Source organism: Sardina pilchardus, chromosome 2 (genome assembly GCF_963854185.1).
Source record: "Sardina pilchardus chromosome 2, fSarPil1.1, whole genome shotgun sequence".
NCBI classification, from domain to species: domain Eukaryota; kingdom Metazoa; phylum Chordata; class Actinopteri; order Clupeiformes; family Clupeidae; genus Sardina; species Sardina pilchardus.
Genome location: NC_084995.1, coordinates 19649986 through 19710933, shown reverse-complemented (window position 1 = coordinate 19710933; position 60948 = coordinate 19649986). Strand labels below are relative to the sequence as shown.

General features: G+C 42.9%; 3 protein-coding genes across 4 annotated transcripts; 2 read left to right on the top strand and 1 right to left on the bottom strand.

The window, feature by feature from the left end:
• Positions 1–17154: 17154 nt before the first annotated feature.
• Positions 17155–20974, top strand: scpp1 (secretory calcium-binding phosphoprotein 1). Its single transcript, XM_062520780.1, has 13 exons — positions 17155–17355; positions 17508–17562; positions 17694–17741; positions 18470–18520; positions 18642–18698; positions 18870–18944; positions 19088–19144; positions 19287–19316; positions 19432–19476; positions 19579–19617; positions 19804–19836; positions 19951–20016; positions 20150–20974. The coding sequence occupies exons 2-13, from the start codon at positions 17509–17511 to the stop codon at positions 20612–20614; spliced, it is 1020 nt and encodes a 339-aa protein (XP_062376764.1). The 5' UTR covers positions 17155–17355; position 17508; the 3' UTR covers positions 20615–20974.
• A 3498-nt stretch (positions 20975–24472) lies between these two features.
• Positions 24473–28502, top strand: tnip2 (TNFAIP3 interacting protein 2). Its single transcript, XM_062520768.1, has 6 exons — positions 24473–25254; positions 25513–25803; positions 26001–26090; positions 26249–26551; positions 26872–26988; positions 27217–28502. The coding sequence occupies exons 1-6, from the start codon at positions 24931–24933 to the stop codon at positions 27481–27483; spliced, it is 1392 nt and encodes a 463-aa protein (XP_062376752.1). The 5' UTR covers positions 24473–24930; the 3' UTR covers positions 27484–28502.
• A 4735-nt stretch (positions 28503–33237) lies between these two features.
• fam193a (family with sequence similarity 193 member A) lies at positions 33238–54856 on the bottom strand. 2 transcript variants are annotated; one of them, XM_062520746.1, is made up of 23 exons: positions 54452–54856; positions 51827–51886; positions 51380–51628; positions 50572–50753; positions 50299–50466; positions 49678–49915; positions 49116–49240; positions 48697–48844; positions 48497–48571; positions 48268–48345; positions 47486–47601; positions 46990–47232; positions 46105–46258; positions 45363–45512; positions 44660–44923; positions 42939–43152; positions 41651–41932; positions 40995–41271; positions 40020–40206; positions 38436–38672; positions 36160–37204; positions 35914–35995; positions 33238–34278 (listed from the first exon to the last, which is right to left on the bottom strand). In XM_062520746.1, exons 1-23 carry the CDS (start codon positions 54683–54685, stop codon positions 34185–34187), a joined length of 4902 nt encoding a protein of 1633 aa, XP_062376730.1. In that variant the 5' UTR covers positions 54686–54856; the 3' UTR covers positions 33238–34184. The 2 variants fall into 2 exon arrangements, with proteins under 2 accessions (XP_062376730.1, XP_062376739.1); XM_062520755.1 differs by having other exon boundaries at positions 41696–41932.
• Positions 54857–60948: the final 6092 nt, after the last annotated feature.

Here is a 60948-nt window from a genome sequence, read left to right as displayed (position 1 = left end):
AGAAGGTGCCTCTCATATATAGCGTTTACGCGTCCTCTCTCGCTCCTCACTGATCTACATAAAGAATGATGGAGCGGCAACAATGGGATAGTCTAGCCCTTCTTCTATCTTTCTTTATGTAGATCATTGAGGATCGAGGAGCGAGGGAGGACATATAAACACTGCTTGAGAGGGACCCACAGTAAATACTTTAAAAGTTGTATATAGTCTAATTAATGTTGATAGACAGAATGTTTAATGGATGTTGATAGGCAGATTGTTTAATAGATATTGATTGACAGTTTAATGGGTGGATGAGTGAATGGTCTGAAGAAGATGAATGGATAGAAGGTTGGATGGAATGTGCCTTATATTCTTGTTAAGAGAGACACTGATACAGCTCTCTGAGAGTAGTTGACACAGGTGTAATCAATTTAACTGGCTAGTCTTAAGAGAGCCAGCGTGTACTCTTAAAGCCTGAGACAGTAAATAATTTAAAAGTTGAATGTAGATAGTCTAATAAATGTTGATAGACAGAGAGTTTAATGGATGTTGATAGACAGATTGTTTAATAGATGTTGATAGACAGTTTAATGGGTGGATGAGTGAATGGTCTGAAGAAGATGAATGGATAGAATGTTGGATGGAATGTGCCTTATATTCTTGTAGAATGGAGAGACACAGCTCTCTACTGAGAGTAGTGGATACAGATACAGGTGTAATCAATTTAACTGGCTAGTCTTAAGAGAGCCAGCCTGAGACAGAGTAGATTGTTTAAAAGTTCAATGTAGAGCGTCTAATTGATGTTGTTGATAGGCAGACTGTTTAGAATGGGTGGATGAGTGAATGGTTTGAAGAAGATGAATGGATATAAAGTTGGATGGAATTAGGAGGACTTATTTTGATACTGTTGTGCGCAGAGGATACAGGGGAACAGAATATGTAGTCTTCAGAGAGGAGCCTGAGAGAAACTGACAGTTGGTGCCCAGGTGGCTGACCAGCTGGGGTAACATTCTAATTGCTGCCGTGATGTCATAATGAGCAATGTTAAGTCTATGGGGGAAATGGTGATAGTTTTTAACTAATAGTTTAAAAAGTATAAAAGTTACAAAGTTGAAAAATACAAAGCACATATGGCATAAGCAAGACCTACGCAACAAAGTTTGAAAGAAGTTTCTACGTTAAACGGTTGAAGCTGAATTGCGAGCGTTAGAAGAAGAAGTTTAATAATAACTAGAAATGCAATTCCAAGGAATTACCAGTGCATGAAAATGCAAAAATTTATAGATAAATAATGTAGATATGGTTACTAAGGTGTAGCTAGGGTAAACATGGTGGTTGCATAGTTTAAATAAAGCTGATAGTGTGAAGGTAGACAGTTTAAAGCTTGTTATGGTAAAAATGTTAACAAAGCTAACTATGTTAACAATGCTAACCAGGTTGATCAGCTAACTCAACTAATGATTTCTAACAGAAATGTTAAAAATGCTAACTATGCTAATAATGTTAACTATGTTAACAATGCTAACCAGGTTGATTAGCTAACTTAGCTAATCATTTCTAACAGTTATGCTAAAAATGCTAACAATGCTAACCAGGTTGATTAGCTAACTTAACTAATCATTTCTAGCAGTTATGCTAAAAATGCTAACTATGCTAACAATGCTAACCATGCTAGCTAGCTAACTTGCTACTGAGGACTTCTATTTGGAAACATTTGTTGATAGGGTATCTATGGTGGCCACTATCAGGAATAAAGAAGTTACTGTAGTAAAATCATGTTGGTTGCTATGGAAACGGTAATAAACGCATAATTTTAATGGTTGCTGTGTTGGTTGCTAGGTACATGGAGGTTTCATGTAGTTGACTGGAAGCATAGTTGATGATAACTGACAGTTGGAATGGTTGAACAGTTAAATAGTTGAGTAGTTTCAATGGTTAAATTATTTAATAGTGTATTATTACAGTGAGGACTTTTATTTTGAAACAGTTGTGGACAGAGGAAACAGTAACAGGATATGTAGTCTTCAAAGAGATTGTATGCTTTAAAGCCTGAGAGAAACTGACAGTTGGTGCCCAGGTGGCCGGCCACCTGGCGTAAGATTCTAATTGCTGCCGTGATGTCATAATGGGTAATGTTAAGTCTATGGGAGAAATTGTAAGAGTTTTTAACTAATAGTTTAAAAAGTATAAAAGTTACAAAGTTGAAAAATACAAAGCTCACATCGCGTAAGTAAGACCTACGCGACATAGTTTGAATGGAGTTGCTACATGAAGCGGTTGAAGCTGAATTGCGTGCGTTAGAAGAAGAACTAGAAATGCAATTCCAAGGAATTACCAGTGCATGAAAATGCTAAAAAAGATAGATAATGTAGATATGGTTACTAAGGTGTAGCTAGGGTAAACATGGTGGTTGCATAGTTTACAGAGAGTTGATAGTGTGAAGGTAGACAGTTTAAAGATGAAACATTCCAGTTCTAACTTAACTAATGATTTCTATTCATGTTAAAATGTTGATTAGCTAACTTAGCTAATGATTTCTAGCAGTTAAGCTAAAAATGCTAATTATGCTAGCAATGCTAACTTTACTAACAATGCTAACCAGGTTGATTAGCTAACTTATCGATGATTTCTAGCAGTAATGTTAAAAATGCTAACTATGCTAACAATGCTAAATTTGCTGACAATGCTAACCAGGTTGATTAGCTAACTTAGTTGATGATTTTTTGCAGTTATGCTAAAAATGCTAACTATGTTAACAATGTTAACCATGCTAACTAGCTAACTTGCTAGTGAGGACTTTTATTTTGAAACATTTGTTGCTAGGGTATCCATGGTGGCCACTATCAGGAAACAAGAAGTTACTGCAGTATAATCATGTTGGTTGCTATGGAAACGGTTATAAACACTTAATTTTAATGGTTGCTATGTTGGTTGCTAGGTACATGGAGGTTTCATGTAGTTGACTGGAGGCATAGTTGATGATAACTGACAGTTGGAATGGTTGAACATTTCAATAGTTGAGTAGTTTCAATGGTTAAATGATTTAATAGTGTATAATTGCAGTGAGGACCTTTATTTTGAAACAGTTGTAGACAGAGGAAGTAGTGAAACAGGATCTGTAGTCTTAATGAGATTGTATGCTTAAAGCCTGAGACAGAAGGTGCCTCTCATAGCGTTTACGCGTCCTCTCTCGCTCCTCACTGATCTACATAAAGAATGATGGAGCGGCAACAATGGGATAGTCTAGCCCTTCTTCTATCTTTCTTTATGTAGATCATTGAGGATCGAGGAGCGAGGGAGGACATATAAACGCTGCTTGAGAGGGACCCACAGTAAATACTTTAAAAGTTGTATGTAGATAGTCTAATTAATGTTGATAGACAGAATGTTTAATGGATGTTGATAGGCAGATTGTTTAATAGATATTGATTGACAGTTTAATGGGTGGATGAGTGAATGGTCTGAAGAAGATGAGTGGATAGAAGGTTGGATGGAATGTGCCTTATATTCTTGTTAAGAGAGACACTGATACAGCTCTCTGAGAGTAGTTGACACAGGTGTAATCAATTTAACTGGCTAGTCTTAAGAGTGCCAGAGTACTCTTAAAGCCTGAGACAGAGTAAATAATTTAAAAGTTGAATGTAGATAGTCTAATTAATGTTTAATTTAAAGTTTAATGGATGTTGATAGACAGATTGTTTAATAGATGTTGATAGACAGTTTAATGGGTGGATGAGTGAATGGTCTGAAGAAGATGAATGGATAGAATGTTGGATGGAATGTGCCTTATATTCTTGTAGAATGGAGAGACACAGCTCTCTACTGAGAGTAGTGGATACAGATACAGGTGTAATCAATTTAACTGGCTAGTCTTAAGAGAGCCAGCCTGAGACAGAGTAGATTGTTTAAAAGTTCAATGTAGAGCGTCTAATTGATGTTGTTGATAGGCAGACTGTTTAGAATGGGTGGATGAGTGAATGGTTTGAAGAAGATGAATGGATATAAAGTTGGATGGAATTAGGAGGACTTATTTTGATACTGTTGTGCGCAGAGGATACAGGGGAACAGAATATGTAGTCTTCAGAGAGGAGCCTGAGAGAAACTGACAGTTGGTGCCCAGGTGGCTGACCAGCTGGGGTAACATTCTAATTGCTGCCGTGATGTCATAACTAGAAATGCAATTCCAAGGAATTACCAGTGCATGAAAATGCAAAAATAGATAGATAATGTAGATATGGTTACTAAGGTGTAGCTAGGGTAGACATGGTGGTTGCATAGTTTACAGAGAGTTGATAGTGTGAAGGTAGACAGTTTAAAGATGAAACGTTCCAGTTCTAACTTAACTAATGATTTCTATTCATGTTAAAATGTTGATTAGCTAACTTAGCTAATGATTTCTAGCAGTTACGCTAAAAATGCTTATTATGCTAGCAATGCTAACTTTACTAAAAATGCTAACCAGGTTGATTAGCTAACTTAACCGATGATTCCTAGCAGTAATGTTAAAAATGCTAACTATGCTAACAATGCTAAATTTGCTAACAATGCTAACCAGGTTGATTAGCTTACTTAGTTTATGATTTTTTGCAGTTATGCTAAAAATGCTAACAATGCTAACCATGCTAACTAGCTAACTTGCTAGTGAGGACTTTTATTTTGAAACATTTGTTGCTAGGGTATCCATGGTGGCCACTATCAGGAAACAAGAAGTTACTGCAGTATAATCATGTTGGTTGCTATGGAAACGGTCATAAACACTTAATTTTAATGGTTGCTATGTTGGTTGCTAGGTACATGGAGGTTTCATGTAGTTGACTGGAGGCATAGTGGATGATAACTGACAGTTGGAATGGTTGAACAGTTCAATAGTTGAGTAGTTTCAGTGGTTAAATGATTTAATAGTGTATTATTGCAGTGAGGACCTTTATTTTGAAACAGTTGTGGACAGAGGAAGTAGTGAAACAGGATCTGTAGTCTTAATGAGATTGTATGCTTAAAGCCTGAGACAGAAGGTGCCTCTCATATATAGCGTTTACGCGTCCTCTCTCGCTCCTCACTGATCTACATAAAGAATGATGGAGCGGCAACAATGGGATAGTCTAGCCCTTCTTCTATCTTTCTTTATGTAGATCATTGAGGATCGAGGAGCGAGGGAGGACATATAAACACTGCTTGAGAGGGACCCACAGTAAATACTTTAAAAGTTGTATATAGTCTAATTAATGTTGATAGACAGAATGTTTAATGGATGTTGATAGGCAGATTGTTTAATAGATATTGATTGACAGTTTAATGGGTGGATGAGTGAATGGTCTGAAGAAGATGAATGGATAGAAGGTTGGATGGAATGTGCCTTATATTCTTGTTAAGAGAGACACTGATACAGCTCTCTGAGAGTAGTTGACACAGGTGTAATCAATTTAACTGGCTAGTCTTAAGAGAGCCAGCGTGTACTCTTAAAGCCTGAGACAGTAAATAATTTAAAAGTTGAATGTAGATAGTCTAATTAATGTTGATAGACAGAGAGTTTAATGGATGTTGATAGACAGATTGTTTAATAGATGTTGATAGACAGTTTAATGGGTGGATGAGTGAATGGTCTGAAGAAGATGAATGGATAGAATGTTGGATGGAATGTGCCTTATATTCTTGTAGAATGGAGAGACACAGCTCTCTACTGAGAGTAGTGGATACAGATACAGGTGTAATCAATTTAACTGGCTAGTCTTAAGAGAGCCAGCCTGAGACAGAGTAGATTGTTTAAAAGTTCAATGTAGAGCGTCTAATTGATGTTGTTGATAGGCAGACTGTTTAGAATGGGTGGATGAGTGAATGGTTTGAAGAAGATGAATGGATATAAAGTTGGATGGAATTAGGAGGACTTATTTTGATACTGTTGTGCGCAGAGGATACAGGGGAACAGAATATGTAGTCTTCAGAGAGGAGCCTGAGAGAAACTGACAGTTGGTGCCCAGGTGGCTGACCAGCTGGGGTAACATTCTAATTGCTGCCGTGATGTCATAATGAGCAATGTTAAGTCTATGGGGGAAATGGTGATAGTTTTTAACTAATAGTTTAAAAAGTATAAAAGTTACAAAGTTGAAAAATACAAAGCACATATGGCATAAGCAAGACCTACGCAACAAAGTTTGAATGAAGTTTCTACGTTAAACGGTTGAAGCGGAATTGCGAGCGTTAGAAGAAGAAGTTTAATAATAACTAGAAATGCAATTCCAAGGAATTACCAGTGCATGAAAATGCAAAAATAGATAGATAATGTAGATATGGTTACTAAGGTGTAGCTAGGGTAAACATGGTGGTTGCATAGTTTACAGAGAGTTGATAGTGTGAATGTAGACAGTTTAAAGATGCAACGTTCCAGTTCTAACTTAACTAATGATTTCTATTCATGTTAAAATGTTGATTAGCTAACTTAGCTAATGATTTCTAGCAGTTACGCTAAAAATGCTTATTATGCTAGCAATGCTAACATTACTAACAATGCTAACCAGGTTGATTAGCTAACTTAACCGATGATTTCTAGCAGTAATGCTAACTATGCTAAAAATGCTAAATTTGCTAACAATGCTAACCAGGTTGATTAGCTAACTTAGTTGATGATTTTTTGCAGTTATGTTAAAAATGCTAACTATGCTAACAATGCTAACAATGCTAACTAGCTAACTTGCTAGTGAGGATTTTTATTTTGAAACATTTGTTGCTAGGGTATCCATGGTGGCCACTATCAGGAAACAAGAAGTTACTGCAGTATAATCATGTTGGTTATTATGGAAACGGTCATAAACACTTAATTTTAATAGTTGCTATGTTGGTTGCTAGGTACATGGAGGTTTCATGAAGTTGACTGGAGGCATAGTGGATGATAACTGACAGTTAGAATGGTTGAACAGTTCAATAGTTGAGTAGTTTCAGTGGTTAAATGATTTAATAGTGTATTATTGCAGTGAGGACCTTTATTTTGAAACAGTTGTGGACAGAGGAAGTAGTGAAACAGGACATATAAACTAGGGGTGTCACGATACCAAAAAATCAGTTGTCGGTGCCAATACCAGTAAAATTACACGATTCTCGATGCCAAATTCGATACTATCGTTAAAAAAAAAGGATTTTCTAAAATCCCATGTACTTAATGAATTTCTTTATTGAAATATTTGCAGAATACTGAAATATAATTTCTATAACATACAGAGCATAACAGAATACAGTATCCAATTGCGAGCAAATCACATAGGCTTACACATAATTAATTAAATCACTTTTCTAATGGATTGTATAAAAGCCAACAACTTGCATCTCCTTTTTATCACTCTGCTTTCATATAATGTGAATGATTTTTTTTTTACAAGATGTAAAGTCTTTATTTGAAACACACATACATTCTGTAACTATTAATACATTCTATATGAAATTTCTGATCTTCATTAGCAGCAAACTTTATGCAGATTATAGCCTACTATTCATATTACAACTCCACCTCTTAAATTCAGCTGTCTGGTTGAAGCCTCAACATTTTGTAAACAAAGTAGCAGGCTAAGCTTATCATACTCTGGTTGGACTGTTCAGTTTTCCCACATGTGTTTAAGTTTCAAGGTAAGCTACTTTTTCTCCTTGGGACAGAACCTTTTAAGTCTTGGAGTTGAAAAACATTGGTATTGAGATGGTCAGTCAACTTGAATACAAGAGTTTTAATGTCTGCAGCATAGACTAATGATGCTAACCGGATTTTAAACAGCAATTTAGCTAGTCGTCTTCTGTGCGTCATTCACGATTGTGAATGTTTTATTTGGATTAAATGTGCATGTCGTGGGCGGGTGTCCATTGAGCACGTACGAGAGCGGGCCAAGGAGAACAAGTTTACTTTTACTTTACTTTTACTGTTTGGTAGTTGCACGTAGGCCTATAATCTACAAAAGTTGCGGAAGACCATATGCTTCCACCCGGGCAGCGTCAGGTGCATCAGTATGACCACGCTTCCAGGAATGATCTGGTTGGTTTTCATGGAGACAGACGCTGTGTGCACGGAGGGGAGAGGCTGTGTGTGTGTGTGTGTGTGTGTGTGTGTGTGTGTGTGCATGAGAGACAGACACGTGAGTGACAGAGAGGGAGAGCAGGGAAAGGAAATTCAGCTTAACGAATGTTGCGTGTTTTTCAATACCGTTAAAAAATAGATAAGTAAATTTAAAAAAGTAACGAAACGCAATAGGCTATGTGGCGGCCGGTGCAATCTGTGGCGCATCACCAGTCTATGTGTGGGAAACACTGTATTGCCCCCATCAGTTCCGGAAGAGTCGCAGCACCGATGCTTATGCTGGCGTCGGTGCTTACGGTGCTTCAAAAAAATAGGCATCGTCGGTGTTTTTTCATTTTAGAATCGAGAGGTATCGCAAGTATCGGTTCTCGTGACATCCCTAATATAAACGCTGCTTGAGAGGGACCCACAGTAAATACTTTAAAAGTTGTATATAGTCTAATTAATGTTGATAGACAGAATGTTTAATGGATGTTGATAGGCAGATTGTTTAATAGATATTGATTGACAGTTTAATGGGTGGATGAGTGAATGGTCTGAAGAAGATGAATGGATAGAAGGTTGGATGGAATGTGCCTTATATTCTTGTTAAGAGAGACACTGATACAGCTCTCTGAGAGTAGTTGACACAGGTGTAATCAATTTAACTGGCTAGTCTTAAGAGAGCCAGTGTACTCTTAAAGCCTGAGACAGAGTAAATAATTTAAAAGTTGAATGTAGATAGTCTAATTAATGTTGATAGACAGAGAGTTTAATGGATGTTGATAGACAGATTGTTTAATGGATGTTGATAGACAGTTTAATGGGTGGATGAGTGAATGGTCTGAAGAAGATGAATGGATAGAATGTTGGATGGAATGTGCCTTATATTCTTGTAGAATGGAGAGACACAGCTCTCTACTGAGAGTAGTGGATACAGATACAGGTGTAATCAATTTAACTGGCTAGTCTTAAGAGAGCCAGCCTGAGACACAGTAGATTGTTTAAAAGTTGAATGTAGAGCGTCTAATTGATGTTGATAGGCAGTTGATAGTTGATAGTTTAGAATGGGTGGATGAGTAAATGGTTTGAAGAAGATGAATGGATAGAAAGTTGGATGGAATTAGGAAGACTTATGTTGATACAGTTGATACAGGGGAACAGAAAATGTAGTCTCAAGAGAGCCAGTGTTTGTTTAATGCCTGAGAGAGAGAGAGAGCTGCTGCACCTGGACTGGCCACCTGGCGTAACATTCTAATTGCTGCCGTGATGTCATAATGAGCAATGTTAAGTCTATGGGGACATTTTTAATAGTTTTTAATTTATAGTTTAAAAAGTATAAAAGTTACAAAGTTGAAAAATACATTGCACAGGTCTCCTTAGTAAGACCTACGTAGCAAAGTTTGAATCAAGTTTCTACGTTAAACGATTCAAGCTGAATAGCGAGCGTTAGAAGAAGTTGGAATAATAAGAAACCTAGGAAGAACAGTACAGTGCATTTTCATGCACTGTAATAATAAGAAGAATAGGAAGAACAGTACAGTGCATTTTCATGCACTGTAATGAGCAATGTTAAGTCTATGGGGGAAATGGTGATAGTTTTTAACTAATAGTTTAAAAAGTATAAAAGTTACAAAGTTGAAAAATATAAAGCACATATGGCATAAGCAAGACCTACGCAACAAAGTTTGAATGAAGTTTCTACGTTAAACGGTTGAAGCTGAATTGCGAGCGTTAGAAGAAGAAGTTTAATAATAACTAGAAATGCAATTCCAAGGAATTACCAGTGCATGAAAATGCAAAAATAGATAGATAATGTAGATATGGTTACTAAGGTGTAGCTAGGGTAGACATGGTGGTTGCATAGTTTACAGAGAGTTGATAGTGTGAAGGTAGACAGTTTAAAGATGAAACGTTCCAGTTCTAACTTAACTAATGATTTCTATTCATGTTAAAATGTTGATTAGCTAACTTAGCTAATGATTTCTAGCAGTTACGTTAAAAATGCTTATTATGCTAGCAATGCTAACTTTACTAAAAATGCTAACCAGGTTGATTAGCTAACTTAACCGATGATTCCTAGCAGTAATGCTAAAAATGCTAACTATGCTAACAATGCTAAATTTGCTAACAATGCTAACCAGGTTGATTAGCTTACTTAGTTTATGATTTTTTGCAGTTATGCTAAAAATGCTAACAATGCTAACTATGCTAACCATGCTAACTAGCTAACTTGCTAGTGAGGACTTTTATTTTGAAACATTTGTTGCTAGGGTATCCATGGTGGCCACTATCAGGAAACAAGAAGTTACTGCAGTATAATCATGTTGGTTGCTATGGAAACGGTCATAAACACTTAATTTTAATGGTTGCTATGTTGGTTGCTAGGTACATGGAGGTTTCATGTTGTTGACTGGAGGCATAGTGGATGATAACTGACAGTTGGAATGGTTGAACAGTTCAATAGTTGAGTAGTTTCAGTGGTTAAATGATTTAATAGTGTATTATTGCAGTGAGGACCTTTATTTTGAAACAGTTGTGGACAGAGGAAGTAGTGAAACAGGATCTGTAGTCTTAATGAGATTGTATGCTTAAAGCCTGAGACAGAAGGTGCCTCTCATATATAGCGTTTACGCGTCCTCTCTCGCTCCTCACTGATCTACATAAAGAATGATGGAGCGGCAACAATGGGATAGTCTAGCCCTTCTTCTATCTTTCTTTATGTAGATCATTGAGGATCGAGGAGCGAGGGAGGACATATAAACACTGCTTGAGAGGGACCCACAGTAAATACTTTAAAAGTTGTATATAGTCTAATTAATGTTGATAGACAGAATGTTTAATGGATGTTGATAGGCAGATTGTTTAATAGATATTGATTGACAGTTTAATGGGTGGATGAGTGAATGGTCTGAAGAAGATGAATGGATAGAAGGTTGGATGGAATGTGCCTTATATTCTTGTTAAGAGAGACACTGATACAGCTCTCTGAGAGTAGTTGACACAGGTGTAATCAATTTAACTGGCTAGTCTTAAGAGAGCCAGCGTGTACTCTTAAAGCCTGAGACAGTAAATAATTTAAAAGTTGAATGTAGATAGTCTAATTAATGTTGATAGACAGAGAGTTTAATGGATGTTGATAGACAGATTGTTTAATAGGTGTTGATAGACAGTTTAATGGGTGGATGAGTGAATGGTCTGAAGAAGATGAATGGATAGAATGTTGGATGGAATGTGCCTTATATTCTTGTAGAATGGAGAGACACAGCTCTCTACTGAGAGTAGTGGATACAGATACAGGTGTAATCAATTTAACTGGCTAGTCTTAAGAGAGCCAGCCTGAGACAGAGTAGATTGTTTAAAAGTTCAATGTAGAGCGTCTAATTGATGTTGTTGATAGGCAGACTGTTTAGAATGGGTGGATGAGTGAATGGTTTGAAGAAGATGAATGGATATAAAGTTGGATGGAATTAGGAGGACTTATTTTGATACTGTTGTGCGCAGAGGATACAGGGGAACAGAATATGTAGTCTTCAGAGAGGAGCCTGAGAGAAACTGACAGTTGGTGCCCAGGTGGCTGACCAGCTGGGGTAACATTCTAATTGCTGCCGTGATGTCATAATGAGCAATGTTAAGTCTATGGGGGAAATGGTGATAGTTTTTAACTAATAGTTTAAAAAGTATAAAAGTTACAAAGTTGAAAAATATAAAGCACATATGGCATAAGCAAGACCTACGCAACAAAGTTTGAATGAAGTTTCTACGTTAAACGGTTGAAGCTGAATTGCGAGCGTTAGAAGAAGAAGTTTAATAATAACTAGAAATGCAATTCCAAGGAATTACCAGTGCATGAAAATGCAAAAATAGATAGATAATGTAGATATGGTTACGAAGGTGTAGCTAGGGTAAACATGGTGGTTGCATAGTTTACAGAGAGTTGATAGTGTGAAGGTAGACAGTTTAAAGCTGAAACATTCCAGTTCTAACTTAACTAATGATTTCTATTCATGTTAAAATGTTGATTAGCTAACTTAGCTAATGATTTCTAACAGTTATGCTAAAAATGCTAACTATGCTAGCAATGCTAACTTAACTAACAATGCTAACCAGGTTGATTAGCTAACTTAATTGATGATTTTTTGCAGTTATGCTAACAATGTTAACAATGCTAACCATGCTAACTAGCTAACTTGCTAGTGAGGACTTTTATTTTGAAACATTTGTTGCTAGGGTATCCACAGTGGCCACTATCAGGAAACAAGAAGTTACTGCAGTATAATCATGTTGGTTACTATGGAAACGGTCATAAACGCTTAATTTTAATGGTTGCTATGTTGGTTGCTAGGTACATGGAGGTTTCATGAAGTTGACCGGAGGCATAGTTGATGATAACTGACAGTGGGAATGGTTAAACAGTTAAATAGTTGAGTAGTTATAATGGTTAAATGATTTTATAGTGTATTATTGCAGTGAGGACTTTTATTTTGAAACAGTGGTGGACAGAGGAAACAGTTTAACAGGATATGTGTAGTCTTCTGAGAGACTGTATGCTTAAAGCCAGAGAAACTGACAGTTGGTGCCCAGGTGGCCGGCCACCTGGCGTAAGATTCTAATTGCTGCCATGATGTCATAATGAGCAATGTTAAGTCTATGGGGGAAATTGTAATAGTTTTTAACTAATAGTTTAAAAAGTATAAAAGTTTCAAAATTGAAAAATACATCCCTCCAATGTCCTAAGCAAGATCTACGTAACACAGTTTGAATGAAGTTTCTACGTTAAACGGTTCAAGCTGAATTGCGTGCGTTAGAAGAAGAACTAGAAATGCAATTCCAAGGAATTACCAGTGCATGAAAATGCAAAAATAGATAGATAATGTAGATATGGTTACTAAGGTGTAGCTAGGGTAAACATGGTGGTTGCATAGTTTACAGAGAGTTGATAGTGTGAAGGTAGACAGTTTAAAGATGAAACATTCCAGCTCTAACTTAACTAATGATTTCTATCCATGTTAAAATGTTGATTAGCTAACTTAGGTAATGATTTCTAGCAGTTACGCTAAAAATGCTAACTATGCTAGCAATGCTAATTTTACTAACAATGCTAACCAGGTTGATTAGCTAACTTAACCGATGAATTTTAGCAGTAGTGCTAAAAATGCTAACTATGCTAACAATGCTAAATTTGCTAATAATACTAACCAGGCTGATTAGCTAACTTAGTTGATGCTTTTTTGCAGTTATGCTAAAAATGCTAACAATGCTAACTATGCTAACCATGCTAACTAGCTAACTTGCTAGTGAGGACTTTTATTTTGAAACATTTGTTGCTAGGGTATCCATGGTGGCCACTATCAATAAACAAGAAGTTACTGCAGTATAATCATGTTGGTTGCTATGGAAACGGTCATAAACACTTAATTTTAATGGTTGCTATGTTGGTTGCTAGGTACATGGAGGTTTCATGTAGTTGACTGGAGGCATAGTGGATGATAACTGACAGTTGGAATGGTTGAACAGTTAAATAGTTGAGTAGTTTCAATGGTTAAATTATTTAATAGTGTATTATTGCAGTGAGGACTTTTATTTTGAAACAGTTGTGGACAGAGGAAACAGTTTAACAGGATATGTGTAGTCTTCTGAGAGACTGTATGCTTAAAGCCAGAGAAACTGACAGTTGGTGCCCTGGTGGCCGGCCACCTGGCTTAAGATTCTAATTGCTGCCGTGATGTCATAATGAGCAATGTTAAGTCTATGGGGGAAATTGTAATAGTTTTTAACTAATAGTTTAAAAAGTATAAAAGTTACAAAGTTGAAAAATACAAAGCACACATGGCATAAGCAAGACCTACGCAACAACGTTTGAATGAAGTTTCTACGTTAAACGGTTCAAGCTGAATTGCGTGCGTTAGAAGAAGAATAATAAGAAGTTGCGGAAGAAGACTTGGAAGAACAGTATAGTGCATTTTCATGCACTATAATAATAAGAAGAATAGGAAGAACAGTACAGTGCATTTTCATGCACTGTAATAATAAGAAGAATAGGAAGAACAGTACAGTGCATTTTCATGCACTGTAATAATAAGAAGATGAAGAAGTTGAAGACTAGGAAGAACAGTACAGTGCATTTTCATGCACTGTAATAAGAAGAATAGGAAGAACAGTACAGTGCATTTTCATGCACTGTAATAATAAGAAGTTGAAGTAGAAGACTAGGAAGAACAGTACAGTGCATTTTCATGCACTGTAATAATACTGTACGTAATGATATATTACATTTCTAAATATATGTTTTATGATATGTTCACACATAATTTAGGCTAGGCCTACTTGTAGTCTGTTGTTGCTTGGAAACCAGGACCAGGAAGCTTTACCACCACCTGCTGGTACAGTGTATTTTAGAAAGTATAATATAGGGTTCTTTATAGATCAGTGGTAGGCCTACAGTATTTTTCATATACTGTATGAAGAGTTTGGTTCCAAAATGCTATCTCTATATTTACAAATATTAATAAATCATGTTATTTAGTTGTATATTTCAAGTGTCAATACAATTTCAGTAATGATTGAGTAAAGATCAATCAAATAACAATAACCCAATTACAGCTGCACTGAAATTACCTAGAAAACACAATATAAAATCATGATTTATGAAAATTCATGGAGGATATGGCGCTTTGGAAGCAAGCATATACTGTATAGGTTTTCATCTGTAAAGAGAGTATAGCCTCAACTGATTATTGTAAATAAAAGTCAGGTATTTAATTAAATTAATTTAATTAACAGGATTAATATTTGAACACAATTGCAACATGAATTGATGCTCTGTGTATGGTCTGCAGATGTTAGCCTCCTTGGTACTCAGAATATTACGCGGATTTAGTAGGCTACAACACAATACAGTATGCTGTGACCACAACAGAAAAACATGATTTCCCAAACAAAGAACCTGAGCAGCAAGAAACAACGTTAACAATAAAGCACCCCGTGTGAGACTCTGACTCTGTGTTTTTCAAGTATAGGCACCTTCCTTGGTGTGTGTTTTGAAATATTGGTCTAGGACACTGTCAGAAGGCCCAACACTGATGTCTGGCATCCTCCTTCAAGCCCCTCCAACCTCACAATAGGTTAGGACACATGTCAAGCCACCATCAAATGCACACTAATCCACCATCTGACCTCGACTATCCACAAATCTTGGTGATCAGGCTACATCACAATTCTCATGCCCCTGGCAATAAGCTTTTTTGCTTCCATTTTCAGCAGCTTCAGACTCCTTAATGCATCTGTTCATTTCCAATCCTCGTCTACCACAGAGTTGTTGTCATCTATTTAACTCCAAAGCTTCGATGCCTATCTCCACTGGTCTTGTGCACACCTGCCAGGCTCGTTCCTCTGCTGCGTTTTAGATGAACATATTTCGGTTGAGTTGCTGACCACAGGCATTACTGCGATAAAGCAATCAAAACCAGTAGGAACATGTAAACAGAAATGGAAGCTTTAATGCAAGTTCTAGGAAGACTCTGTACTTCACTCGACTTTCTTAATTATTAATCTTACGAACCTTGTGAAATTCTAAATGAAATAAAAATATTATCAAATACTCTCTGAATATTTACGGGGAAAATTACACTGAATAAAACATTCTCACTGTGAATCTCATGTCATGCCTATTAGCTAAACTAAATAATTCTGAAATGTGTGAAAACTATATGAACCATCAAATGGAGATGTTACAGTAATGGAGAAGGAACTCAAGGAATTCCTTATTCATGAGAAGAAAAAGGAATTCCCTTTGATGCCACTGCTTGTTTGTGGCATTTAATGAGATGATTTTTGACTCCCTCTGCTTGACTGTGTCTGTGACTGTTTATGTTTTTTATTCAGCCAAGGAACCCAAAATGAACTTTGAGGACCCTGTTATGGTAAAACAAAACTGTACCAGCAAAATACCACACTGTACTACATGAAAGGCTCAAAAGTGCCCTGCGTGACGCATGTCCGTGGAGTAAGATTTGAACCGTCTCCGGGAAACCAATCCTACATTCTATATTGAGAAATCCAAACAAAGCTAAATGAGAGGTTGACTGGGGTGAATGGGGTTGTGTGTGTCCAAAGCATTTGGCTTTGTATTTTTGGATATGTTCAGGAAGTCCACTTACGGTATACATAATAACTAAAACACATTTACAGCATGTTAGTCATGACCCATGACAATATTTTGATAATTACTTCACAACATTTTTTCACTATGTTACGGTAAAAACAAACAAAAAATCAGCAGAGTAAACAGCAGGCTGCCTTCACACTGTCAACACACTTGTGGTGTTCCTACACACCTAGTGAGAAAGGAAGTGTCCTATAATTGCATCACGTCCGACGGAAAGCAGCCCGATTAAGGCAGAATGCCTGTCTGACCCTTCTCCTCCCCTCCCTCCCTCTGGGAAGATGCTACAGACACTACATCACAGACCGTGGCAGTTAGCCGAGGCTTTTCTGGTAGACACAGGGTGATGCCTGCGTGGTGTAATTACTGGGCTGGTGTGCCGAGTGAAAGTCATTATGTTCATATAGGTTCAGACACATTCCAGTAGAGAAGCCAAACATGGTGTTTCAGGAAGTAATGAAGAATATGGCTGAGAATATTAATATTAATATTCATATAGTCATGGTATATCAAAATCACACGTTCATGTGTATAAATATATAATGACAGTAACAGATCTCAAGCTTCGAACTCAAACTCGATTGAACATGCTTTAAATTGTGATGGTTTCATTCAGCTATGATAATTGTTTAATACATGTTTTTTTTTTTTTTTGCTATTTCCCAGAGGAGGATGGGAAGAAGTGTAGTATAGAAAAATACAAGAAACCACAGGAAGTGGAAACTCTCTTATTATGGTCTTCCTGTTCCGGCGTGGGTGTCTTCAGTGCTTACAGTCAGTCTTTACAACCCACGCACCCTATAGTTTGGCATACTAAATTAGAGCTCCTCCTGTGTGTGTGTGTGTGTGTGTGTGTGTGTGTGTGTGTGTGTGTGTGTGTGTGTGTGTGGTGTGTGTGTGTGTGTGTGTGTGTGTGTGTGTGTATGTGTGTGTGTGCATGTCTGCCATTCAAGCCATCCTCCATGGGACAGTACAGTGAACATGCTTGGGTTGAGTTGGTGTAACAGAGGAAGTGATGCGTCCACCTTTGCGTACTTGCGTCCTGATAAATAGCCATCCTCAGTGCCACCACTGCACCACAGCTCTTAATCCAGCCTTTCACTCTCTAAGCTCTCAGGACCCCAGGACATAAGCCTCTCAACTTTCAATTGGATATTGGAACATATTTGAATACAAAAAGGTAAGTTTTCTTTTAAGCACATCCACTTTGTCTTTATTTGTTTCTTGCTTATGGGATTTGAAAGTTGAGAGTTAGTTTGAAAGTTTTAAAAACTGTTAGATAGATGATTGTTTACCCCTCACAATACCTCAATCTGCATTCTGTTCCAACAGAATGAGGGCTACCATTGTGATTCTTTGTCTTGTGGGTGCAGCCATGGCCAACCCTGTGAGTATCTGTCCATAGAAACACAAGTGCATCGGTAGTAATTAGCCTACTATTATATTATAATAAGTTGAGAAATTAAATCAGTCAAAACTGAACATAAAATTGAGTTGATTCTGTGTTCCACATGACAGATAATAGTCAACACAACTATGGACAGTGAAGTGAGCCCATTATCAGGGGTGAGTGTGCTGATCTACTACTGTGTATTAAAATATTCATTTGATCCGTATAATTAAATTACAAATAACATGCACTTTGTTGGCCCTGCTTTCTTCCAGTAGTACTGTGTTAACAAACATCGATTTGTTCAAATGTCTCTCTTTGTCATGGTGGTGCACATTTAAAGATGTTACTGTAGATATTAGGTAAAGTGGCTGTAGAGAGAAAGTAGCTTTAGAATGTGTTGTTTTGCAAAACATTAAAACATCCTCAATCTAAAATTGTTAGGGATCCTTAGATCAGATAATAATCACTATGCTTCTCTAAAATATTATTAAGCAATGACAATGTGACTTTTGTCTAGGACATGCTGTTTTAGCACTTTTCTGCATGCTTTTATAACATATTATTAAGGAATGACAATGTGACTTTAGGACATGCTGTTTTAGCACTTTTCTGCATGCTTTTGTAACATATTATTAAGGAATGACAATGACTGCTGTCTAGGGACATGCTGCTTTAGCACTTTTCTTCTTTACTTTCACTTGCACTGTTGTTGGTTATTTGGTCAGAAATGTTAGTCACATACGCTTTTAGTATGTGAAACAGAGCTATTTTAGGTGATGTCTGAGTGACAATGCCTTCACATATACAATTTACAGCTTATGCACAGCTAAAGCAAAAGCCTGCACTACCGTTGGTCGTCCAGCAGAGGGAGCTGACCTCTTCTTTAATGTTAACTTCACAGGTCTCATCCGTATTAGACTCTGTGGAGCTCACAGGCCTGCCTGAGTTGAAGGTTTGTTTAAAAGTGTGTTTCTACATCACACAGAACTTGTGACATAGTGAACAGTAGCCCTGCTGTCTTGTTCATACCATTCATGCAGTATGGCACTCACTGGTTTATCCTCACCATGCAGGCGCACAATTCGTCCGAGTCGGAGTCCTCAGAGCAGAGCAACACATCCGAGCTGAAGGTGAGAGGGACACATTCCAATTTCTGGAGTTTGTTTGATACTAGAAATAAAACAAAACAGAGATTAAAAAAGGGACACTGTGGTGTTCTTGAGACAACAACTTTCAGAACATTTGAATAGTTGTGTTTACGCACCAGAGACATGTGATGTCTTATTTAATGTCTTAAACAGAGTACCTCTGTGTCATCGTCCTCCTCTTCATCATCATCATCATCTTCAGAAGCAAGCATCTCTTCAGAGCAACTGGTCAGTGAAAGCTTACAGTAAACTCAACCTGAAACACACTGAATACCATTCTTTTAATATCACCCCCTAAAACATGACTGCCTTATCTTGTCCCCAAGTGTCATGTGTATGTGCTGATCTGTGGATGTTATGGTCTTTCACAGCCCCAGAGTACAGCTGCGTCGGATTCATCCAGTCAGAGTGACACTTCAGAGCAATCGGTAAGATGACCAACTAGGAATCAATGAGATTTAGAAATATCAACAACTGCCTGTTGCAACTATGCAACTAGCATTATTAGATGTTTACAAACAGCCATAAATGAACATTAAACCATTGTTGTTGCCTTTCTCTCGTCCCCAGAGTTCTCAAGAAAACACATCTGAGGACACAGTGAGTGATTTTCACAAGTCTAGTAGTCTATAGTCTACTTGATCAGACAAAAACAAGACCTAATGATGACTAAAACTATCTATCTTAAAACTATCTTAAAACTATCTTCCCGCAGACTTCAGAATCTTCTGAGTCAGATGAATCTAAATCCAATGATTTGGTAAGTCATATCTCTTGACAATATAACTGACTGATAATTACACACTTTTGTTTAACATTGAGGAAAGAGATCCTTCATCATTGTTTCTATCTTCCCACTCAGACCTCAGATGAGAGCCCAAGCAAATCACTGGAAGACACGGTATGATTTATTCCAATATACCGTTGATCATACAGTTAGAACAATTAGGTATTGTTGTAGTGTGACTAGATCTACCACTACCTTGGCTGCATTAGGCCATTATACCTTCTTACAATTTATCTATTTAATCACATCATTGAACCTACTGAATCATTACCTTGACATTCTTGTATTCTTTCTTTGTAGACATCAGAGGAGAGTCACTCCCTTGAAGACAAGGTAAAACATCTCAAAATAAAGATTAGATTGAGTCAACGGGGTCATTTAGGACTGTAATGAAGTATCTCAGAGATGTGGTGATTTGACAACACGTCTGTTTGGGGTTATTTGCAGTTTAATGTAGTGGAGACTGGAGTCACCAGGGACGACAGCAGAGGAAGCAAAGAGAACCTCCGGAGGGTATGTTGGAAACACATCACAATAATTATCAAATTATAATGATTATTATCATTATTATCAAATATGACATCAAAATCAGCATGTCAGGGTAGGCTACTGTACCATCTTTATGATTTATGTCGTCTTCTTCCAGTTCTTCAAGGTTTATGCTGTCAAAGCAAATAGGCCTACTGTCAGTGATTCACACCAGTCGGAGGAGAGCAACAGCATCTCCAACGAAATCCTAGAGACGACTGCAGGACCAAGCCATTCTGTCGAGAGCGTAAGCAGCGAGGATAGCAAAGCTAGCATGGGCCTCGATTTGAGAAACAGCACCGAGGACAGTGCCAGTGTAGAGAGCATGGAGAACAACAGCACAGAGAGCGTGGAGAACAACAGCGCCGAAAGCACGGAGAGCGACGAGGACAGTGAGGTTGCGGTCAGTCACGAGAGCCACGAGAGCAAATCTGCCGAGTGTCCCCCAGGAAGTGACCAAGACTGTGACAGTGACAGCGACGAGTCTAACATGAGAGACATTGGCGACGCTGGTGACCCCGAGCCCTTCGACGGCCTCTTCATGCCCTTCGACAGACCAGGGGAGTTGATGCTGCGAAGATGACACCATCTATAGCCACACACCTTGTTCTGCGTTGCACTTTTATTTAATTTAAAAACACCAATAGTCCTATATTTGTTTTCCTCGGCCTTCCATGTGTTGAATACTTTTATGTGACTGCTGATAGATCACTGAACTGTATACTGTAACTTATCATTTTTGTGACGTTTTATTTGGTTAATGTTATTTCCGTGATATTTGCCATATATCAAGTGAATGTGTTTTATATGAAATGGTAGGCTACTCTATATTTAAATAGATATATATTTCAAAATTAGTTTGCACTGCATTTTTGTATGCCTTTGCTGTAATTAAGTATGTTTGTTAATAGCAGAAAGAAACACACCAAAGAGTATCTTATAAGCCCTGATGAGCCATGTTAATCATCTGCTGACAGAATAATTAGAGAAAAGAATGGAATAAAGCTATTATAACTTGAATGTGCTGTGGTGGGCATTTTTGTTCTAACCTTGGCTATTATAACAATCATGAGCCATTCAACAGAGTCCTTCCAGACATATCTCTCCATAAAAACACCGGGCCTTTTTGTTTAAATCATTTTCTCAGACAGGCACTCTTTGATTTGAATCCAATTAAAAAATAATCACATGACTTGTATGTTTTGCATACAGTATATGAAACACTAAGAAGACAATTTATCACATTTCAAGGGCCATTTGAAGCTGCTTTGTGCCCGGTGTGAGAGGTGGGCACAGGCAAAAGGCGTGTCCAGAAACAGAAGACTGATCCCCTCTCATTAAACCTTTTTTGTTTTCGAAACTGCCTCCATGAGAGATTATCACAATCCAAAAATGAGCTGCTCTCAGCTCAGCTCTCAAAATAAAACAGACAGACCTGCCGTCAACATTCCCCTTTGAACATGGCCCAGAGAAAATAAACACCTTCAGTCAGTGGGGCGAGGCCCCTCAGCACATGCGCAGATTTCTCCTCACCAAAGACCAGGGGCTAGTGACAGGGTCGACTATCCAAGGCCAGCCTTGAACCGCAATTAAGTGATGAGTTGTCTAACACTGTAATTGAGTAGGCAGATCTTATCTCAAAAGCAATTGTAATTGAATGCAAAATGAATGTTTTCATGCACTGCAGTGTGTATGTATTCTGTATGGAGAGGAAGATTCCTTTCACATTGGTCTGCCTCTGGATAATTACCCCATTTGTTTCCCCTCTCAATTAAATGGTGTAAATTAATATTTTTTTTTGCTCAACATCTCACTGTTATGCCTGAATAAGCACCGCGGGACACGTTTGAAGAAATGGCAAGTGGACAGAGGTTTTGAAACTGTTTGTAAGGAGAGCACAGAAGAGTCCAAATACTGTACACAGTTGTAAAAAATACCTTCCCAATTAATCATCTGAAGAGATGCTTCAGATTCAGATAGCATTAAAGTGTAAGGTAATCATACCACTGGGGGGCAGTAGCGAGTTAGAGAGTTCAACCTGGAGTTTCCCAAAGAGACGGGCCTCAACTGCAAACAGCTATTACACTCAATGGGAATTTTCTCTGTGTATTAGCTCTGCTGTTTTGGCAGGAAGATGAAGATTCTTCTGAGGTTGGGCAGAGTGGGGCTCAGACACACCAAGGTGACTAATTACAGCGAGACTGGAATGCCTGTCTTCAGAAACCAGCCTGAGATCACTGGGAGGGGAGATGCAGTGATTTACAGTCTAGACACTCTGTGATGCAGGGTAGCTGTCTGCACAATTTAGGCATTAAGAAAATAGCAAGAGTTGAATAATATGAGCAAGATTGTTAAGACAACATATACATACTCTCTCTCTGTATGTCTCTCTCTCGCTCTCCCACGCACACAGAGAGAGAGAGAGAGAGAGAGAGAGAGAGAGGGAGATAGAGAGAGAGATAAAGGTTGTGAAAAAGACTTAATTTGCAGTTGTGATGATAATGGTTAGATTGCTTTATAAACATTTCTCCATCTGTCTGATTCCCTGAGTGAATACAGAAGATGAGGAAGACGAGGAAGATGTAGTGACTCAAGGGAAGGCAGAGGGTACACAAGGAGCAAACACATTACTCTTCTCTGTGCAAAACAGCATGACTAAAGGTGATGAAGATCAAACACAGCTGAACAAACCAGAAAGTGAAGAAGCGAAGGCTTCGGTGGTGCTAATAATGTTCTCAATGCTGGACAGGAAAATGAAGGAAGAGAGCAACGATAACATATGATTATGGTGATGCTGATGATGCTGCTGCTGATGATGATGATGATGATGATGATGAAGACCAGAAGCACATATCCAGTGGGATCAAAAAGAAGATAAATGACATGATAAAGGAGAATATTTATTGTGATGAAGATAACAGTGATGATGATAATGATGGTGGTGGTGGTGGTGGTGGTGGTGGTGATGATGATGATGATGATGATGATGATGATGATGATGATGATGATGATGATGGTGATGGTGGTGATGATGATGATGATGATGATGATGATGATGGTAGTGGTAGTGGTGGTGGTGATGATGATGATGATGATGATGATGATGATGATGATGATGGTGGTGGTGGTGATGATGATGGTAATGATGATGATGATGATGATGGTGGTGATACATTATTATTATGACAGTGAACATGAGAAAGACGATGATATAGATAATGCCATAGCCAATTATGATGACGATGATGATAATGCTCCTGTCCTGATACAGTTGACATGGTCAGAGAGGACTAACACATAATGTGTGGGATCAATAAGATATTAAGATTGGGAAGGGAAAAAGTGATAAAGTAATAGAGATTTTTTTTTTTCAATAATAATCCTCACTTGGAAATAGGAGCGCGTTGATCAGTGAATGGCCACTAGAGGGGAACAGTTGTTCTCCTTCAAGTCAGTAGCTTAATTAGGCTTTTCTAAAATGAGACATTTTAGGCAAGAGGCATTTCAAATGGCATGCTATATTAATACATATGAAATGTCAAATGGATGTTACAAACTTACGGTAATCTAAAGAATATAAGTACATGCATAGCCTACGCACACGCCCGCATGTACACACGCGTACACACACACACACACACACACACACACACACACACACACACACACACACACACACACACACACACACACACACACACACACACACACACACACACACACACACACACAAATTCACACGTACATTCACTGTTTAGCACATTTAGAGTGTACCCACACATCCCAGCACCACCAACACACTGCAGAGCCACACCCACCCACGCACGCACGCGCGCGTGCTCTCTCTCTCTCTCTCTCTCTCTCTCTCTCTCTCTCTCTCTCTCTCTCTCTCTCTCTCTCTCTCTCACACACACACACACACACACACACACACACACACACACACACACACACACACACACACACACACACACACACACACACACACATAGTTCTAAAACTGACACAACCCAGCTGACTGGTTAGTCCAGCTCGTTAAGTCTGTATCATCAAGCATTTATTGAAAAATAAATTAATTCATATACACAATTTCCTACATAATATTAAAATCAAATTGACATGTTGATCCGTCAGGACAACAGAATAACTGTTCGTGAGAATATACCGGTATGTCAAATTAGCACTATCAGTACAGTAGCTCTCCGTCCTCTTAAAACCGATGCTGGGACACGAGTTTTGCATAAATTGGGTCTGTGGTTTGGTGAAGTTTCCACTGCGTCACTTTGCACACAGGGTACGCAAAATAATGCTTAGTAGCATGTCCAGCCTACTGAATATCATAACTGTCAAACTATTCGATGACATAGTTTTGCTAATTTAAAAGGAACTATGGTTACCAAGAGGCCCTTTCGCAGTCTAACCTCAGGGCTTTGTGTTCATAAACTAGTTACAGGAAGAGAGACGCACGCATGTGCAACTGCATCAGCGCTGTCAAGCTACACAGCTAAAAGACAAATTAAGTGTTTCATACTTGGGAAAAACCATTTGTGTTCTTCTTTGTGACTAGACAATTAACGGAATTGATGATTGTGCACAAGATGGAAAGGAGTTGTCATTAAAGTATCCTACAATGTTAAAATGTGAAGTACAAGAAAAGTCCACCAGTTCAGCTGGGGAAGTCCCAAGGAAATCCCCTAGTACGGAATTATTATTTCGAAATTGAAGGCGACGATCTTCTCCTTCGACGAGAAGACATGCGGCTGAGCACCCGAACATCAACTCGGTACGAACAAAATACTAGCTTATATTTATGGAATAGTGCAGAGGTTTTGCTTGCTCTAGCAACTCCTCTATAAAGTTATTATTTAGGGTACGTCTGAATTCTGAGAAGGGTGTACGATGACTAACTTCCAAGTGGATAACGATGCGCTGAAAACCAAGATAAGGAGTTGTTCTCTTCTAACAACGTTTTACCACGAAACGCAAAGGGAGATTGCTAACTTAAGCCAACATCTTTATTCGCGGGACTCTATTATAGCTGATTTAAAAGCAAGACTTGGGAAATACGAGAGGACTTTAATCAATGTCGAAGGAGAGGAACCCGTGGTCATTGGACCTTCAAAGTCTCTTTTGGAGAGTTTATGCAAAGAAATTTGCAAACTAAAACAAAGATTGAAAGACTCTGAGGCAGATGGAAACCAACAGTTGGAAGCAAGCAAACAAGTGAGTATTTCCTATTACACTCTACACCTGCCAAATTGCCTCCATCTATTTAGCAACAAATACTTGTTGCCCATGTATCCTCAATTTACAACCACTGTGTAACAAGCAAATGATATATTCTCCAAACTGCTACAATTTCTGCTGACCTTAATGGGATACTAGTAGGCCTACATCAAGTGTAGGAGATTTTTTAAAATCATATTTTGAAATCAAGCCCAGGCATCTCTTGGTTGGTCTGACACTTGTGTTGCCCCTCAGGAGGTCGAACGGCTTCAGAGGCAGGTGAGAGAGAAGGAGGAGGAGCTGGACAAACTGGCTCAGGGGACTGACCAGGATCAGGAGCGGGAGATCCGGCGTCTCCGCACAGCCCTGGCCGAGAGAGACCGCATCCAGGCCACCCGCGCCGTCCTCTGCAACTCCCTGGCCGAGGAGGCTGACCAGTTGAGGGGCCAGCTGGGGACCACGGTCAGGGTCTGCCAGGAGCTCCTGGGCCGTCTGGAGAAGCAGAGGAAGAAAGCAGGCCTGGCCGAGGAGCCCGACCTCTCAGAGGTGTGTACTGTAGCATTGACTACTCAAAGTATGAGTATGTTGTGTTATTGAATTTGGATGGTTGTATATCCCCCATCCCCTTAAAAACACATCAACAAATAGATCAATAAAACAAACGTGTCCAAAGAATTTCTCTAATATACATTCATGAGTTCAGTATTCAAAAAAATCATCCATTTTCATTTTGTTTTTGCCAGAAAGTGGACTCCGCAGAGGGGGCCGGTCAGAATGATTTAGTGGCCAAGCTGCAGGAGGATAATCAGCAGCTGAAGAAGAGAGTGGCATATGTAAGCATCCCCCCTTTGGATATGTTACTCTACCAGTGCACATGTGTATCAGTTTCCGTTGAGTTCAAACACGACAGCATGATACGAGGTGGTTGTCATGAGAAAGGTTGTTATGAGAAGGAAGTGACCCATTCTGGCCTGTCGTGTTCTCACCTCAGGTAGAGAACCTCAACGCAAAGTGGCAGAAGTACGACTCGAGTCGGGAGGAGTACGTGAGAGGCCTGTGCCAGCGGCTGAAGGAGTCCAGCGTGCTGGTCACCGGGAGCCCTGCGGCAGCCGGCCCCGTGCTCATGGGTCCAGGTCCGGCCCTGGTGCCTGGGGGGTCCGGCCTGCTACAGCAGGAGATCGCCCGGCTCAACGTCCTCTTGCAGGAGAAGATGAGCGACTGTAAGAGGCTAGCGGGAGAGAGGGACGATATAGCCAAACGGGATCAGGAACGCATCCAGATGCTGGAGCAACAGGTCAGCACCTCACTATCTTCATCACAGCATCATCATCATCATCATCATCATCATCATCCTTATCATCGTTGTCATCATTTTTCATCCTGCAACTGTCATAGCCACTTAAATTAGTTGTTTGAAATATGTTGATAATGTACAGTATATCCATGTCAAACACAACAGGAAATGAATGTTTTGTTTATCCTATATGTGTAGCTATGTAAGCAAGTCAAAGGGAAATTTGTATAGAAAAAAAATAACTCAATGATAATGTGACTTAGCATGAGGTTTAAGTGACTCTCCTTTAATTGAATACTTGGATCTTCTGATCACAACAGGTCCTTGCATACATCGAAGACTTTAAGTCTGAGAGGGCAGATCGGGAGAGAGCCCAGGGCAAGATTCTAGACCTTCATGAGGAGGTGGGCCGTCTCCAGCTGCAAATCCGCAATCAGGTAAGGGAACTCACTGCTGCCATCTTGGATCCCCACACTGCTTGTCTTTGAGATCTAGATACTCCAAGGCTCATTTGTTTGCTTTGTTATCTTTCATCAATAGCATAACAAAATAAAGCAGAATAGTATATTGTCTATATTGTCAGAATAGTATGTCTTTAGAATGTCTTTATGGAGATCAGAGGTTGAACAACTGTTTGACATCTGATATCTGCTTACGCATCACAGACCCCAAGAGAAGTGCCCAAAACGTGTAGAGTCCACGCCAGTCGGAAGAAGTCGCCGCACAGGGACGCCATGACGGAGCCACTGCTGGGGAACAGCGCGGATCCGCCGGGGTCCAAGCGCTCGGCGACCCACTCGACGCCGAGCTCGGGGCCGAGGGCCGAGTGCAGAGGGACGGGCGACCTGCAGTGTCCGTACTGCTTCAGGACGTACGACGGCGCGCGCACCACAGAGTACATGAAGCACCTGGACGAGTGCGCCGGACTGTGAGTGAGAGCGCGTTCATTCCCCCCCCCCGGGGCGCAGTGCTCCGCTGGCACTCTCTCTGCGTGCGTCGGCGCCAAACAGCAAAAGCACTACATGAGCCATGCCTCGGAGCAAGGGCCAAACTGACAGCTTCCTCTGAATCACAGTCACGTCAGAATACGCACCTCGCAAATACAAAAGTCAAATCTAAAAAAAGTTTATTTCCTTTTGATTTTACTGGGAGAACTGGCTGTGTGTTGTTGTGGTATGTCTAGTCAAGTATTTTTTTGACAAGTTTATTTTCACTGAATGCTGCATGTCAGACAAATGTGAGTGACTAGACATTAGGTACAACAGAATATACCTCAGTTGAATATTTTGTCTATTCAATAGATGGAAAACCTTTGCACTTTTCATTTACTATTGCCAAAATGGTTGAAAGCACAAATGAATATGTTATGTGTGTAGGGAAATGCATAAGCTTTTGGTAGATTACATGATACAATTAATACTATATATTTTATTGTGTGTTATTATGGTGCTATTCATTTTATTCTGTAATGTCTATGTATAATATTTTGGTTTGTAAAGAAAGACATTGAAAATGACTCATTTCCTGTTTTTAAAGATTAATGCTAAATTTAATCATTAAATTATTGAAATATGTATCACAGTGTTACATTTAGTGAAATGTATCAGAATGCTTTTAAGTAAATATATATTTTTGTAGTTCACTTTTATTGAGGAATGACAGATTACAATTTATCACAATAGGCTGTTTTCTGCTAGAATTACTTCCTTGCCATCTGATTCACTTTGAACCATGAAAGACCATCATAGACTAAAAACAGGAAATACTGTATGTGTGATGTTAAGAATCAAGTCTCACAGATTGTTCCAAACTAAATTGACTCAGTTTCAGATGTCATGGTACACTGTGTCAAATCACATCTTAACTGACACATTTGTACCTAAGAATAAGGGGGTGGGTTATCATGCAGGAGGTTTATTTAACAATAAATAAATAAAACAGTTATTTCACACATTTAGTCACATGTGCTTTTATGTACGTAAGTGTCTTGGTGGTTAGAATTTGGGTCATGATTTGAGTATGGGTCACTCCAGAAGGGCGTGGATAACGTAGACTCGGAAATCCTTATGTAATGATGACGGCCAGATCATGGGGCATTGTGAAGGCGTTAAGATAGTTCTAGATATACTATTTAAGTTCCACAATGTGTGTGTGTGTGTGTGTGTGTGTTTATTGAGAGCATGCTTGTGTGCTGTGGAAAGCCCCTTCCCATGCCATGCTGAATGGACAGGCTATGACTGAGGCAGATTCCCAGCTGTCTTTCTGGGAATAAATGACAGAAAGTGTGTGTGTGTGTGTGTGTGTGTGTGTGTGTGTGTGTGTGTGTGTGTGTGTGTGTGTGTGTGTGTGTGTGTGTGTGTCTGTGTGTGTGTGTGTGTGTGAGTCTCTCTCTCTCTCTCTCTGTGTGTGTGTTAGTGAGTGTGTGTGTGTGTGTGTGTGTGTGTGTGTATGTGTTAGAGAGAAAGAGGTCTTGGACTGGGGAATGACTGTCTATTTTAAGTGGGCAGGCAGGCAGGCAGGCAGGCAGGCAGTACAGTACCAAACAAGGCCTATGTGTGTGTGTGTGTGTGTGTGTGTGTGTGTGTGTGTGCGTGTGAGCATGCGTGTGCCTGTGTGTGTGTGTGTGTGTGTGTGTGTGTGTGTGAGCATGCGTGTGCCTGTGTGTGTGTGTGTGTGTGTGTGTGTGTGTGTGTGTGTGTGTGTGTGTGTGTGTGTGTCTCTGTGTCTGTGTGTCTGTGTGTTTGTGTCTGTGTGAGCATGTGTGTGCCTGTGTGTGTGTGTGTGTGTGTGTGTGTGTGTGTGTGTGTGTGTCTTCCAGAGGGTTTGACTTGCTGGTATGTGCTTGCATAGAAGTCTCAGGGGCCACTCCAGTTTTTGGCACATCAACTGAAATATCAGAGACAAACAATACATGGACCAAGAGTGGCACACTATTATTACATGTGCCATTTGAAAATAGCAGGGACATTCAAAATAGTCTTTCCTTAGACAGTCCCATCAGTGGAGTTAGCAAGTCACAGCAACACAAACAGCCCACTGTAAGCCATCTAGGTTGAGGCTCAATGCTAGGAGTTACTGAGTGAGCGTGTAACAGTAATCTCATCCTTGAAGTGACGTAGTTAGAAGTCTTCATTGCGAATTTCTTCTCATGCTCCGAACCTCAGATTGCGCTCGAGGCACTGTGAGCTCCTTAATGTTCTGTTCTTCCTTAATGGCCTATTTCTTTTGAAACAGGCAGCCTTCTATGTGTCCCTCTCAGAAACGTAACTGCATGGTTGCTCAAAACTAGTTTTAGTGCCGCATTTAGGTCTGTCCCTTCTTACAGTCAGATATTTCCGTGGTGCTGCTATAAGAATGGCTAGGTGGGCCAGACAGGGAATCCCCTGTCCCCCACCCCCCTCTCACACTCCCACCTCCTCTGCTGGGACCACATGATCTGTAACCAAACATACACACTCAACCCACTCATGTCAAGAGTGGAAATAATTAGGTCACCCTCGACTCGACTGTGCCCACTGCATTTAGACCTCCAGAGGGAGAGGCAGCCACTCCTACATAACCTCAGAATAGCGCCTGCGTTAACAAAGAGAAAACACGGCTGGACGGACGGCGCCACACGGTATCCCGGGTCCTCGCCATTGACCCCAGAGTGGTCCGTCCGTTTCCATCAGGGACGATAAGGCCACCTGGCTCTCGCTCTCCTCTGCTCCTCAGGAGAGGCCGGAGCTGACAGCGGGCCAGACAGGCGCAGGAGGGATAGATACAGCCTTTAATCTCCTCTGTATCTGAAAATAATGGGAAATTCCCATAAAAGGAGGGGATTCCCAACAGTACGTTGGTGCTATTGCATAGCGCTGGAACGAAAGCAGAGCAGTATTTGTTGTATTACACTATTGTTGGGAGCGAAGGCGTGATCACGGAGTTATTGCGCCCCCCCTCCCCCTCCAACCCACACCTCACGCCTCCCTTCCCCCCCACCACCCATATGTTTTTTACGATAAAAGGTGGAGATAACGAGCAGAGTGTTGGGGTACAAGGTGCGAGCTCGCAGCACGCTACCACCACTTCCCGAGTGAGCGGGCAGAGGGATTTCCCCCCTCATGCGTTTCTCAGTGTACTGTAGCTTCAGGCTGTGCACAGTGGAGCCACTGCCCTTCCCTACACACACCTGCCCCCCATGTGATTACAAGCCCTGGGATCACTTCTCACATCTCGGAGTCCCTCTAATAAGCCCAAATGTGCCCGTCCCTGTTATTGTCCAGACTCCACTGTGGGGAGGAAACAGACATTAGAGCATGTATTAGAGGCCTAAGCATGGCAGAGGCCATACCTATATCACCTACGCACACAGATATGTCTTTGATAGAATGTCCCAGCAAGCATACAACACGATTCCTACACTCTAAAAAAAATAAAGGTGCTTAAATGGTTCACCATTACATCAGGCAAAAGGTTCTTCACATTGGATGGTTCTTCAGAGCCTCGGATCATAATGGGCTGGGCCATGTGACCATGTCATCATGCCATTCATTAAATGGCTCTTTAAAGAACTGTTGCCTCAATGGTTCTTTGAAGCACTAAAAAAGGTTCTTCTATGGCATCGTTTTGAAGAACCGGTACTAGCCCCAACATTTTTTAGAGTGTAATGTAGACCTCCCGCTTGATTAAAAACTAGGGCTGCAACTGATATGTTGCCTCTTTCTTTGAATCATCTGCGATGTTCACAATTGTTCATGAACATTCAAAATCTGACCACTGCCAGCAGGTCATTGCCATATCAGGGATGTTTGAAAACAGAAGCAGAGAACCACTTTTGACTTCAATGAGGAAGTGAGCCGAGCACAGAACATCCTCTAAACATAATGGACAATGTGTCCACTTCCTCATGCCAAGGCCCGAGCAGGTTGAGTATCACTATGTGCATATACTGTAAGGAAGAGTACGGGGCTGCCGGTAAGCAATCCTTGAGATTTCACTTTGAATGCGCGCTCAAGGAAGTGTTGCCATTGTGACCTTGTTTCTGTGTGACTCACTGCTGTGTCTTACACTCATATAAAGAGGTATACAGCACCTCTGGTTATTATCCTGCTTGGTGATTTGAATACGTGCACACACACACACACACACACACACACACACACAATCCAGTCACGAGCCCAGACAATGGGGCTCAACAGGGAAATCACTCAGGAGTGTTAGTAGTGTACCTGTAAAGAGTACGTTTGCCAGTGCAGAAAAATCCCCATCTGCAGACTTTTTTTTGGTGAGATCAGACCATCATCGCCGCTTGTGACAGAGGTGGTGGGTGTTTTTTTTTTTTTCACCACAGAGTGAAGCGCTTTTTGGCAGGATGTGCAGCGAGAGTCAGTGTGAGAGAGATAGACAAAGAGAGAGGGAGAGATAGAGAAAGGAAGTTTGAAGAGAAGACAAACAGCCCTGAAAACTTCCCTCTCTGTGGGTGTCAGAAATGGTATTCTGTGCCAAGTGGTTTGCCATGCGAAGAATGCTTCTCCCCTAAAACACCCTTTTTCAAGTCTTCGGTGCAGTGTTTGAGCAAAGGGACGGGTAAAACCTATTTCCCCATGCACCGAGAGAAATTTCCACAACCTTGTCAGTAAAGCTGGCTGAGGTGACAGCCTCAGTCTCAGTTCCAGTTTTGGTGTGATCAGTTGTAATCTGACACCACCCTCCACTCATTCAGGAACTCGGCCGCAAACCCAACAGGAGATGAGCAGACGTCTGGCTTACTTTTCTCTACACAGTGGCTTATCAATGGCCGTCTTAGCAAGACACAGAGATACTGTATGTCTCCATCCATGCCCTTGTCAGTATCAGACTCTATTAGGCCTCCCGTCCACGTAAGGAGCCTGGGAGGGGGCGTCCTGAGAGAGCGTGAGAACCAGATGGTCATGTGATCCGTCTCCCAGTTATCTCTGGAGTCCCCCACCCTTTCAGCGTCTCAGACTGAGCCCTCATGACTCACGCCACTGCCCGTAAAGCTGACGGGCCGGGGACAGCAGTGGCGCAAAAAGAAACAAGCACAGAAATAAAAAAAAAATACAAAAAATACAAAAAAAAAAAGATTTCATCACACCTGTGGAACTCGAGACAGTAGGTCAGTATTGGTCATCTCTGGGAGGACATTATGTTAAGAGTGACGGCACTCTGGAGTAAAGCCCCGGGCAGCTGCTGTGCCTTTGGGTCATCTGTGCTTGCCTCAGCCCTGCTGCTCGTCATGCTCTAGCAGGGAGACGTACTGGGAAAGGAACGTGACTCACCGAAGCTCAGAAGTAGATCAGAGGAGAAAGTAACGCTGCTAGGTACTTTGCCTACTCAAACCACCTCTCCTCTGCGGTCATAGCTGACCTTAGTCAAAGTGTCCTAGTGGTGACACATACTGTACCCCTGAGATGGCCAGAATGACGGGCGTGACACAAGAATCACCCGCTGCCTCCCGGTACTCCAGGGTTGAACTACCTTGACAGTGATAAATCTATGGCGGGACGTTTATTCTTAGGAACAAACACACAGGAGGCCACGGCGAGGCCTGTGCGAGGTCGGGTTTCCAGTTGCTACGGGAACATCTACGATTGCACAACGGCAGGGAAGGGGTAATGAAACCAAGGGCGCACTAGCAAAGATGGAGCAATAAAATGAACATCAACACACAGACACATATCCTGCCATTCTACTGGATTCCATCTTTCAAAAAAGAAAGACAAGATTTTAATATTACTTAACAATATGTTAAAAAGTAGGCAGTTCGGCCTCAGTGTTAATACAATAGACACTCTATAACAGATTGATAGTGTGAGTATTGTTTTTTTTTTCATCAATTTGATTCTGAAAGTATTTCGATACAAGCTGGCTACAAGTCAAAAAAAAAAAAGATAAAGCAAAAAAAACAAAACAAAACAAAAAAAAACAAAAATAAAAGCTTTAAACTTGGACACGTTCCGTAACGGCTTTCAAGTGGAACTGAGAACCGATGAGAACTTTATCAAGTATTAGCCTTTCTTGTACATAGTGAAACAGGCTGACGGGAAGTAAGGAACCTGGATGGGTCCGAGCCCGTGTCTGCTGTATTCTTGAACTGCGGTTCTGGGTGCAAGTGTGATAGAAGCCACAGCCATAGTGAACAAAAGGCGTTTTTAATCATATGTATTTGTTGTGTAGTTTGTTTTCTGTCTTTTTTTTTAAGGAGGCCTTATTCCAAACATATATTAAGCATTTTGGACAACTTGGTAAAGCCAAAAGAAAACATATAACATGGCTTCAGTCAATGTGAAATGCCCCACTCACAGACCAAAAGCACACAAGCAAGAAAAAAAAAAATGGAAGGAGGGAAAAGAAAAAAAATCAAGTTGAGAGAAGTCGATTTTTTTTGTCATCAATTGTCTTTTCCCCTCCCCAAAGTACTGCGAGAACATCAGCCCATACGGGTTCTTAGTAGGAACCACACAGCAACAAGGACAAGGCAAGGCAGCGTGGGATATGTAGTTCAGAGGGGCGGTCGGTCGGAGCATAGCAGCAGTGGGGTCAGCAGTCGGCCTGGAGCGTGGTGGAGGAGGGGGTTGGGGGAGCTGATTGAGTTCCTGCCAGAGTCTCTTCAAGTGTTGCCCCCACACTCCGGTCAGTGTGCGGCGAAGGTGGCCTTTTTCAAGCTAAAGTTGGACCAGTTGATGGATAGCCGTTGCCTAGTCTGTCGAGCAGAGTCCAAGCAGAACCTGTAGAAGGAGACGAAGAAGAGGGGTTTTTTTTATTTTCAGAAAGTACACCTGTATGACCTAAACCCCAGTGTCGGATTCTCAAGCCTCACCTACCCTCGCCACATGTCACGACAAGTGAACACCCACTCACTGAAGTTGCAATTCACAAGCAGTGATGGGGCACTCAAAATCTATCCCTTTCTGCAAAATAATCCTTGCCCTTGTTGATATTTATAAATGACTTAATGAAACGTTTAAAAGGTAATTCATCATTTCTCCTATTCATTCTCATCGTTCCTTGGACAGCTAAATGTGTTTATGTTCTTCTGGCAATTTATGATGTTAGATCACTACACTCCTTTTATATATTTTTCCTGACTAATCCTTTGCACCTATTTTAACAACAGATCCTTTCAACTGCATACACAAACAGGTGCGTTCCTAAAAGCATCTCCGAAGGCTCAGTCAGACCTGGGCCAGATTTAAAACAGTCAGCGGGTGACTGAAATGTGAGGAGTGTGAACCCAACACTTTAGGCATGCAGCGGACATTTGTACACAAGCAATTACCCGATGTACTGCTATCACATACTGTAAACACACACAAACAGAGCACTGCCAGTACACACAAGAACCAACAAAAAAATCGCTGCCGGAGCCGACAAAACCCCTTGCCATTAGATAATATAATATGATAATAACTTTATCATAGTTCCAATACAAGGCCACAAAAGTAAAAAGGTCAATTTGCTATGGCAATGGTAAAATATATAGCTCAAATAAGCCATATAGCTTGCAGGGCAGGGCTAAAGTTGCTCAGGCAACTACCCTACAAATATATAGCCTATAGAATTTTCAGGGATTAAAGTTATCAGTCCCTACGACAAATATCCATCAGTTTATTTCTGTAGAGACCCTGATATCATTGTATATCCCTAAGGGGAAATGTGTCTCCTTAGGCGCATGTTTTAGAAAAACAAACCATCACTTTTATTTATTTATTTTTTTTAATTTAAGGCTGTTATTTTGAAATTCATCCTCTCAGTACGTCCGAAATGTCATTCCAATGTCATTATTACTGTATGTTGGATTTCGGCATGTGAAAACATGATGTACAGTCACCTTCATACTGTAAGTATTCAAACACATGCTAAAGTTGCCTAAAAGGAGAAATATAACGTTTTTGGAAATTGATCTTAATGCCTTAAATAAAATAAATGAAATACAATTTACAATCTTTAAGGACACCAATTTTCTTTGAGAATGAATAATGTATCGTACTGTATATTAATGTTTTTCCTTAAAATACAGGGGTCATAAGTATTGGAACCCCAATGTTAAATTCCCATAGAGGCAGGCAGATTTTTGTTTTTAAAGGGCAATTACTGTATTTCATGGATCCAGGATATTATGCATCCTGATAAAGTACCCTTGGCCTTTGGAATTAAAATAGCGCCACATCACCACACAGTCTATTAAGTACAGAGATAAATGTTTATTGCAGGGCAAGGTTACAGGCAGCTCCACAACATACACCTGATGGTCAGTCACGTGCTGCCCTCTCCAGAACACGTCATTCTCAAACAAGCAGTCTGTGGCTGCTTCATACTCATCTCATCCATTTCCAGAAATGAAGAGATTTGGAAGCCCCTACCTTTTGAAATATTCCACTTCCCGTTCAGTCTCATCCATTTCAACACTGTCAAGATCGATATCTTTGGGCAGAAACACGTCATCTGAAAGAAGAGCACACGCTTTTAGGCGCTGGATCAAAAAAAGCGAGAATCACATAAAGAAAAGCACACACATATACACACACAGACACACACACACATAGAAAAACTTTCACAAAAGCCCAGCCATACAAAACAGCAACAAGCTGGTACAAAATGGCACCAACCTATAGAGTTGGTCATCTTGTCTGACTTTTTCTTCTTGTTCTTCTTGTTCTTGCCCTTGGGTTGAGGGGACTCGTTGGCCGGCGCTCGGCCATTCTGCGTGGGCGGCTCCGAGTGTTGTACGGACACAGGCGAGGTCCTGTCCTCCTTTCCGCCGTTCAGCTGCTTCTTCCCCGACGTTCCGTTGCTCCTTTCCTCCCTGCGGGCCTCGGCGGCGGCGGTGGCTGGCTCCTCGCCGGCCCGGGACTTCGTCTTGGGGTCCGCGTGCGTGAACGCGCCCTCGTCCGCCTTGGAGACCACCTCGGAGGTTTTCATGGCGTCGGCCGACCTCTTGGTGGTCTCGCCGTGGCATCGGCCGTTGGCGGGCTGCGACTTGGCCCTGGCCTTGCTGCTGCTGAGGGGTTCCGGTTGGAGAGTGCAGGTGTTGACCGCCGTTGTCGTCGTCGTCGCGGTCATCGCCGTTGTTGTCGCCGCCGTCGAGGTGGCGGTGATGACCGTGGCGGCGGCCACGCCGTTGTGAAGGTGCTTGGTGGGCTTGTCCTTCTCACTCTCAGCCGGGCTGTGCAGGGCGGGCGGCTGGCCGTTGGGGGCAGGGGCGGGGGTACGGGTAGGGGCGGGGGTACGGGTAGGGGCAGGGGCGGGGGTGGGGGCGGGGGCAACGGCGGGCAGCCGCTCGGGCTGGAGGTCCTTGTGGGTCAGACCGATGAGGCCGCGCAGCAGTGCCGTCTTGCCGTTCTTCATGTTCTTCTCCAGCACGCTCTGGGCCGTCTGCTTGAGGGGCTGAGGGTTGTTGTGGAGCGGGGGCAGCAGAGGGGCAGGATGCGTGGCGGCGGCAGCAGCAGCGGCGGCCTCGGCAGCCTTCTTCTCCTTCTTCTTCTTCTTGTTGGCGCGCTGCTGCTGCTGTTGCTGCCGCTGGAGCTGAAGCTCCTGGAGGCGCAGCAGCTCCTGCTTCAGGGCCTCCTCCTCCTCACGCCGCTGCTGCTCCTGCAGGAGCAGCTGCTCCTCGCGCTCCCGAGCCTCCGCCTCCAGACGCGCCTTCTCCTCCATCTGCAACAATAACAACAACAACAACAACAATCATGCTAGCACCGGAGATTCAGCCACTCACAAGAACTCAAACTCTATACCAGTGTCCAGGCAATCAAGGGTAAAGACCAGGCATGTTGTGTCCGAAGAAATAATCTAGGTAGCAGTGAACAAAATTGTTTAAGTTACTTGTCATACGGCACTAATAAGCTCTAAACTCTTGAATTAAATGCTTTAAATGTTGCTCGTCTTTATAAATCAAAGAAGAAAATGTTTTAAACTCCAATATCACGAACACATCATACTATGAAACTGAACATCTGCTGCGACCAGACAAAGGTGTTCAACTGACTGGCTTTTTATTTATAATGAGGGTGAATCTCACTGGAAAAAATATCAGACCAGTGTGTGTTCTAAGAACCAACAGCACTAATTTAGGACACAGTCAATATCTCAGTGCAGGTTTTATCATTAAAACACATGAAACTAAGGTTAAGTGGCATATTAGACCTGGTTTTGGTTCCTGAAAATAAGCTGTAGGAAGCGATTTAGGTGACGACAAAGGGGAAACTTCGAACTCTCTGAAAATGACACTACAGTATTTTAGGGATGGTTCTACGTTTCTACACTGATCGGGTTTGGTTATGATTCTCTATGCGACAAAGAATTGAATATGAACGTCAGAGGAGAGTGTTATCTGTCCTGTTAACACCTCTAACTACCCCTAAAACATCCACCAAACAACGTAGCCTACAGTATGTGTTTGAGCCAGATGTATGTCCACAAGCATGGAATTAAGCCTACATCTACTACACGTAGATGTTTCTATCCATGCAGGACACATACCTCCCCCTTCCGACAAATAATTAGCTGGAATCAGATTATCTTTATATCTACGCATCTCACAAATCCCTCTACACAGTCTAAAAAACGTTTGCGCACGTCGGTTCGCCAGTGGCCGAAATGTCAAAATCTCTTTTCATGAAACATCAAATTTTAAGAGTGGGAGTAGCAGAAGTGACCATTTAAAATGTTTACATGTCAAACATTTCAGCAACATGTCTTTAAAAAGCAAGTGCGGTGCAGATGGGGGGGGTTGCCCTGTTTTTGTTATTCGCAGCGCAGACATTCTTGTAAATTGTTTAAAGACCAGGTTGGAAAAAAAAAAAAAAACGACTCGAGTGTGCTGTGCAACAGAGTCGGCGAGGTGGTGGTGGTGGTGGTGGTGGTGGTGGTGGCGGCGGCGGCGAACCTTTTTCTGCTTGTGCCGTGCGCGCTTGGCCGCCTTGGAGCTGCTGGCCGGCTTGTTGTCGGCGCTGTTGATGAACTGCAGCAGGTCCTCCACTTTGCGGTGGTCGGCCACGGCCGGGTCGCGCTCCAGCACCAGCTCCTCCTTCTTGGGCTGCTGCTCCTCCTTGCGCTTGGTCAGCCGCAGCCGCAGCTTCTCCCGCATCTCTGCATAGTTCCTACTGGTGGGGGCCGCAGGGGGCTGCGCGCACGCACACACACACGCGCAGGCACACACACACAGGAACATACACACATACATACAGACAGACAGGAACAGGAACAGGAACACAAACACACACACAGGAACATAAACACACATACCATACCACACCATATGCACACAGACACACACACAGACACACACACACACACACACACACACACACACACACATATACGTACAGGCAGACAGACAGACATACATACAGACAGGAACAGGAACAGGAACACACACACCAAAGCACACACACAAATGCATGCATCCATATGCACACACACACACACACACACACACAAGAAAATACACACAGACATCACACACGCACAGGCACATGGAACAGATTAAGAACATGGTTAGAACAAAATGGCAACAAGTCACATGTTTACTTAGATTTAATCATGCTGTTTACTCAGAAAAGAAAGCTAATAAATTTAGGCAAGTTCACTACCACTGGCAATCAGTAGTAGTGCCAAACAACTACTGCTAAAATCAACCAATAGCAAATTACATCTTTCTTCCAACAAACTGACTACTTAAAGGAACACGCCACTGTTTTATGAAAATGGGTTATTCACCATCTCCCCTAGAGTTAGATGAGTGAGCAAAAACATTTTTGTCTCTATGCTTGCAGTGTCTTAGTCCAGCAGCGCCCCTGCTAGCTTAGCTTAGTACAGTGAATGGAATCTCTCGTTGTCAGATAGCGTGTTGTGAGCCAACAACAACAAAAAAATCCCTAAATACTTGTTGTGGCAACCATCCATATTCACAATGAGTTGAAATGGCAATACAGATTTCCTAGGCAGGTATTGACTTGGGACTATATTGGGGCGAAGCACAGGTGAAGCACTGCTACTTGGGTGCCGTGGGGGGAGTCGTCGGACTAAGACAATCCATGCACAGAGACAAAAATGCTTTTGCTCACTTATCTAACTGTAGGAGACCGTGAATAACCCAATTTCATAAAGCGGTGGCATGTTCCTCTAAACCTAGACATCTAGACTGCAATGTTTTTGTAACTCTGACTAAGACATATCATATTATCTAAGCTGAAGTTCCTTTAACGTAATATGTATGTGCATTTCATAAAGGAGGGCAACCTCAGCTGAGCTTGCACAGTCATGTCCTGAGTAGAAGTACTGTAAGAGCACTGGCATAAACAGGGCTCATCTTCATGCCTGCTTGCCAACTTCCTACATTTCCATGGGCAGAATCATGCCCCACATGCCCTATAGGCACGTCATTTTATTGAGGCCATTAAAAAATAATTATACGCAATATTTACAATGATTACAATGACATTTCCAAACTGCGGTGGTGAATCCTTACCCCTCCGTGGCCGAAGAATTCACAGTAGCAGCAGTCACAGTACTTTCCTTCCTTCTGATTGGTGGAGGTGGAGGTGGAGGAGCTGTGCTCGGAGCAGCTGTCCTCGTCCTGGCTCTCGGAGCCGTCGTAGGGAGGGTGATCGTACCCGCTGTTGCCCTCGCAGCGATGCCCCTCGCAGTCTGGGTCACTGCAAGGTCAGACAGAGGTCGATTAAGTAATGAGGTGTACGCATGAGAGTGGGGTCAGCAAAAGACATACCCATGATTGTAAGCGCAAGGCCAGAAGCTGGGTGCCACCTTTAACCACGCCATGCAACGACCGTTGTGTGCTTTTATATATTTTATATGTTAGTTCATTCATCCTCCGCCACAATAAATTGTTTCAATCAGCAATATATTGATGGGCTATACAGTGTGCACTATAATGTGTTAACTTGCTAGTCCACATGTTACAATGAATATAAATTGAATGCACTTTCTCCCACAATAATGATCAAATGTGACCTAATGACATCGCTGCTCTCTCCCTTTGACTGAATGGAATGTTGACGTCTGAAAATGAAATGCAAAACCTTATATGGTTATAACCTTATAACCTTTAACACTTGGCAGATATGACCTTTCTTGTTCCGCAACGGCTAAGGGCATTTGGAGTTGAGTGACCTTCTAATGATGGAGGTGCCATACTGCCATTGCTAAACTGCCATGAGTTTGATGGTGTGGTAGATTATGATGCTTAGAGCAAATGTTCCACAGTGACCCTTACATTTGCAACCTATTCATCATTTTAAAAAGGTGTACTTGAACAACCCATTCTTTATCTTGTACCAAAGACAGCCCACAAAGAAAAAAACATTATTTGATAAACATTATTTGGATTTCATCTAAAAGGGCAGTTTTTCCTCTCATCCACTAACAACATCAATGATAAAAGCGATCTGAGTTGCGCCAGAAAGGGCAGGTGTGGCTCGCTGACCTGCAGATGCTTGGGGGCGCGCTGACGGAGCCGTCTCCGGGGATCGAGGGGGGCTCAGCGGCGGACAGACACAGGCCCGGGTGGGCGTCCATGAAGCCGGGCGTGGGGGCGACAGTCTTTGGGAAGGGCTGCGAGCCCATGCTGGGCAGGTGTGTGGCGGGGGCGTTGGCGAGGGAAGCGCCGTGGAGGGGGGGCAGTCCCGTGGGGCTGTTCCGTGCGGCGAGAGGGCTGTTGGGGTGTCGGTGGTCCTCTTTACCTATGTTGTGAAAGACTTCACCTGAGAGGCAGGAAGAGAACACGGATGAGGAGCCGGAATTCCCACGTCATGGACACAGCAGCAAACATCAGCACATCACCAATCCAGACATCACAATCGCACACAACAATCACAACCTATGCTGATGTTGTAGCAGTGCATTATACAGTATGTTGTTGTCTAACATGTGAAATACTATGTAGTGTGTGTAAACTGCCTTACTGCTGTTACTGCCCTACACAGTTCCTATGGTAACACACACACACCCTCAATTTCAGCTCAAGTTCAAGTTCAAGTTCAAGGTCAGGCTATAAAGTACACCAAGACATGTGGTGAATGTGTCTGTGTGAGCCCTAGCCAAATCCCCCTGCCTGCCTGTCTGCAGCACTCCCCTCTTTACCTAGGGAGGTGTGTCTCTTAGATGCAACTTCGAGGAAATTATTACTTGACTGGACAGTGGTGGCGGTGCAGGAGACAGAGGAGGTGGCCGCCGAGGTGGCCATCACCACTTGCTTGGCCTCCAGGAAGGCATCTTGGAAATTGTAGAGACACTTCTTCTTGGCTCCGTTCTTCTTCTCCTTGCCCAGGGGGGCGAGAGCGGGGGGCGGGGGGGCCAGGGCTGGGGGCTCGTTGCCCGGCGACGGAAGGGGGACGTCAGGCAACGGAGGAGCCAGCATGTCACCTTCAACGCCCAGAGAGACGACAGAGTTCAACACAAATGCCGACAGAAACATGCAATGCAATTCACTAAGTTCACGTTGCTTAAAACTGTCAAATACATCTGTGACAGCTGGACAGGATATGGCACAATGTCAACAATGTGGAGTCCACACAAGATCAACATTCAAGCTAAATTGGGCTTCTTTAATTAACGTAGAAACTTAAAATAATTCACACATCAGCCATGTTCTATACCAACTGTTTGAATACTTTTTTTTACAACTCTCAAGACACCAGACTCAGAGTTGAGTGGGCTGGAGTATCAGGCAAGCATACGAGCACAGGCAGAAGAACCACCACAGTGCATCCGGCCTGTCAACTTCAGCCCGTTAGCCTCCACCATCTCTAACCAAATGGTGTCCCTCAAGTGCTCATTTCTGCCCACATTCTCAAAAACAAACCAATTAGGTACCACATCATCACTGGTGGACACCAAACCGGATGTTGCATATCTGGATGTGTGAGTGGATGACTTCCTGCTGGGAGACGAGCCAATCCACATGGACGCCTACACTTGGGAGTATCAGCGACGCGGCACATAATTGGTTTGTTTGTGAAAATGTGGAAGGAAGCAAGGACATCTTGAATGACGCCGTTTCTAAGGACAGCCACTGGCAGCCCATTGAGATAATCAGAGGAAGAATTATTTTCAAGAGTAATAATTATATTATACACATATTACATAATTAAAGTATATGTGTGACATGCTATCTCCAGCAGCCCATTGAGTCAATTAGAGGAAAAATTGTTTTTCACGATTAATAAATATGTTATACACATCATTAAATTATACGTATGACATGCTATCTTCGGCAGCCCATTGAGTCAACTTTCGGGCTAAATTAGCCCGCCTAGCATCTGCTATGGAAATAAATGGGGCCGGAGCTTCCTCCCTCCCTCCGTCTCTCTCCTGATCAAAATAACACCTCGGTGACCTGCGCGGGGGGTGCACTCGCGGTCGCTCTCACCGGAGAGGGGCTCGGGGAGCAGCACAGTGGAGTTCCAGTTCTTCATCATGTGGGCGTCCCACAGGTTCTCGAACTTGAGCGAGGGGCAGCCCAGCGAGCCGTTCCAGTCGCCGGCGCCGCTGAAGCAGTTGGGGTAGACGTGGTCGGGCAGGGTGGGGCTGAACACCTGCGGCCTCCCGCCCGTGTGGTTTGACGAGGGGGCAGGAGGCAGAGTCTGGACGGAGATAAAAAGGACAGTGGCACCGTGAAGCTGACAGAGATGCTAACACGCAGTCAACAGTTCAATATCGGTATTAACATCCAGGTAAAAGTGCAAAGGAGTCGAAGCAAATATGTGCCCAGCATCTTTTTATATCACATCGTGAAGCTGACAGAGATGCTAAAATGCAGTCAATAATTCAATATCTGTATCAACATCCACATCAAGTACAAAGGATTCTCATCAAATACGTGCCTATGATATCGGTTTGCTATAAAACGCGTCTGTGCTCATCTGACAGACCAGATATAAACATTATGAAGTCTCAAGGTCAACATCTCTCAAGACACCTCTGCACACCTCTTGCGACAATGCTGCAGCAGTTTCAAATAACTCGGTCCAGTTTAAAATTGGATGAGGTGTGACCCCTGGTGGTCCTCCGGTGACAGTGCAGATATAAAAGGCCTGCCTTGCCTTCAGCTTAGTATATAGTGCTTGAGGGCCAGAGAATAAGAGTGGCCCACATTTCTAATTCCCACATACCTGACTAATCTGCGTTGCACTTCTCTTACACAACAGCTCAGCAGCCTGGAGCACAAGGCTGCCTTATAGCAGGTCTAGGCTGCGTGAACCCTGCGTGAACCCTGCCTGACCTGTCGGCGAATTTGGATTTCGCCCCGGCAACTCAGGCTGGAAACCTGCACATCTCTCTCCCCTGCATCCTGTCCACAACCTTTGGGTCCAGTCACAAACTAGCTTATCCAAAAGACGCACCCGGATCGTTGGTCTGATTGGTTGAAGGGCTGTCCAAGCGTATGGTGTCGCGTGAACTATGCCCATACAGTAGAAATACAGTGCCAACTCCCCAGACTAATGTTCAATCTAAAAGATTGAGCTCAGTATGGTGATAGCCAGACTACAGCAGGTCTTCACCGCATGCAAGGGTCTATCTATCCACTATCCAACGTGCAACATTGAGCGCTCTGTCCACACCGAATCAGTTAAATATTCACTTCTGTTGCATCATCTCTCTCGTTCAATTTGTTCAATACAACACAAGCAACTACAAACAAACTTGAAATCAGGGTATCTGACAGAAGTTCTGTTCAAAACAGTGCCTCCTGTTGCGCGGCACACAGCGCTGTGCTGCTTTGTATCCAGTTAGGACATTCTAACTCAAAGCCATCAAACGGCATCGCGTCACAATGCAGTTAGGACACTACTCAGTCTACTGCATGGCATAGCCCCCATAGCGTCTGCAAAATTTACAGTCTTAAAGACGTCAACTGAAAAGCAGCCTTTATATTGACAAAATTTGGCCATGTGTCTCAAAACCAAATACCTGCTGTAGAAGGACTAAGACAGACCTAATCAGACTGGGGACAGTCAAACTGAATTGCCCATTTTGGGATAAATAAAGCTTCCTGACTCTGATTCTGATCAAGGGGGACCTGAGATGTCAGCCCTGTTGTTATTACTGACCACGTGCCATGAGACATCATTTTTTGAGTTGTAGCCTCACCTTGCTGTGTGCGAGGGGTGGGCTGGGGTAGAGGGTGGGGTGCAGCAGAGGCCGGGGTAGATGGGGCAGATTGTGTAAGGGCAGGTGGCCGTGGATATGGGGGTAGAGGTGGAGGCTGGGGTGGGGCGCCGTCTTCTCTGTGAAGAACTGCTGTTGCTGCTGCTGAGCGGCATGTAGCCTGTTGTTGCCCGGCAACAGACTGCTGGAATCTATGTTGCCCTGGTTGCACACATGACACTCGCAGGGATGCTGCACCTGCTCCACCTTGTGTAAAGGAAGAATTGTTTTTTCATGGTTAATAAATACATTATACACGTTACATCATGAAATTATACGTATGGAATGCCATCTTCAGCTGTAATATTCTATGAGTGCATGTGAGTTAACCCATACCTCAAATTAATGATGATAATATGTGAGGAAGATGGTTATGTTTAAGGGCAAGGGTGACAGACTCAAGTGTACTGTACTAATATACCCAATATAGCCTTTATAGCCAAGCTCAGAAGACAAATGCAGCTTATTTAGAACATCTTGCATTTGAGGAAGCATGAACTGAGAGAGAGAGAGAGAGAGAGAGAGAGAGAGAGAGAGAGAGAGAGAGAGAGAGAGAGAGAGAGAGAGAGAGAGAGAGAGAGAGAGAGAGAGAGAGAGAGAGAGAGAGAGAGAGAGAGAGAGAGAGAGAGAGAGAGAAGAGATGCACCTGTGTGTGTGGGTAGGATGGAGGCGGGCTGTCGCTCTTTCTTGGCGAGTGCTCCCCCTGCTGCCCTGGAGGCTCTCCTGTGCTCTCCCCCTCGGCCTCCTCATCATCACCCTCAGAGGAGCTGCTGCTGCTACTGCTCCCCCGTGGAGACTACAGAGGAGGAGAGGACACAGACACAGCAGAGGAGGATGAGACAGATGCAGCAGAGGAGATGAGACAGATACAGCAGAGGAGGAGAGGACACAGATACAGCAGAGGAGGAGATGAGACAGATACAGCAGAGGAGATGAGACAGATACAGCAGAGGAGGAGATGAGACAGATACAGGGGAGGAGGAGATGAGACAGATACAGCAGAGGAGATGAGGAGGAGATTAGACATACAGCAGAGTAGGAGATGAGGCAGATGCAGGGGAGAGGACACACAGCAGAGGAGGAGATGAGACAGATACAGCAGAGGAGGAGATGAGATACGTACAGGAGAGGAGGAGATGAGACGGATACAGCAGAGGAGGTGAGAGGAGATGAGAGGAGATGAGAAGAGATGAGACATACAGGAGAGGAGGAGATGAGACAGATACAGCAGAGGAGGAGATGAGGCAGGAGAGGAGGAAATGAGAGGAGGAGAAAAGAACATAATGTCCGTAGCAGAGAAACACAACTGTACCCTGACAACTTTCCTCACACGCACACACGCACAAATGCGCACACACACGCACACACACATAAACACACACACACACCTCTTCCTTGAGCGCCATGTTTTCTCCTGCTCCGTTGAGGTCACTGTGAATGCCGTTCATGACGGCCACCACCGCCGGGTCGCTGTAAGGGCTCATGGAGTAGATGTCCGCAAACTTCGCCGACAGAGGAGGCACTTCATCGTCGTCACTGCCACTGCGCTCGCCAAGACAACAACCGAGCGAAACAAACAGAACGAAACGAAAGAGTGAGTCACTCGTTCGTCACTTTAGGGTGTGGCCCTCGACGAACAGAGGAGTTACTGAGTTGGAATGACACAATAGCACACACACACACACACAACTTGCTTAACTAGTGAACGTCATGCATTGACAAAGAATAATCACTGGTAATTATCTGTCTGCAAATGCTCTCCATGCACAAAGACCCCCAAACAATGATCGCAATGTAATGCCTTCCAGACAAGATAGGATTGAGGACTTCTGATTTGTAACACATTTCCAGTTCAAACATTTAACTTACTCAAAATAGAGCATATCAGTTCCATACAAGTCCATAAGATTACTATGGTGTACAACCGTAAGACAAGAACAGCACACAATCGCATACAGAGTCTGTGTCCATGGGCCTTAATCTGATGGACTAAATACAAAGTCTAACTAACACTGAGGCTAATTCAATAAATAGGTAAAATATAGATACTTTTTTACCAAATTTAACACGCATCAGCTCCCTATGCCCCTATGACAGCAATGCACAAGAACGTTGCACTTTGCCAACCATTTAAATGAAGGCCCTGTGTGTGTGTGATAGTGTGTGCGTATGTGTGAATTTCAATGAAAACCCTGTGTGTGTTATTTTGTGTGTATGTTATACATGAATATTCTAGCCAGGGGTGTTGAGCAGCCCAGGGCGGGATCACTCACAAGGTGGCCTGCGTGTCCTGGGGCAGCAGCAGGTGGGGGTGCTGCTGGATGGTGATGGGGGAGCTGGACGCGGAGCCGGAGCCCGAGCTGCCGGACGACATGCTGGGGGGGTGCACCTGGGACAGGTAGTCCCTGGGCGGCTCCGCCTGCGCCGGCAGCTTCAGGTGCAGCTCCTCGGCCATGGGGGCGTCCATGATGCCGCACGTCAGGATGTGCGAGAGACTGCAGTCGTCACAGGTGCACCTGCAGGGAGAGGCGACGCACGGCACGGAGAGCAGATACAGAGAGAGAGAAAAAGGAGGGGAGAGAGGGAAAGAGGAAGGGAAAAAGAGAGAGAGAGAGAGAGAGAGAGAGAGAGAGAGAGAGAGAGAGAGAGAGAGAGAGAGAGAGATGGACGATGATGAATTAGTGATAAAACTAGCATTGGCACTTTAGTCAGTGCTGGTCGCTGGACAATGCAGTTCAATGGCGTAATGGTCTGTGAGCGTGAGCTTACCGTCTGCGGTAATTACAGTTTGGACAGTCTGGTAAACTCAGTCTGGAAGACAGCATCTGCCTCACTGTGTCTGTGAAATTAGTGTCTCCGGCAACAGACTTTTGACTGTTGGCTACCTAGATGGAGAAAAACAAAATACAAGGTCTGAATCGCATTTTCAAAATACACAAAAAACACTAGATCGAAATTAATCTGATTAAAGATCTCAACCAAGCTGTTTACAGAAACGCAAAACTATCGATGCCAGCTACACACAACATAATGATAGAGACACCTGAGATTATGAAGTTAATGCCCATGATATGTGAGTTTAGATCCCAGGAGTAGTGGTTGCTATGCAACAAAAGCCACGGCTATAAAAATATCCAGCGAGACACCTTCACACAAACTGTAAGCCCACATCTGGGATATGAAGTTAAACGAGAATAAATTGCTTTCTGCAAAGTTAATGTTCAAAGAAAAATAACTCTGTTAACTGTGCAGATGACATGAGACATACAGTGGGTGTTAAAGTGATAAAAAAAAAAAGTGATAAAAAAAACAAGCCTTGACAGGCCATATATGGCACTGGTGGGTGTTGGGCTTAACATGCAAGTTTTTGTTCTACAACCTCACACCTCAACCTCACTCTACATCCTTTATTTCTTCATTCCTTTGTTTGTTAATAATATGTATAAAATGATGAGCACTTGTCTTCATACCCATTTTCAAATTGTAAAAACACAAGACATGAATATTCTAATTAATAGGTGTGCACGTTAAGTCTCAATGCCTGCTCATACCTGCTCCTCGATGAACTTCTTCTGTTTGAAGAACTCCCAGTCTTCCTTCAGCATTCGCTGCTTCGTCTTTAAGGACATCTGAAGTCAGAACATCATGTCATTGACTGAAAGTGGACGGTGCCCGACACAGGGTGGACACCATCTCAAATGTATTCGTCTCTAATTCATTTATTTTTGTATTCGCAGAGGTGCCCGTGTAACTGTCACAAAGGTCAAGGGACTGACTTACATTTTTGCTAATTAACGACTTGTGTGGTTCAGTCCGTTGATTTGTACCGTTCTGCCCTTCGACCTTGGAAAGTAACTAGTGAACAGAAACAACAAAACCCATTATAAAGCGAGGAAACAGGTCAAATGAGATACATTTTGCAAATAATAATAAAAAAATAGATAGTAATGACACGACACGACACAATGCTCATAGCCTACCTGCTCGTCGACATAGTTATCTATTCTCTTCTCGCACTCGAGCCACTCAACGGCCACCAAGTTCATCTCCTGGTCCAGCTGCTGGTAGCTCTCCAGCAGTTTTCGGTACATGTCCTCACTGTAGGAGTCGTGAGAGGTTGTGCCCTGCCTGAATACAAAGCACACACAACAAATAATTAGAACATTGTGGCATTTTATCCCGATATGAAAGAGCCTGTCTGCTTTACAGTGACATAAGTGCAACATCCAATGACAGTCCAAAAACATGGCAAAATATATTTCTACTGTACAGTTTATTGATTTCAGCATAACAATACAGATATTTAAAAATACATATATAATGTTGGAGAGGCCTAGTTTGTCTAAAATTCTGCCTGAAAACATGTGATCTGTCCTAACAAATGCTAGAGAGCCCACACCTGAGCTGTGCAACCAGGGCAGGTAAGCTGTTGTGCAGGATGGGTTCAGAGAACACCAGGTTCTCAAAAAGGTGCTTGTTGTGCAACTCCCATGTCACTTGGAACTTCTGTAGGTGCTCGTTTTCCTGAGTAGAGAGGAGAAGGGAACACATTGGATAGTCAACAACAAGCAGCGACAGGGAGAATGATCTTCTCAGAGAAAGAGGGGACCTGTTTGACAGAACCTAAGGTATGTGCCAAGAAAACTGAAAAAAAAAACCCATAAAAATATCTTGACACCATGCTTAAAAAAGAGCGCTATCAAATGTCTCACATCGGGGACTAAAGACCTAGAGGGGTAATTGTACGCCTCACATCGGGTAATAAGGACACAGAGGGGTAAACGTATGCCTCACATGGGGCAATCAAGCCACATAAGGGTAAATGTATGCCTCACATCAGGTAATAAGGACACAGAGGGCTAAACGTATGCCTCACATGGGGCAATAAAGCCACAGAGGGGTAAATGTATGCCTCACACGGGTTATGAAGGAACAGAGAGTTGAGCGTGCGGTAAACTGACCAGCGTGAGCAGGAAGCTGCTGATGGTGCGGGCGGCCTGACAGAGGGCGCTGTACTCCTCCAGCAGCAGTGAGATGAACTGGTGGGCCTGCGGAGGGCCCTGGACCGCCGCCGCCGCCGCCGTCACCTTGGAGCCGGCCGACAGGTGCTTGAGCAGACGCACCTTCATCTCCAGCACGTACTCGCGCGCCTGCTGCTCCAGCCGCTGGTACAGCTGGTACGGGTCCTTCTCACACAGCCTGGGACGGGCACACAAGGGGCACGCATGGGATATGGAACTCACTCACTGTGTGAGTTGTGTGTGTGTGTGTGTGTGTGCATGTGTAATCTCTCCAGCTAGAGCTCTGTCTTGAGGCATTCCAGTTCAAGAATCCATATAGACTACCATCACTCTCTCTCCATATAGACTACCATCACTCTCTCTCCATATATACTACTATCACTCTCTCTCCATATAGACTACCATCACTCTCTCTATATATAGACTACTATCACTCTCTCTCCATATAGACTATGATCACTCTCTCTCCATATAGACTACTATCACTCTCTACAGTATACTAAGTTGGGCTCAACTAAAGGCAGTTTGAGGGCAGAGGCGAACGTCAGCGTCCAGGCCTACCTGTCCACCAGTTCCTTCATGCTCTCTTTGTCTCGGTCCAGCGGCTGGTCTTGGTCGTCGGCAAGTGGCGTGCCGGTCTGGCGGTAGATGCACCGGACCAGGTAGCGCACCTCCGACCAGTGGTTCTGCAGCTGCTGGGACTCCCGCTCCGACTCCGCTGTGATTTCTCTGGAAACGGGCACGCACACACGCACACACACACACACACACAGAAGAGTTAGGAGTGTATGTGGGGGGGTCTTAAATCCAATGAGGCTGGGACAGTGTCCTCACCTCCTCTCGTTGCAGGCCTCGCAGTTGCACACGGTGTCGGTGGCGAGGGGGAGGGGGGCGCTGAGCTCCGGGGCGGGGAGAGGGGGCGCGCCGCCCGTGCCCGTCAGTCGGCTCCCCGCCCCTACAGGCTCCTGGACGAGCCCGCCGTTACCCACTGGCATCGGCAACAGGAAGTCCTGGTTCTGGGAGAAACAAAAAGAGCCAACACAAAAGGGCACAGACAGACAGGGCGGTGAGATGGAGCTGAGCAGCGTGTCAAGTGATATTGTGAGTGCCAGAAAGAGACCAGTCACTGTGATCAATTCCTTTTACAATACTTTGCCACTAAATCTCTAAAAACCCGGCAAGCCATCAAAGGCTGTCCAGGCTTGCAGCAGCTACTGAAGAAAAAAATAGCCGTCTCAAAGGCAAGCTGACAAGTACTCATTTATCAACAGGAAATACAGAAGGTTTCCAGATTGACCAATGACGGCCTTGTCTTTGACTGTCTGTCTGTCTGTCTTTGGCTGCGTCCCCTGAATGGTGACAGCTATTTTTGGACAGTTAGAGCGGTGAAGAGATCACAGTACATCTCGTAGCTCGTAGTACTGGGGAGGCCTAAGGTAAGGTAAGCAAAGGAACTGGCAGTACCAGGTACACTAGTGGCAGATACAAAATGCTAAACCAAATAGACCCATCTTTTACTCCCCCCCACCTCCCACCCCACCCCAATTCCACTTGCACTCCACTTCTGCAACAGTTGCAGTGCTGCCCACAGGAGAAACTTCCAGAAAGCGCGAGAGAGAGCGAGAGAGAGCGAGGGGCGTACCATGGCCAGTGACTGTTCCATGGCCGCGTGGCGCTCCTCCTTCTCGACGGTGCGTCTGCAGTCCGGGCACACCCACAGGGGCAGCTGCAGGGAGCTGGGCGCTTTGAGGGGCTGCGACATGCCGTTCTGCCCCACCACCTCGGCGTCCAGGAGGGCGCTGTCCTTCCTCTCGCTCCGGCACAGCAGGCAGCGGTCGCCGCTCGTGTAGGGGGCTCTCTGGTTCAAGCCGAAGGTGAACGGAGTCTGGGACTGCCGAGGGGGAAGCCGAGAGGAAGGATGGGGAGGGGAGAGGAGGAGGAGGAGGAGGAGGAGAGAGATGGAGCAGGAGGAGACAGCCGGTGTGATGTTGCAGCATGGCATTCAAACAAGAACAAAAACAACTTGCTTCACTACTGTTGGAAATTCACTCAAAGACCAGAAGGCAGAGGGCACTGTCACATGTCTTACCTGAAGGACTCCTGAGAAGTCTGCGTTCACAGAAAACTGAGGCGTGCCGTTCATGGGAACCTGGAGAAAAGAAAAGTCATCGCACGTTCAACAGGGCAGGCGTCGCTGTTCACTAGTTTAGGGCTTAAGCTTATTTAGGACACAGCAAAGGTAACATACGGGGCAATAATGATGATGGCATAGGAGCATAAGCTACATTAGGCCTATTTCACATTGGCTTACAATCTCGCCAATAATACTAAGCTACTTCAGCAGGCAAACAATGTGCTTCTGCATAACTAAATCTATGCTTTATAAAAATAAAAATGCCGTTTTTGCCAATCAGTTAATGCAATGTTAACACTGTATCCGAGACCCTGGAGGCCCTCAGAAAGAACCTGCTAAATTATTTCTTAAATCCTGAAAAAAGTTGGCCCACCAGGCCCCACTATACACAGACTTAGCCTGCAATATGACTAGCAGGCCTACATTTCATGCTTTGTTGTTTCAAATCTCACAGTTGAAATCGTGAAAGAGTTCATCTCTCTCCTGCACCAAAAAGACTGGTTTATTAGATGGCATAACTGCTCGGAGTGGGAAGGAGTAATATCGCGGACTGCAAGCAGGCAGGCACAATTAAATCCATGCTGTTACCTCAGTAACTTGCAAACTCAAGGGAAAAAATTAAAGAGAGGTAATGCTCCGAGCTGTAAATCCAACAGCATGGTATAATAGCACTACACTGCAGGGAGGGGGCTATGCTAAGTCACACACACACCTAAATAACTGGCAAGAAATACACCGGTTGAATTTAAATGCGCTGAGGCTGTGGTCGCTTGAGATGGCCAGTGCACAGCCTGGCAGTGCAGCAGTGTCTTGTGAATTACTACCTCAGGCACCTGCTAAAGCAGATGCAGCTTGAGATGTCTTGCAAGGGACAGCAGGGCACATCCAGGGAATAATCATGACCACGTTCCATGCTGACAAACCACATGTCATGTGCTATGTTTTACTACCTCAAAATCTACTTGTTCCCATCCCTCTGACTTCCCCCCCAGACTGTTTATCTCTCGAGATGGGAAAGCCTGAGGAGATGGCAAGCCATGCAGCAGATGCCAGATCAACAGCCGCGTCTTTTGAGCTACAGGGCGGCACACTCATATTACCACCTGAGGCAGTTAGCCCAAGCTTTCAACATGAAGCAGACCCTACTCCAATTTAGACCAACAGAGTCAGCGCGATCACTTTCATGATTATCACATAATCAAGTAACATCTAAACAATATTGATGTTTATATGAACTTCATCACTGCACACATTGACAAAAAATGTCTTTCCTCTTTAGGACAGCTAAAAAGCAGAACACCATTTCAATCAGACACTTGACTATGACTGCTCAAGCCAGAGTACTAGGGGCTCAGTCCTAAGCTCAAGGTCCTATGCTAGACGTCAAAGAAGAAAACAAAACAAAAACACTTGGACATCTATGGACATCCAAGAGCCCAAGAGACATCCAAAAGAAATGTTTATAAGTGTAGGATAGGGATGGGATAAGAGGAGAATATCAGAGGTGAGATGATGTAAACAAAAAAAGTAAGCAATACCCTAGCACTGCAGCCACGTAGATTAGAGGAGTTGACCACAACATCAGACAAGCAGTACCAGCACGGATGTAGGCCAACAATTTTAACAGGCATAGTTCCTGTCACTTCAGTTATACATCTTTTCCCAAATAAACCATGCCTACACAGCGTACAACATGATCCACCATGCGTGTTCTCAATCTTACAACACAACAACAAACGTGCCCCTTCTGATCCAATCATAGGATCCAATGACACTTGTATGCAGCTTTTCGGGAACACTTCCTGCTAAGAAGCTCTACGGACAGGACACTGGGACAGGTGTCGCTGGCGAATTTGACATTACCATAACTAACGTAAAGCAATTTCTAATCTAACAAGCTCAAGAAATTGTGACGGGTGACCATTTCATACCATACCTATGGTTAAACAAAAAAAAAGAAATAAATTATGTTAATTAAAGCTTCACTGATTATAATTCATAGCCAATCTCCCCGGCTTGCTATGATACCTAGCCAGCGACCTGCTATGGTGGCTAATGTAAGATCAGCTCGTGAACACTGACAGCAAAAAATCGATTGACAGAACCCCTCGATTTACCAGTATTCCTCTTTCTGTCTGCACCATCCCAAACTGAATATAGATCATAGTGGCAATAGGCATTCCTTTACGAAGTCTATCATCAAAAACCATCCCATTGCTTAAAAACATACGGACATCCTTCCTTGTTAACTTGGGCTGGTCTAGTCTGATAACTTGGCTAACGATTAGCTAGTTAGCTAATAAGCTAACATTAACTGAAGAGTTCACACTCCGAATACATATTCTGTGATCGCTCATAGATGACATTCGGTATATGGTGCTTCTTGCCAGATGCCCCTACGCAATGCATGATGAGCACTGGTATTGATCAACGTTGGTAGGACCGGGACAAGCTCCAAACCTTACATTAACGTTACCCAGCCAGCTAGCAAGATAAAGATTTTCAAGTAGGCCGCAGTGTCCGATGTGCTCTCATGTAAAACTTGATCGTTATGATAGTACATCTGCATACAAGTCTCACCTCTCCATTTAGACCTGTGATCCCCCCAACATCACCGTTCCCCGTGCCTCCCGGTGTTAAAAAGCTCGTGACAGGGGCGGCTGGGGCTGTTGAGAGAGAAGTCCGGGCCGTAGTTGGGCTCCCGGCCTGGATATTACTAGCGATACTGCAGATAGTGCTGGTGCAGCTACTGCTGCCACCGCCCCGCTTGTTCTTCCTGCGTTTAGCTCCTCGTTTTGCGTCGGTTGGACTCATTTTTTAAGTATATTAGAGACAGCTTTCCGTCTACAAAATGTGGGGTTCTCCGGCTGGATGCCAGACTGCAGATCGGAAGATATAAATAAAGGTGATCAATGTTGTGATGACAAAATAACAGAGCCTCCGAATATTATCAGACTGCTAGCTACTACAGTTGAAATTCCAATATGGCCGTCTCAACAGGAATTGGCTGCTGCGATTGCGTTCTTGGCGTATGCTGATAGACAGCTGAATGCTGGGATGTGTAGTATGGAAAAAGTAAACTGCGAAAATGTTTAATCTCCGTTTAATGGCACGAAATTTGGTGATGGGCGCTGTGTTTTATCATTATTTTAGAATGTCACGTTTATTTATTAACACAATTAGGATTTTAAACAATGGCTCTTCATTTCTTTCAATCCACCTAGGCGGTAATGGTTCTAATAGGACATGTGTAGCATGACAGCTACTGTATCACGATTTATTTTTCTTAAACTTTCCACATTAGCTTCATAAGTCTGCCTTCGGTCTAAAAAGGAAACGCACAGGTGCATATGCCAGCCATGCAGGATGCAGGCTAACGGTAGGCCTATGCCTAGGAAGATATTCACTTTACACACAGCCAGGTTGGTATCTCTCTTTTTTTTAATATTGGCCTTGCTCTGCATTCCAGAATAACTTCTTACACCATCTCAGTGTGCATGTGCATGCATACATTGCTATCAGTAGTTACTGGTAGACTGGTATACTGGTAGACCTAGCCAGTAGGCCTGTTAAAACCTTAGAAGAAAATGCTATTGCATACGGTCTACTTTTTAGGTCTATACTTTCCATCTATCTCTAGCCTATCTATCTATCTATCTATCTATCTATCTATCTATCTATCTATCTATCTATCTATCTAGCAGTACATTAAAATGACTATAGAGGGCAGTGTATGTCAAGGAATGAATTTCTACATTACATATCAGGCCTATGCTACCATTCAATTCTGACCCATAGCCTATAATCCAAATGATCCAAGTATTCATTTCATTTAGTCTACTAGGTCTTAGATATAGGCCTATGGCTAAATCCCTAAAGTCTCAGCCCTGAGCCCTCACACACTTAACTGACATTGGATCAAGATCTGATAACGGTTCAAGTTTGCAAAGGTTGGGTTCAAAACACTAGGGACAGCACCAGTGTTACAGCATTTTTTTTCAAGCTTCCAGCCTGAATTTGGGTAAACCCGTGTTTCAAGGCTATTTGTTGCAGCCAGGTTATTCGCTTGGATGAAGTGTTTGTAGATGCCGACTACGGAGAGGGCACATAAAGGGTGCGAGTGAGCCCTCAAGCACTTAACATTTTCGCAGTGGGACTGGGACAAGTACCATACACCCTTCCTTCCTTCTGTCTGAACCCATCCTTCTAATCATTTTTTTGTGAAGAAAACAAGGAAGGAATGATAAGAGGATGCACAGTAGGAATGAAGGAGAGACATATTAAATGTGATGCCCTGCTCACTCACACATCACTGTCAATTACTGATGATGTGGCGCATCACCTCTTAGGCTAGAATAGACTGACATGCAAATTGCAGAGAATTAGCCTGGGTGTTCCCATGCTGCCTTGCGCGCGTTTACTACCACCCTCATTTTTGCCTAAGATAGGGGACAAATCACAGAACAGGGGGGAAAGCAGATGTTTGATAGTTCTCCAGACATGAATGCAAAACGTTAGATACAATGTTGAAAAAGACGGGCATGGACTTTTGCAGAAGTTTGCCGTTCACGATAATTCCAGCATATAGATCTTTTTTGGTCTATCAATTTATTTTTGCTAATAAATCCCTACAAATTTGTTGGAATCCGAAAGTTAATAGATGTGGAAGGGAACTTTTCACCATGACACCTTGGACCAATGATTGCACATTCTAATGGAGAGTGCTTCCTCACGTATCAGCCTTTTGTCCTCTCTCTTCTCTCCTCTCTCCTTGTTCTCACCTCTGGTTGTAAGAAGAGAAACGAGACATCCTTGATGACGTTGAGTTTTGAATGATTTCCAGGGCACAAGCTGGAGGACCGAGGAGAGAGGCTGCATGCAAATAGAGGGATGGGATGTACCTAGTCCTTGTGTCAGTGTCCCAATCTCAAAGTGAGTACTGAGGACTAAGGACTAAAGATTCACAGACTGAATTGATCTCAGGTGAGTGAGTGTTTTGGGCATGTTACCTTGGCGACATTTAATAACAATGTTGCTGACACTTGCACCATGCATGTGTGTTGTGCTGTTGTTACCTTTGTAAAATCTGGATTTCCCTATGGTCTCCATGGTAAAAATCACAATGCTTTGAACTGTGATTAATTCCCTTTGTTGAAGTCTGCACTGATGCATACAGCACTTACAGAAAGGGCTCGGAAAGTGTGAACTCAAACCCTCACGCCCTTTGAAATGTGACAATGGGACAACCCTAAGCCCTTATGAATTTTGCGAGAACGCGCAGCAAAGTCTGTGAGTCTGTGAGTCCAGACTTTGGGATTGGGCCATAGTGTCTTGCCATTTAGCCTACCTATTCAGCCTTTTATAGGCCACTCAAAGTACTGTAAGTTGAGTTGACCAGGGAGCAGCAGACCAGGTCTTTTCCAAACAGAAGAAGTGTAGTGAGCTGGAAATTCTCCTATACATGTAAATGCTGAACAGTCAAACCATTCAAATTCTGTTCTTGAGCATCAGTGATACAAGAGTACGGAAACATATGGCTTATTTAGCCATAGGTGAGCCAGCATGTAGAGTCTGCCCTTGGTGTTTATCTGAACATCTCAACTCAAAATAATGTGTGGTTGTGTGCACATGCTGAAGTGATTGACAGCAGCTTTACACTTACAGCACATCTGATTAATCACAGCTTTGCAGGTGATTCCCTGCAACCCAATCTTGTAAGCAATGCGTGTGTTGGCGTACACAAACCAAAGCCTGCCTATATTTATGCATTGTCAATAAGTTACGCATGTGCAGTGTAGCCTATAAATGTGGTCTCTCGAGCTTGGATCTGCTGCTATCCTTTTCCTTTACTTGTCATGTGCATATCATAGACCTGTCACCTGACACACTCCAACGGTGCTATCACCTACCATAATAGTAATATTATATTAATAATATAATAATAAGTTATGGAATAAAAGTTAAGTTTAAAACATGAATAAATACTCAGCTGAAGATAAAAGATATACCCCCCAGAATAACCCTACCCATAAATATAATAAAACCTTGTAAAGTGCTCACTGAATAGATCCAGGATTTTAAAGTGCAAGGTGCATTGTGCAGTTCAAGCGGGAGATACATGTCATGTCTTGATTCAAGAGCCTAACAGTTTGAGGATTAAAACTCCTCATGAGTCTTTCTGTGTTACATCCTGAATCGTTTGCCTGATTTCAGCAGCTGCAATAGGCTGCCGTCAGGGTGGGAGATGCCTTTTAAAATCTTGATAGCCCTACTCCAACATCTCTTCTGATGGAGTTCATCCAGGGATGGGACATGGGAGAGCTGAACTACAGCACCACTCAGCAGCATGGATCATCTTTTGGAGGGCCTTTCTGTCCTTCTCACAGCTGTTGCCGTACCTCACTGCCATGTGTCAGGACACTCTCCACAGCGGCAGAGTAGAAATATCTTAAAATCGCTGGGGAGGCTTCAAACTTCCTCAGCTACCTTAGTACGGGTGCTGATTATTCAATCCAGTCCACTTTATTTATATAGCACAATTTAAGCAAACACAAGGTTTCCAAAGTGCTGTATAACACAACAATAAGGACAACACTGATTAGCCCTCTTGGCCGTAGTCTGGGTGTGAGCAGTTAGCTCACTTGTTCTACTGGGGCGCCGGAGATGTTGAGGGGGGCATAGGAGTGCTGGCCCCTCCTGAAATCCATCACAAGCTCCTTTGTTTTGCTGATGTTAAGTTGGAGGCAGTTAGTCTGGCACCATGATGTCAGTCTGTTGGGCACACTGCACACTGTTGTGTGCCTAAGATGAACTAAACATCTGCACATGAACGTTTGTGTTTCTGCGGTGGTGTGGCATACTCCCTGTAGTGGTGCGTCTTTGAGGCTTCCTTGAATAGTGCCCCAGCTCAATGGTGAGGATAATAATCTCTTAAAATGACTCACCCTTTGCCATGGGAGCTGTACCCCATACTCCTGAAAGGAATTCATGATTCAAATTGAAGTCTGTATTTCTTCAGTAAATGTACTGAGATCCATGCATGCAGGGGTGATGTGCATTATGAGGAGTTCGGGACCATTATCAGAGTATGACCACTCTCTAGTGGAGGATGAGAGTCGCAGGTTTAGAGGGCATGTGGAGCTCTGAAGGAACTATTTTATTTGGAGAATCAAATTGCTCTGAACAGAGAGAGCCAGATACAGGCGGGTCATGGTGCACTGCTACAGTATAGCTTCCAGCTAACATATGTGGTGTTAGTTTGGCATGTCAAGTCTGTGATTAGTTTTTATAGCAGCGGGTTCCCAAAACAAGTTGCCCATCTCCTCCTGGACCTCAGTTTGTTTGTTAACCGGAAGTTTGCTTGCATTATGAGTTTGTAATAAGATGCATAACTCATCTGTGACAGTTGGGCTCTCACTTAACAGAAGTCATCGTAACCCATAACCCATCCATGGAAGCTTGCAAATCAATACCAAGCATCTCTGACATTTAGTACGGAGACCCTGGCCTGAAGGACCCCGAATTTTCCTTCACAGTCAAAAGTATTGCGAGAGAATGCAAAACGGATGAACGCAACAAGTGTTGTTAGAGAACACAAAAGGGGCTCTGAAATTAAAATCCCACTTCTAAAAAGACATTCCCTATGATTCTTCAAGGGCTCTGTATACATCACCAAGGACGAACTGCATCAAAGCACTCTCTCTCTCTCTCTCTCTCTCTCTCTCTCTCTCTCTCTCTCTCTCTCTCTCTCTCTCTCTCTCTCTCTCTCTCTCTCTCTCTCTCTCTTTCTCTCTTCAGGGGGACCCAGTGCTGGCTAATGACCCAACTGAATCTTCTAGGGTGTCATTAGTAATGTGTTACTGTAGGTCAAGCACAATAGTGCTCTCTGTTTAAGCTGTAGATGTGAGAGGTCTGTATCTTTAGGCACTGTCATGATTGGACCGTTTCTGCAGTGAGTGGCTGTTGACACACCATACAACATATTCCAATCATTTGTATTTACTATCCACCACACCACGGCTATTGATAATATTTGATTTCATCTTGTGAATAAAATACTTCCCTGTGAAATAATAAACATTCTAATGCCCTCTCTTCTCTTCTCTTCTCTTTTCTTCTCTTCTCTTCTCTTCTCTTCTCCTCTCCGCTCTTCTCTTCTTCTCTTCTCTTTGTTTCTGTCATTCTCATGATGTACTCAGACCTTTTCAGTCCCAGTTGCCTCCTTGAAATACCCTGGACCACGCACACAATGTGAATGTTGTTATGGAAAGAAATCCAATCTCATTTGGCTGGTTTCAGAGGCATGGCTGATATCGTGTCCTAGATGGTTCTCTTGCTTCTGTGATCTCTTAATTATAACCCATGCGAAATTAGCCCATTACTTTAGCGCCCCCATAGGCTACATGTTTTCTGATAACCTTCAAGCATTTTAATTATGAGCTCTTGTCTGTGCTAGATTATAAGCACAGTCATGGTGGGAAAGACAGCTTAGTGGGGCAAGGAGATAAACCATGAACGACTCTCTGGTGTTAATTAATTACTGTATGCTAGACAAACAGGGCCAGCATGCCTGGAGCCTTTGGACAACACTGAATTAACTTTTTCACCTTTAAGTGCTCATGCTGCTACGACATGTTTTGAATCATAAATGATAAAGTTGGACCTGTGCTAAAACAGCCACACTGTGTGAAATGAACATCTAAACTGCTTGTCTTAGATACAGTTGCGGTCATAAGTTTATAAACCACCCTGAAGTTGACTAAGAAGAGGAATCATCTTTTGGCAGTTGATCTAAATGCCTTACATGAATGGAAAAATCCAACCTTTTAAGGACACCAGTCTTCTTTATAAATTGCAAATTAATCAATACATGTTCTTCCTACTCGGGGCATACACACCCCTATGTTAAATTCCCATAGAGGCTGGCAGTTTTTTTTAAAGGCCAATTATTTCATGGATCCAGGGTTCTATGAATCCTGACAAAGTTTCCTTGCCTTGGCCTTTGGAATTAAAATAGTCCTACATCATCACATCACAAACCCTTCACCATAGAAATAAAACCATGGCAATTATTAATT

What these genes read in the sequence shown, in the direction of transcription:
- scpp1 (XM_062520780.1), top strand. Translation starts at nt 17,509, where the DNA reads ATGAGGGCTACCATTGTGATTCTTTGTCTTGTGGGTGCAGCCATGGCC. An exon ending in GCAACACATCCGAGCTGAAG is followed by an intron (nt 18,699 to 18,869) that starts GTGAGAGGGACA and finishes TGTCTTAAACAG; the next exon opens with AGTACCTCTGTGTCATCGTC. An exon ending in GTCACTCCCTTGAAGACAAG is followed by an intron (nt 19,837 to 19,950) that starts GTAAAACATCTC and finishes GGTTATTTGCAG; the next exon opens with TTTAATGTAGTGGAGACTGG.
- fam193a (XM_062520746.1), bottom strand. Translation starts at nt 54,685, where the DNA reads ATGAGTCCAACCGACGCAAAACGAGGAGCTAAACGCAGGAAGAACAAG. An exon ending in GCCCTGGTTGCACAGCTCAG is followed by an intron (nt 48,845 to 49,115) that starts GTGTGGGCTCTC and finishes CTTTGTATTCAG; the next exon opens with GCAGGGCACAACCTCTCACG. An exon ending in AACTGTAATTACCGCAGACG is followed by an intron (nt 47,233 to 47,485) that starts GTAAGCTCACGC and finishes CTCTCCCTGCAG; the next exon opens with GTGCACCTGTGACGACTGCA.
- tnip2 (XM_062520768.1), top strand. Translation starts at nt 24,931, where the DNA reads ATGACTAACTTCCAAGTGGATAACGATGCGCTGAAAACCAAGATAAGG. An exon ending in TGAAGAAGAGAGTGGCATAT is followed by an intron (nt 26,091 to 26,248) that starts GTAAGCATCCCC and finishes TTCTCACCTCAG; the next exon opens with GTAGAGAACCTCAACGCAAA. An exon ending in AGCTGCAAATCCGCAATCAG is followed by an intron (nt 26,989 to 27,216) that starts GTAAGGGAACTC and finishes TACGCATCACAG; the next exon opens with ACCCCAAGAGAAGTGCCCAA.